Source organism: Achroia grisella, unplaced genomic scaffold, assembly GCF_030625045.1.
Source record: "Achroia grisella isolate CSIRO2021 unplaced genomic scaffold, CSIRO_AGI_Agris_v1 utg511, whole genome shotgun sequence".
Classification (NCBI taxonomy): Eukaryota; Metazoa; Arthropoda; class Insecta; order Lepidoptera; family Pyralidae; genus Achroia; species Achroia grisella.
This window is the reverse complement of record NW_026712905.1, coordinates 4,999,466-5,055,587: the sequence shown is the minus strand read 5'-3', so window position 1 is coordinate 5,055,587 and position 56,122 is coordinate 4,999,466. Positions and strand designations below refer to the sequence as shown.

General features: G+C 34.7%; 6 protein-coding genes across 6 annotated transcripts; 3 read left to right on the top strand and 3 right to left on the bottom strand.

Moving 5' to 3' along the window:
- The first annotated feature begins 4,224 nt into the window (after positions 1-4,224).
- On the top strand, positions 4,225-8,205 carry LOC131846646 (deoxyuridine 5'-triphosphate nucleotidohydrolase). The gene is made up of 3 exons (XM_059196003.1): positions 4,225-4,497; positions 4,573-4,709; positions 7,332-8,205. Exons 1-3 carry the CDS (start codon positions 4,391-4,393, stop codon positions 7,532-7,534), a joined length of 447 nt encoding a protein of 148 aa, XP_059051986.1. The 5' UTR covers positions 4,225-4,390; the 3' UTR covers positions 7,535-8,205.
- An 89-nt stretch (positions 8,206-8,294) lies between these two features.
- On the bottom strand, positions 8,295-9,265 carry LOC131846644 (uncharacterized). The gene has a single exon (XM_059196001.1). The coding sequence runs from the start codon at positions 8,863-8,865 to the stop codon at positions 8,401-8,403; it is 465 nt and encodes a 154-aa protein (XP_059051984.1). The 5' UTR covers positions 8,866-9,265; the 3' UTR covers positions 8,295-8,400.
- A 322-nt stretch (positions 9,266-9,587) lies between these two features.
- On the top strand, positions 9,588-13,482 carry LOC131846636 (RNA exonuclease 1 homolog). The gene has a single exon (XM_059195989.1). It carries the CDS (start codon positions 9,748-9,750, stop codon positions 12,997-12,999), a length of 3,252 nt encoding a protein of 1,083 aa, XP_059051972.1. The 5' UTR covers positions 9,588-9,747; the 3' UTR covers positions 13,000-13,482.
- Positions 13,483-13,958: 476 nt separating this feature from the next.
- On the bottom strand, positions 13,959-18,666 carry LOC131846645 (ubiquitin-conjugating enzyme E2-17 kDa). The gene is made up of 3 exons (XM_059196002.1): positions 18,406-18,666; positions 17,225-17,510; positions 13,959-15,909 (listed from the first exon to the last, which is right to left on the bottom strand). The coding sequence occupies exons 1-3, from the start codon at positions 18,447-18,449 to the stop codon at positions 15,784-15,786; spliced, it is 456 nt and encodes a 151-aa protein (XP_059051985.1). The 5' UTR covers positions 18,450-18,666; the 3' UTR covers positions 13,959-15,783.
- A 398-nt stretch (positions 18,667-19,064) lies between these two features.
- On the top strand, positions 19,065-25,939 carry LOC131846637 (coiled-coil domain-containing protein 174). The gene is made up of 7 exons (XM_059195991.1): positions 19,065-19,375; positions 20,078-20,286; positions 20,780-20,986; positions 21,532-21,676; positions 22,815-22,959; positions 24,257-24,478; positions 25,155-25,939. Exons 1-7 carry the CDS (start codon positions 19,334-19,336, stop codon positions 25,916-25,918), a joined length of 1,734 nt encoding a protein of 577 aa, XP_059051974.1. The 5' UTR covers positions 19,065-19,333; the 3' UTR covers positions 25,919-25,939.
- A 61-nt stretch (positions 25,940-26,000) lies between these two features.
- LOC131846639 (uncharacterized) lies at positions 26,001-42,301 on the bottom strand. Its single transcript, XM_059195994.1, has 3 exons — positions 42,190-42,301; positions 27,293-27,457; positions 26,001-26,950 (listed from the first exon to the last, which is right to left on the bottom strand). The coding sequence occupies exons 1-3, from the start codon at positions 42,263-42,265 to the stop codon at positions 26,103-26,105; spliced, it is 1,089 nt and encodes a 362-aa protein (XP_059051977.1). The 5' UTR covers positions 42,266-42,301; the 3' UTR covers positions 26,001-26,102.
- Positions 42,302-56,122: the final 13,821 nt, after the last annotated feature.

Genomic DNA, 56,122 nt, shown 5'->3' with positions numbered 1-56,122 from the left:
GCTAATATAAATAAATATATAAATTAATGTTGTTTATTATAGAAGGTACCTAGTTAACCAAAATTTATTCCTATTGGATATATTATTATGAATAGGTATTGGTACTTATTATAACATCGGAAATTAGTTGTTTATTTATTTACAAAATTTTAAAATTATATTTAATTTATTATTCGTGGATAGGCTAGTTTACATACAAAAGGTGTGATTCTATGCATGTAGATAATAAATTCCGAATTTATGTAGTTATTAACTACCGACACAACGCAACGGTTACGCGAGCTACAGTAGTTTACTCTACGTGCAATACTCATATATGTAAACACTTTATATACATCAGCTCAGTCCTGCCCGCACCCTATCTACATAATGAAACGCACCCCAAAACTCTCGGTCGATCATGCGTAAGGGGCGGAGAAGGGATGCTTGCTAGGGAAGAGTGTTCGGTGCTTGAACCCTAACTATACGCTCATAGCTATAACACAAAGTTATTGTCAGATTATAGGTTACAGTCGGCAATACATACAGTAATAAGTATAATTATTAATTTACTTCATCGTAATCGTAATTTTCTTTGATCGATACTGACCTCTAGTGTAAGTTATAGGAACAAAAAGTTCCTTGCTGAAACGCTTCCTGAATTATGTAGGCACTGAACGGGCGGCATTTCCTCGGTCTCGGATCGAAGTCAAGCAAAGCAATTTCGACTCACAATTTATTTAATATCCGTTTATGACTTAAAACACACAATTTCTTCTTCAAATTCTTAAGCACTTTACTTAAATAATTGGTTGACGTTTTAAAAATAACAATCCGTGTGTAAATATTATGGTAGGAGTATTATTTACATCACATTCATTGCACTGATGTTCGTGCGTGAAACTGTAGTAGCAAGACTGAGGCGCCGCGCATGCCGCGAGGGACACGATGTAAATATAAAAATGGACAAACTCCCCTTTTGGGGGCTCACCCGAATGAATCACAGTCGTCATCCACTCACCTCTCTTTTGCTTTGTATTATTTTTTAGGAATAACTATGAAACCACAGGTTAAAAAATAGCTTATTAAATTGAACTTGCGTGCGCGATTTCATATTAAACGGTATAATTAAAACGTAAACTTCTTTGGAACTTTTAACAAAATATTGATCGACACGACTACCTCGGTCTGTGGGTATTTTTCAATGATCTTCACTTTCGTTCGGAAGGAGGATTATCGCTGCAGATCAGCCGCTTTAAGTCGTTTACTATCCTATGTGACTAATTTTAAAGAGACCCTCCTATAAAGCAGGTAGATATTTTTTGTGTTTCTTGGGTCGCTGACTAAAAAAGATGAGTATGAAAAAAATACTTGAACCCACATAGTAAGTATTAAGTTTATTATGAAAATTTTTATAAATGTACATATACGAAATTTGACAAAATTTTCTTTATAATTTATAATTTTGCAAAAATAAATATATTGATCCAATCAATCCAATCTATAAATTTATCCAATCCAATTAACTTTATAGATGTTGATACAATCAGCACAACTTCAGGATAGGCATTCAAAACATGTTGATTTGTTCAAAGGACATTGTTTTAGTTGTTTAAATTTCTGGAGTCAATATAACAAAAAAATAGACAATGAACTGTAATCTCGGCGATCTATGGCCATCTATTGTAGCCAAATATTTGAATCCGTTTCTATCATTGCTATAAGGAATGATAGAAACGGATTCACACACTCGTAAAATATCTAATGTTGGTGGTAAAACGAATCTTCAAATATTGAAAATCGGAAAACAACATTATTACACCTATTGGAAGATATTTCTCGGTCAATATTTTCAATTTTCTGCCAAGAATATATATTATACACCCATTGCGCTCATTAGCTAATTTGTTTTAGATGTTTGCGAGTTCGATTCTCGTTAGGTACTTTTTTAAAATTTCGTTTTCCGTTTAAAAAAATAAACTTTTATGCTATTGTCGAGCAATGAACTTAATAAAGATTTGACCGGGAAATATCGTGGGTGTTCTATCTAGATGGACAGAATTTTAAATATGCGAAATCCGACTTACTCTATGCATGATCTATCTCATTACAAATTACTCATTGAAGAAAGGCGGCAGGTAAGACTATGGCTTCCAATGTACTGTGTCAGGTCTACAAAGTACCTACATTTGGTACATATAAGGTACATTGCGAGGTCGACATCCACGCGATCTCCGCGTTGTTCGAAACCATCGTTACTAGGGAATTCATCACAATTTTCTTATTGACCAGATTCCTTTCCCCTACTTAACACATACTCTACTGGTGTCCGCGTGTAGCATTAGTGCTAACGGGTGCACTATTACCATCCATCCATAACAATCTCTTTGATGTATGTAGCTGAACCTATTAAACGTGTTCCCTAATGAGACATTGTACATGTCAATATTAGATTGTTACTAATTAAAAATAGCAGTTTTGGCGACAATAGAAATTACAGTATTGAGATAAGTTTAAAGTCGTTATAACTTGATCCAGCATAAAGATCATGTTATGATTAATTTTATCTCAGAGACAAATTTGACGTTACCTATAGCCAGCTTTTAGCGATTCTTAAATAGTGTAACACGATCGGATTATTTTTATAGGTAACTCAGAAATTATATGTCGTTTTTATTTAAAACGCTTCAATAAAAAAAATATAAAGTGTAGTGCTTACTAAATATAGGGTTATTACATACATAGATACATATTTTTATAATATTGTGCTGTTTAAAAAAAATAGTTGGTTTAATAAGGTACTTAAGTATACCATACCAGAGTGGTCTGGCTTTAAAACGTATTTTTCTACATGTCTGAAGCAATTTTAAGGCTAAAATGAGTATCCAGACGGTCTGTAGACTTTTATGTATCTATTGCTATGGGCGGTATTGATAATGGTACGGTTGATAGGATTATCAACCGTACCATTATCAATTTCTGTGATACCAAATTAGAGATTGCATCCTAAGGTGAGAGAGGCGGGAGAGAAAGAAGCTGGGGGTTGTGGAGTTTTTCTACATGGAATAACACAAATATATTGGCTAAAACAAACAAGAACTGTGGAAGAAATAATCTAAATAAGTGTGCATTCCTTTTATGTTTGGTTTGCGCAAGTGCGACCGTATCACAGTATCGTAACGACTTAAAATGTCCCTTTCTTTACCCTCTCTACCTACCACTACTTCCGTCCAGCTTGCTTTGCTAGAAGTTTTCAGTTAATAGCATAATTATGATGTAATTTAATATGCTTGTATAAATTCTAATATTCGGATTATATATAGGGTGAGCAAAATATTGGCAATCTTTTTCAATTTCTAATCAATTTATTTTAAGTAGGTAATTTAGTTAGGTTTCGCTATTTAATATAATATCTTCTAATTCTCTAGTCCGGCTGGCGATATATGAATTCTTGCACAAAAACATGCAGAATTGATTAATAAACATCTGAGGGTTAATCGCTTTATCGTAACGATATAACGATAAGATGTATCAAAAGTAACTATAACAAACGTAACTTATTAGTTTACACACTTACAAACTTATTAGATACAATGAATAACACAGAGTGCATTTGTATACTAACTGGGTAGGACTAATTAATACTTACTCATTCAATAGTACTACGTCCGGATTTTTATATATATTTTTTTCGGGTAATTGAATAGGAAAAAAATACCAAAAAACAACGATCTGTGAACTTCAGTAACAAAGTAACTACGACAACAATAATTGAAAAGTTCTGCCACGGCGCGGCGGCACGTCCCTAGAGGATCCATACAGGTGCTTGATATAAGCCATATGAATTATTGTTAATTTTTACCCCACAATATAATAAATTTTATCCGGTATGTTTAATACAGTTGCCAAGCCAAAATAAGAAATTAGGTTGACGCCATAAGGATTGCGATAGATTTAAAAAAAAAGTACAAAGGTAACGCTTTATAAGGCAAACTGGAATTGGCTTGATTGAACTTGACAATTTTCTGAAATATATTTTATAATTTTTGTTGACTTATTTAAAACCCCTTACAATTATCAAATTTTCAAAAAAAGGATTTTTTTTTGTTTTTTTTTGAGCTAAATCGGTTCAGCCGTTCTTGATTTATAAGTGGAGTAACTAACACGACTTTCTTTTATATATATAGATTTCTACAACTGTCAAATATCCAATTACAAAGGTTGGTAACCCTGATTACCGCCAATTTTACTGACTCTTGTCTCTCTTCGCGCCAATTCACTTGATTACAGTTTGACAATTGATGGTCATTCTGATTTTTCTCCGAATATCTCCAACTACTACTTAATTTAAATACTTTAAGTTTTAAACCTGGTTTCTCAGTTTGTTAATCGTTTAGCACAAATATTCAAAATGACTCTTTTCGAAAGTCGACCTACGTTAAAATTCTCCCGAATTAGTAACAACGCTTTCACACCAACAAAAGGATCTGAAAAAGCGGCTGGCCTGGACATGAAAAGGTATGAACAAATCCTTGTAGTTATTTATAAGTTGCCATTATTACTTTTTTTATTCATAAATTCTATTATTTGCAGTGCCTATGATTGCATCGTTCCTGCTCGCGGGAAAGCATTAGTGAAGACTGATTTACAAATTGAACTTCCACCTGGTTGTTATGGTCGTGTGGCTCCTCGTTCTGGTTTAGCATTGAAAAATTGTATTGATGTTGGTGGTAAGCATTGAAAGTCTTAGTAATGGTGTTATTACTTAAATCTATACTACCTTACTCATATTAGAAACACATGTGTCACACTATTTGTCTGGTGGTTATCTTTCCATACCTGTCTAAAAGAATCATAATGAACTTTGATTTGAGATTAAATTAGATCACAAGGCAACAAACAACAAACGAGCAAGAGACACCTAGGTTATAGTAAATGTTTAATTGCAATGGTAAATATGCAAACTTGAAAAATATGTTGAAAATGAATAGCTTATTACTATAGAATTAAATAGCCAGTTTACCAATCACAACCTGTTCATGAACTGTTTTATGAGAAACTCTAGTTGTAGACTTATGAAGGTATAGAAAGAATTTATTTTGAAAGAAAATGCTAGGCTACTCTATCTCTGTTTTTATTGGGTGAAATTTCTTGAACATAACATTCATTATCAATTAATGAGCTGACAAATTTGATTTGGACGATACTAGTTGGCAACCTCGGTGGTCTAGTGGCATGCCACTTTACTATCCGATGGTTGTGGGTTCGATTCCACACACAGTATAGACACTACATGCACAACATCCCAGATGAGAGGCTGATTGCGGATATATCCATGTATTAAAAATAATATTAAGAGAATACGAAAATAACACAATCCAAGATAAATTGATGACACTATTCTATTATTATATTATTAGCAGATAACTATATATAGACTTTGGAAAATAACCTTATTTTTAAAGACACTGAAAGAACTTATACCTCCACTTAAAAAATAAGTGATAAAGTTCATTTATTTGCATATCTCAAATATGTACTTATACCAAATGAATCAGATGATATGCATACAGAAGCAGAAATTAATAAAATACTTAACAGTGATCAACAAATGTCCTTACTCCTAAAATCAAAACCCGCTAAAATATAATAAGGCACTGGGCTTCAATTTAATGGCAGATGAAGTACTGGACAGTTTCCTAAAAAAGGAATGATTCACATAACAGTTCTGTTAATAATACTGAGACTGCAATATTTTCCCCAACTGTGGAAAGTGTCTACCATAAATATGGTTCTTAAACGGGAAAACTCTACACTGAAATATCTTCATGTAGACCAATAAGGTACTATTGCATATAACAAGCTCTGCTTTTCTTGGGACTAGATGGTGTTGTGTGATTTGTCCTGAGATATTATACTATTTTTTTAACTAAAAAATTTGTGTTCCAGCCTTAAGCAAGACATGTTTTTTTTACAGTTTATGCATTGAAATTGGATTTTTGCTTTTAATGTATGGTTATATATTCATTTTATTTTACATTTGATGGGGAAAAATAGTAATTTTAATAAAACATGGAGGCAATGTAAAATAAAACTTCTTTCCCTTTACAACCACCTTAAGAGGCTTTGGCTCTATACTTTATTGATTTTCTGTATTTGTAGCTGAAATTTTAATAGTAAGCTATATTTGAAGTATTGTTTCAAATACAAAAAATGGTTTCAGTTGATGTCAGTGTCAACGACGAAATCGCTTGACTTAAGAATCGCCACGGACGCATCGCGGCTTGGCTTCCTTCGCGCAAACTGGTCACTTCCTTGCGCAACACTACTTATTTTCTTGAGTAGGTTGGTTACGTCGTCGTGATCGAATATGAGCCGAGGAACTACTTAAATCCTTTGGTACCAAAACTCGGACGTCGTCAGGGTCGGTCTTTTTCAGCTACGTTATTATATCATGCAGACTTTTCTGTGTCCCATCACGTCTGCGAGACACCATCTGATCGTCAATGATACCAACGATAATAAAGCCTCTGTTGCTGGGTTAGTTATATTACCTGCTATATTGCACATTTTTTGTGTTTATTACAAGCTTGTCCTTTGAGATTTCCATTTTTTATATATTTTCTTATTCTGTACCATAATTTTCTGCTGTTCTTTTCATATCATATTTACAAAGTTTTTTCTGTCTTCCTCTTCTGAATATCAGTCCATCACTAATATGGTCCATGTGCTTTGTTGCTCCTCATCGTATGTTCAGTCCACTATCACTTGAGTCATCTTATAATTTTCATTATGTCATTGTTAAGTCCCTTAAATATATACCTAACATAATAAATAAGTATTATTCTCCAATGCTTAATTGTTTCATCCACAAACTGGTGGTAAAAAATGTAGTCCAATCTATACATATAAATAAAATCGAACTGTCTGTTTGTAATATTGATTAAATAACCGTTTACTACGTGCATATTAATATAAATACGGCAAATACACCAAAATAACATTTTTGTCTATCAGTCTGTTTGTTCCGGCTAATCTCTGAAATGCCTGGACCGATTTTGACGGGACTTTCATTGGCAGGTAGCTGATGTAATGAGTAATTTACGCTACTTTTATTTTAGAAAAAATAAAGTTTAATTCCACGCGGACGAAGTCGTGAGAACAACTAGTAATAACTAATTTATGTAGTAATATAATATTGCTCTAAGTAATCCAAAATAATTTGTTGAACATAATCTAAAATTATAGATTTTATAATACTTTAGAGGCCATTTTAAAATGTCCTCTATGTTCTAATGTTTTAATGAATATTATTAACATTACTTCTTAAAAATGTATCTGTTTTCTTGCAGCTGGTGTCATTGATGAGGATTACCGTGGGAACATTGGTGTCATCTTATTTAATCATTCAGATGAAGATTTTCATGTGAAGAAGGGTGATAGAATTGCACAACTTATCTGTGAAAAAATATTTTATCCAACTGTAGTAGAAGTAAAAGGTTTAACAGAAACAAAAAGAGGGGAAGGTGGTTTTGGATCTACTGGTACTCAATAAAAATTGTCTTTATTGCTTAAATAACTACTATTCATGATTCATGTAATTTTGCTCATGTTAACAATATTTATATATCTGATAAATTTTTTGTCATAGAATGTGCAGTCATAAATGGAGTGTCCTGTGGATATATAATTAAAAAGCATTTAAAATGTAGGTATAGGATAATCAGCCTGTGATTATAATAATATCCATTCAATTCTCTTAAAAAATTGTACTTGATGTGCTAATCATAATTCCTATGCAGCAATTACAAACCATTAGGGCTATTTCAAAGATATAATTTCATGTACCTAAAATTGAAATCTCATTGACTATAAGTGTTGCTTATGTAAAAGTTGGTTTTGCTGTTTAACTGAAATCTTTGTACAAATTCAGTTCTATCATTTAAATAACTTAGTGTACATAATACATTTCATAAGCACAGAACCATTTGTTATCAATTAGGAACCTAGTTTTTTTTTTTACATATAGGTATAAAATATATGTTTATTTTAGTGAATATCCTGTATAAGTTAATGTTATGATCTTGCTAATTATTTTTTGTCTTTCCTTTGTTTCTTTATGTAAGTACCCTTAAATACTGTTCAACGCAGTCATTGTTTCAGTCATTAGATAAATTTGAAGCATACTATGTTTTTTACAATGCAGTAGAGAGTACAAATTTAGAACTAATATGTAATAATTATTTTCTAAATTTCCTGTCATCTTTATTCTTTTAATGTTGTATTTTTAGTTTTCGAAATCTTTGTAGAAATGAAACAAAAGATATAATAAAGTTTTTTAATTCGATTTTTACAATTTATTTATGTTACAAATTATAGCATATTTTAATTGTTATTTATTAATATATATACAAATCGATATCATGAACATGAAGAATTGGAGTCAAAATTGTCCATTACACTATGTAATTGTAGTTTAGGTGGTGCTGTTTTTGTTACATCCGAGTGTGATATTGTATCTTTACTTTTCTTCAAAAATGGTTTCAATAAACTTAGTATCTTGTTATCGGTATAGATACCAAAATCAACTTCGGCTTTTTCAACTCGTTTTTCAATTAGGTCTACATTGTTCTGTAATTTTATTATAATCTCATTTAATGCAAGGATTTTTTTTGAAAGTGTGTACACCTCACTGCGATATTTGTGTATATCATCGGAAACAGCTTTTCTGCAGTCACTGTTTTTCAACTTCACCATGTTTAAAACGCTGGTTAATTCTTCGAGTCTTGTTAGCATGTTATCAATAACATCTTGTACTGTTTGAAATCCACTGGACACATCTAACTTCAAATAAGAAGCATAATCACTTACCAGCTGTTCCAACATATTGCCTGTTTATTTACTATTCAGTATGTGCACTAAAATTAGGATATATGTATTCTAATTTAGATAAAAACTTGTCCACAATATCCGTCACTACTTTTGACAATTCCCAGATTGAAGTAGGACATAGATGATAAAATTTCATAAATACGTTCATAATATTAGGAAAACTGAGACCGTGGTTTAGTTTCCACAATTACTAAGAGTCGAAACATATTTCGTCAAAGACCGAAGGACGATGAGAGCTAACGTAATTACGAAATTAAAGTTACAAAATAGCGTAATCACTAGTCGTACACATATCTAGTGTTGCTATATGAGTACCTAACTTTACCCAAATCTAGTCCAAAATAAGAGTTTTTAATAAAACTCCTTCATTACAGTGTGTTATCCTTGTGACCTTTTGGGCTACTTATAAAACGGCTCTTGAAACTACAAGTACTATAAAAAAACTAACAATAATCGTGACATAATCGGATTTTTGAGGCAATTTGTTTCACAATTCTTGTTAGTTTCCTCCTGTGGAATTGTTCTTATTCCTCTTTACCAACATGCTGAAAGATTCTCACAAATCCCACAAAAATGTTTACTCCATAATTAACTTATGACCAAAGATTCATTTCACCCACTGTCGAGTAACCCTTCAATTCAATGTCTTTATTGGTGGCAGAGTAGAAGAAAGTAACGTATAGTAACTCTATTATCTATTATAATTGTGTTCTTTGCTCTGTGGTTTGACCGATAAACGTCAATCGTTAAGTGTCAAAGTCAAACAAATTTAGACAATTTCTGCAGCTTCCTATAATACATACATGATAGAGGTTGATAGTTTAATTACATTAAATTTTGGAGACTAAATACAATAGTTTCATAGAAATACAAATAATGCTGCCGTCGACTGGTTACTTTAAAGGTATTAATTGTCCATTCTACGACAGTGGTCTATGTGAAAGACCTTACTGTCATTTTCGCCATGCTAAGAGAGAAACACAAAATACAGTTAATGAAGGAATAGAAAGTGGAGCAATTTTACAAAAGCTGGTTTCAGCAGCAGTTCAGAAAGTGCTCCAACAGACGGACCCAACTACTAGTACTGTGCAATGTATGACAAGCAATAGTGATGATGGCGATATTAAAATAACAAATGCTCAATCATCTACTAAAGTAACATATAATCCAACACCCATAGTAGAATTAAACAAAATAGCTACTGCGGACACCGAAAATATCGAGGATATAAGTGAACAGAGAAAGAGACATATACCAGTACCTTATACCCCAAGGAAGCCTGTAACTTTGTCTATTCAAAGACCTGCTGATTCTAATAATTCTTCTAAACCTTTCATTTATTTACCACCGCCAGTAACATACTCCCCTGGAAGCAATGATTCTCCAAAATTGGATCCTTATACTCCTGAAGGGTCAAAAACAACAGAATCAAAAGATAAATATTTGCCTGGTACTGAAGTAGAATTGCAGGAATATACACCTAAGGAGACAACACCACCATCTTCAAATAAACACAGTTATGTTCCTTCAGATAAAAGTGTTAGTAAAAAGAAAATATTGGAGTATAAACCAACTAAAGTCAACACAAAAATTGCCACACCTTCCGTTACATATCGACCTACCCCTCGATCACAAGTTCCTTATTTTTCAAGTGATGAAGATGAGCCTAACGAGAAGAAAAGAAAGTTATCTAGTGACCTCAATGGTTTAGACGACCTAGGCCCAGAGTTTGATATTTTAGATCAAATATTAGATGAAGAAAAAATAGATAATCATAAAAAAGAAGAAAATAAAATACATGCTAATAACACAGAGAAAAATAAAGATAATAATAAAAGCAAGGAAAATAAGACCATTACTAAACATTGTATGAAAGACAATAGTAAAAAAAGTGAAAAGCAATCACATAGTAAAGAAAAAGTAGACTATAAAAATAAATCCGGGTCATATGATAAAACAAAAAGTGAATATATAAAATCAGAAAAGTCTAACAAGAAAGATTTGGCCAATGATAAAAGTAAAAATCACAAAAGTAAAGAGGAAAAGAAAGAAAAACATTACAGTGAAAAGAAAAAACACTCCAACTCCAGTAAAAGTTCTGATGACAATTCTAAAACAAGAACATCAAAAAGTTCAGAAAGACATTCAAAGCACTCCAATAGTTCTAAAAATGATTCTAAAAGAAATGAATCCAATCATGATAGATCACATAGAAAATCTAAAGATTCTAAAGAAAATAGTAAGAAAAGAAAAAATAAGTCACCATCAGTGGATTTATCAGAAGATGATAAACAGACTAGCGAAAATGTTGAATTAAGTAATGATGATATTTATGATGATTCAGATGAAGAGACAATAGCAATGGAATGTAAAAAAATATTTGAAGAATATGTTCCTATGGAAAAACCGAAAGTGTATGAAGAAATGGACAATAAAGTAGATGATACTGATAAAGAATATGTATCAAGTAAGAAGAGAATATCAAGAACAGTAGATAAAAATATTAAAGTAATACCAAAAACTCCTATGAAACCTGACTTTAAATTGAGTGCTGTCCAAACAATGGCTAAAAGATTACAGAAAGTAAGAGAATATCATGCTTCTAAAACACAGAGTCACACTACAGAAAATATTGTGAATAAAACAGAGGTTGCAAAAACTACATTTAGTACTGCTAATACTGGCAGTTCAAAAATTCGTATTGCACATGTGCCCTATGCTTCCACATTGTTAAATGCCAAAAAAACTATTTCACCTACTTCAAAAACAGTAAAAGATGAGGCTTCTACTAGTTCCACTGTGATACAAACTGTTAAGAAGGGAGCACAGCGTGTTGCACACATACCTAATGAAAAATTCATTGATAGACCTGGTGTTTTAGAACCCCTTGCATCTAAGATTCCTGCAAATATACGCTCTACATATTTGAATATGATGATAGATGAGTGTCTCAAATTATATTTATCTGCAACAGATGCTTATGCCAGAGCACAACATGAAGAGTTGATTACTAGTAAGAAATGTTCTACAGTGCAAATCTATAAAAACTCTGCAGTATTGACTGTAAGTAGACTAAGAAAAGAGTTCCAAGAATGTAATGGTGTAAAAAAATCAGGATCTAATTGCTCTACAATACAGAAAATTCCACAAAGTACATCAGCCAAAACAAATCACATGGGATCTTGGAGTATAGAAAATAAAAACAAGGGAAGTTTTGACAAGTCACATGAGTTCAATGGAGCAAAGTTGTATAATAATATTAAAAAGTGGCTTCTAACCGAAGAACAATTAAAAGAGAATGGTTTTCCTAGACCTCATCCTACTGGAGAAAAGGGTAGAGCTATTATTTTTGGTCAGAATAAACAGAAGCCACCAAATGGCTATATAAGAACTTGTTGTAGGTGTAAGAAAAATTATACAGTTACTAAAAAAGGATTTGCTGCAGTAAAAGAAGAATGCATATATCATCCAAATAATAAATATAGAGTACATGGTGAAGCTCGATATCAGTGCTGTAGCCAAGATGGAACTTCTGATGGCTGTTGTGTTGCACCCAGCCATGTATATGAGTATGTGGATTATGAGAACCTCAAAGGTTATGTTAGGACAATGCCACCTGAAACATTTATGGATGATTATGGTGTATATTCTTTAGACTGTGAAATGTGTTATACAACCCATGGTTTAGATTTAACTAGAGTTACAGTTATCAATTCTGCTTGCAAGGTAGTATATGAAACTTTAATTAGACCTTTACATCCAATTGTAGACTATAATACTAGGTACTCGGGTATTACAGAAGAACAAATGTTAGAAGTGAAAACTACATTGTTGGAAGTTCAAGCAACGTTACTTACTATGTTCAATAGTCAAACTATTTTAGTAGGCCACAGCTTAGAATCTGATTTCAAAGCTCTTAAACTTATCCATGACACTGTTATTGATACCAGTGTATTGTTTCCTCATAAAATGGGACCTCCATATAAAAGGGCGTTAAGAAATTTATCATCTGAATATTTAAAGAAGATAATTCAAAATTCAGTAGACGGACATGACAGTGCTGAAGATGCTACAGTTTGTATGGAACTTATACATTTCAAATTAAAAGAAGATTTAAAAACTCGGTGATAGATAATGTATTAGTTAAGTGAGATAAATTCTCCAATATTTAAGATTAATTTACGTTATTAAGATTAATTGAAACCGGACTTAATGACGACAGTAAATTTTATTTATCATTATTCAATTAAGATTCATTCATTATTGATTATAGACGGGGCAATTAACCCATATGTACATTAACATACCTATAATTTCTAATTTGTTTAGAAATGTTATTATTAGCAACTTTGCATGATAAAATTAACGACCAAAAGACTTCAATAAGTATATGAAGTTGACTGTACCTACGACTGAATAGTTTCGATGGGTAGTTAATAATTTTGAAATAAGTACAGTTAACAAATTTTTGTACGGTCAAAAAATGACCATTTTGATATTTATTCCGTAACTTTGAAATGCGGATAGTAGCGCATGTGTACCTATATTTTTTGTTGAATCAGTACATAAGTACTTACTTTTCATTATATGTATGTTCTATAATATATTACAAATGTAGTATTTAATTAAGTATTTTGTACTAAAAATATTCGTATAAAATATTTTCATAAATTGATTGCATTTTTACTTTAGATTTCCAAAAATCTTGGCCAAATGGAGAACATTAATTGCATCAATTGGCAATAAGCAAATATTTTCCGTGTAGTTCTTAGACATACCAACTGCAACTGGGACTCCCACTTTTATAAAAGTAAATCACACGTTCGTAACACATTCACTGTTTTTTTTTATTTGTCCAGCATCCAAGCATGCCGAGAGTAACTATGTTACTGAATATATCATGAACTTTACACATTTTAGCACGTTTCAGCACCTGAATAAAAAGATCAGTACCAGGTTTCCCTTATATGTAACTTAATAATTTTCTCCATGATTTCGATGTAAACTACATCGAAATCTTGAACTTGAAATCAGAGTATAATTACATACACAGACACATTAGGAATGACGTAAAATTAAACACAATATAAAACCGAAAATAATATTTTACTAGGACAAAATATTACACATAGGTACGTAAAAATATCTTTGCAACACTAGACATTTTTACTTTTAGTTTCAATAAAAAAAAACAAGAAACTGCTACACATTGTTGCAGAATAGATCCATTGGGACAATTTCATAACTCGGATCTAGCTTACTTGTGCAGCAGGATTAAAAAAAATAGGATAAGGAAATGGTGGTAAAACGTAATTATGTTATTTCGCAAAAGTATATAAACCCAATTGTTTTATGTGAATATACAAAAATCAGTACTTATGTATTAATTTTTGTGTGGTTGTAAGTAGTGAAACATTTTATAGCAAGTTACAAAAAGTTTGACTACTTACAACTTACTATGCTTTTAGCAGTATATGTAAATTGATGAGACCTGTAGGTCTGACAGTGAACTGTCCGACCTACATTGTATTATGCATGTCTGTAAATTATTAAAAAAATAATCTTTGACATTCATCTCGTAATGGAAAAATATGTCTGCAAAGGTATGTTGATAGAAAATATAACCCCTCTCCTATTATTTTAACTAATTTCAGATATAAACTCCGGTTTGAGCACCAAGTGTATTGGGTAGATATAATAATAAGACTAAAATTTCGTTTAACAGGGAGAAAGTGAATATTATAGTATACACACATCATATAGACGACCATATTATTATTTTAATTTAGCAGACAAATACGTAATATTAAGGAAAATAGATTTAGTATTTTAGTGTAAAAAAAAACTAACAGAATTTTTAGCGAATGTATACAGAAGTAAAGATTAGAATTATATAATTAGAATAATTAATTGAATTAGGTACTAGAATAGTAACTTTGAGAATCTCCTCCATATTGCAGTCGTTGGAAAAGTTGCGAAATTTGATCTTGTTAGATATATAGTATTTATTATAACTAAACATATTCAATTTTGTCTATATGAAATCAATGTTGACTCTGTTCATTCTAGGAAGTGGCTCCAGATTAAGAAACAGAAACAAAATGTCTGAATCTAAATTCACTAGACATGTAATAGTCTACTAACTATATAAACTGAATAGAGAGAGTGGTATGAACGTAACATATAAAATATTCCTCACAATCATGAATTGTGTATCTATAATGAACTAGTTTGTTTCCATTACTTCGTCATGGACTAGTATATGCGGTATAAACGGTGTGATAACATCAATCATATCCCGATTTAGATACAAATTGCCTTGGTATAAGGGCTCGTCACATATAACAGACCGGCTGATTGGCGACCGAACCTATGTGTATATTTCTGTTGATTCAGTATTGTACTAAACCTATAAGGCTCAACATTAGTCATTATATTATATGATCTCTCAAATATAGATTACATATATAGGTATAACAAATGTGATCACTTCCCCTTTCAGTAGTTGCGAATGTCTGAGAGTAACCCTCGATATAGTTAATATGTTAGATGTACATTCATGGTGTCTTTGTTTTTGGTTATATTATTCTCATATATTTAAAAAACGCTATGAAACTTTTCTTGGTGGTAATATTTGTTACTACTTTATGAATAATGGCTTACAGCATTATGAGATAGCAGTAGATTATAATTCTAGAAAGTATCAATGTTATTTTTAATTATGGTATAATAATAATAGTGTTTTCTAAATTAGGGATTTGTAAGAGATTAATCTTAAAAAAGTTATATCATGATGCTATATAGCTATACTACATATTTGTCCCAATGAATTTACATGGTTGTATATGCCAGCATTATCAGCAGCACAGTCATGCATACATCACTGATGTCTGAGATCCTGGCTGTCCCCTGCTAATCTATAAATGATTGTTCCACACACGCTTTCACCCGTTTTTCGTATTCCCTCCTGTTTTCTTTGTATAGTTGTGCTGCCATTGAGTTTGCAGGTGAATTGGGGTTGGGGTCACTTAGTAACGACTGCAATAAATTGTATATTAATTGATTAATTGGTATACAATATGAAATGACATGTGAAATACATCTAAAGTTCGTATATATATACACATTACTATACTTAATAGGATGGACAGAAAGAATTTTAATACACTATTCAGCAATTCATACAAGATGTATAAAAAATAGTAAATACATTTTTACTGCCTATAACAAACTACCTGTTTTCCATGACTTCCTCTGCTACAGATCAAAGATATAGCTTATGTCCTTCCTTCCAATATATTCAATCTCTATACAAATATCAATAAGGTAAAAAAGAAACGGACAGACCCTCACATTCACATTTACAATATTAGTATGGATACACAATCTTAAGGAAAAATTATTAATACCTTTTAAATACATTATTAACATAACATTAATTAATAATTCAAGTGGAGGTTTTGCATTTCAAATTATTTTATTAAAATTGCATGTGTATGAAAAATAGAAGTATGAGTTTGATAAATGTTAGAAATTATGATGGAATCAACTTAATTTGTATATAGTGGACCCAGCTAAAATTGCCCTGCTCATGAAGGTGCTGTTTTACTATACCTAATACCTTATCAGGTCTAAGTATATATTCAAACCACCAGGAACCCATTGAAATATACATACAAATTTTCATCCAAATACAACCAAACCATATAGATGGAGGTAGGTGACAAACACTTATATATACATGTGCAAAACAATTATATATAGTAACATATATAAAATAGAAAAAGACAAGTAAATTAATAACTGTATCATATCATATCTACATACCTCATAGAGGTGTATACTGAAACTGCAAACCTGAATGTCTAGATTAAAACCATACACAATTACAGTTTGCATTGCTTTGTTAAGTTCTTAGTCCATTCAATCATAGTAGAATAAATAAGCATCTCATTAAATACTACAAATTACTTGTAGACATGAACACAAGAATTATTATTTTACAGTAGACCCCAGGCCCAAAGAGGGAGAAGTTCAGACAACAAATTATCAATCAATCAATGTGTTTTCTCAAAATGTATAAAATTATAATAAATCTGCTTTTTACCGACTTAGTCCTAATATAATAAGGTTATTCTTTATATTCAATGCAAATTATATCCTGGATTACTATAATTGGCTAAGATTAATATATTTTTTTATTGTAAAATACTAATATAAGCTGTTGTTATCCCAAAAATAAACTGCAAAGTTTAGTAACTACTTTACTTTTAATAATTACAATCATCAAATCAAATCTTCATGCTATTAAATGCAAAGTTATATAGTTATTAAAATAGTTTTATTAAATTACCTGTATGGATGTTAGAATAGCTGATACATCATAAGTTGGACTCCATCTGTTTTGCAAAATGTCTAAACATATGCCACCATCGGCATACACATTTGGATGAAACATTTTAGACACAAATCTTACTGTTGGAGGTTTATTTGGATATTCCTCTGTAAATTCTATGGTGAGTTTGAATGTTCCGTCTTCAAAAGGTGTGTCATGAGGACCAAATATCACAGCATTCCATATCATGATGTTGTTGTCTGTAGGAGCACCTGACACACCTGTAGGTGGATCTTCCTGTAAACTGTAATATAACAATATGTATATATTATTTTTAGGTAAAATTACTGATTAGAATACATTATGTCTTGATTTAAAACAAGTTTTGGTTGCATAAATTATTTTACATAAAATGGAGTTATTGTTGTTAAAATAAATATGAAAGAATTTTTTAATTTTGTAATAAACATTTTAAAGATAATTTATATACAAATTTATGTCTCTACGCAACCTATGCAGATTGATTGTAAGAATTAATGTTTTTTTAACTCATGATGTATAAAGATAAATGTAAAAAGCAAAATATATTGAGTTTCTTAATTATATATTTAGATTCCTGATACCAAATGTCACAATCAGAATAAATTATGAGGTTAATTAAAGTAATAAAATATCCACCAACACACTGTAAGAAAGTAATAATATAATAATGTTAATTGTAAAGTGATAATAAGAAATAAATATGAATGATTTAAAATATAGCACTGTACCAACTACTGCTACTAGTACCTACTATTTTTTCATATAGAATTTAATAATTCCTTATGAATTACACGAAACCATTGTGTTAATTATCAAACAGAAATGTAGGACGCTAGACATTACAATATATTTGGATAACCTACATAGGTACATATACATCTATCTATACATATAAACAAACACAAAAGGAGAATGACGTTGGTTTAGTCTAATTAAAATTTACAGTTTTTGGTGATGGGTAACAAAACTTTCATTTTTGTAATATAATGAGTATATCGAAATGTAGAACGTAGAAATCGATGAAAATGACAGTGATGTAATTTGATGAATCAGCACTACTATGCATATAAAAATATGTTATAAACTTTTAAAAATATATGATAATGACGTTGGAGAATGTAATGAAGAAGGAAAGCATTAAATTATTGTGTACAAACCGTTTAAAATCCCTCATAAGACGTCTTCTAGCAGGAGTTGACATTTTAATTTCAAGCTTTTAAATCACTGACTGGCTGACACAGAGGTATATGGACGTAGGATTAGTCTGTAGAAAAATTGTTCATGTGAATGATTTTTAGAGATTTGTTCCCAGTATAGTTTGTACACAAAAGATTATTCCTTTGTGATTGGAAAAATATATCATCAGGGACGTAGATGAATGATTGTCAGACGACAATGAAATTAGCAATCATAAAATATTATAAATCAGGAGAGACAACTTTAAAAAAAATATGAATTCGTTGGTTGGCAACATTGACAGTTATCGTCAAGCAAGAAGAGGCAACGTTTCTAATCATTATCTCGCCATCGCTTCAAGAACTATTCAAATGTACTTTTAAAACAATTTATGACTTCATCATAACAACTATCGCAGAATTCTAAACATTTCAAATATGGAGCCCTACTTGAAGAACAGTGAAACATAATCTTATAATTAACAAAAGATTTGGCGAACTCGCCTTATAGAATTTAAAACCACATGAAAATACTACTAAAAATTAGGTTGTATGGTCTCGTACCTTTGCCTATCTACTTGTGGATAAAATATACTACTACTATATCATTCTATAATCTGTGTTGTGAATTTTGTCTGTGGTTTTGCTTGTGTGAGTAACAAACAGTGTAATTTTTTGGTTCCAGAAGAAAATTTATTAATTATTTATAATAATTTGACAGCTAGCCATATTTATGTTTCGTTGTCTTACTTAATGAAATTAATATTTTTTTTACAAAAATTGCAGTACAGTTTGTTATGGTTTAATATAAATGTTACTTCATGATAAAATATATATTAGATCCCTTAGATTAAATATAGTGATAGACCTATAATAATATTAATAAGTATTCAAAACGGCTTTGATTACAATGAACGAGAATACAAAAAAGATTCTTTTTAATAAGTCTACGGTAAGTTTTTAAAGTAAATACAATTTTATTGCCTATTTATATTTTCATTCTAGATTATTTCCAATATGTATAGTGGCTTCTGAGACATATGACAAGATCTTGTGACAAGAATACACTAACAAGGCTGTCACAGCATATATAATAAGGATGAGACTAGGACATGAATTTGATGGTTCTACAATCTCATATAATTATAAAATATTAATAAAATAAAAATAGAACTGCGTACAGATGACTTCCCAAGGTCCTGATATCTGAATTAAGATTTCTTTCAATAATGTAAATAATCCTAATTGAACATTCATCATTATTTTATTAATTAAATAAACAGATAGGTGAGTGTGAAACACTTGAAAATGCATCCATAATGTTTTCTGATTGACTATGAAATGAGTACTAAATTCTCTCTACTCATTTTAGTATCAATCAGACAATCATATAATTAGAAATGTTGTGTTGATATGACCAAAGGAAAGTAAGATGATGTGTGTAAGAAATGATAATCTGCTTTTTCCTTATTCCATTTATTTGGGGTCAGTGTATATCTGCGTAAGATAGAACCCATAATAATAAATAATGCAAATTCATCAATAGTTTTTTGTTTTTATAATATATCTACAGATAAAGAATCTTGTATTTTCAAGAAAGAAACTTGTGGCTACTCAACAGCCATAACTATGTCATGTTTATAATTATTTTCAGTTGCTCAGCCTTAAAGCAGAGCTTTTAAAAAAACAGGAACAGGTTTTAGAGCAGAAGCAATTGCCTAAGAATAAATTAGAGAACTTTAAACCATCACATGCTAATAATACTCATGCAGACAAAAATGCTGATAAGTCATCAAAACCAAGTTTTAAAGAAAAATTGAAAGCTGTTGATACAGAGGAATTGGAAGCTTGTAGGAAAGCCAAGTATGTATAAGTATATGTATCTAGTATGTCTTACTTTCATATGTAATTAGTATGTAACATTAATGATACTAATAACTATACTTTTCTCATATATTGGTTTAAAGTTATGAGATAGAAATATGTCTATGTGACCTTGTTATATTAATTAATGTCAATTTGATTTTCTTATACTTGGCAATTATGCCTTTTTTGTGTACTTTATACAAAAAAGTCACAATATAGTTAACACATTATATATAACAAGAATTTGTACTAAATATTTTAATTTACAAACATAATTTCTGTAAAAGTATGAGAGATATGTCCATATATGATAATAATATCCATTTTAATCAAATTGATTTTGTTCACTGCAACAATTTTTTTATAGACTCATGTTTTTAGTTTTTGTCATTTTTCCTCCAGTCATGTTTTGAAATTTCTGAATTGGAAAAGGAGTGTATTTTTATTCTGCCATCAGAGAAAGATAGTGATTTATTTATATATTTAACAGATTAGTATTGGAGAAGAAAACAGAGTTATATGAACATCTGTCGGATGGTGCTGGTAATTCACAACTTGCTGGTAGATTTCTTGTTGATTTTAAATCTAAAAAGCAAGAGCAGGCTATAGAATTTTTAGTCAAGAACTCTAACAATATTGAAAGTGCAAGCAATGATGATGGAGGTATATCATTTGTACAGGACGATCCAAGTGAATGGTAACTGATACTTTATTATTCATTAATTTAATTGTTGTTTTAAAAAATTACATATGAATGAGATTTGATTGCAATTGCTATTTTATTTTAGAATAAAAATACAAAAGTATTGCAATGTCATTCTTTTTTAAATTATTTATTTGTGTAAAATATCTTCTTTGGAAGAAGAATCATTATATTTCTTTTTTCAAGAGATTTCATATAAATCACCCCCATAATTAGTTCATAACAAATTCAGCTTTTATTTGAACTAACAACTAAAATTAGGAAATCCCTAATAGATCCCGTTTTTTTGTGGCTAGAAAAAATATTGGGTACTTTCCTTATCAACAACTCATAATTTATTAAATTTCATAACTTTGTTATAAATTTTTAAATTGCACTTACTTTAAATGTGTAACAAAATCACCAAAAATGAGGTTTTTTTTTGTTATAGATTTGTCTTTGTAAAATAAGAAATGTATTAAGTATATAATTTATGTACTAATTTTCATTTAGAGTATATTGTAAATAACTTGATTGGTATTATAATGTTTTTTTAATAGGACTGAGTTCACGGATTGTTTGGGGCGAACACGCAAATGTCACAAGTCTGACTTAGAAACATATCAGAAAAGAGATAAAGACCTATTGAGGGCAGTTAATAAGGATAAAGCAAATATCGGAGTGGAAGATGAGGAAAAAAGTGATGTAAGCACAAATATTTTTAAAGCTTTATTACAGTTTAATACTACCTACATAATTTTAATAAATTATAATTATCTTAATATAAGTACATTGCATTGTTCTTAAAATTCTAGTTAATTTGACATTGATGGTGATATCTCTTATAAATGTTTAAATGAAATTTTACATGCATAAGGCAGTGTTAATTCTTCTAATCATAAAATTAATAAGCGGATACCTGTTGTGTGCAACTATATAATTTTATTTTCGAGTAAATATGTGTTTGATAATATCAAAAATATTCGCATTATTGCCTTTCAAATGAACCTGATTTAGGCGCCTTCAAATGGTTTCAAAGTGAATGATTACGCTGTAATATAAATATCAATTTTAAAAAGCTCATTTTGACCTAGTCAACTTGGCGCCTAATTTTGCGCTGTACAGGATATCATTGTTAATGAAGACATGATAGTACGATTAACATTGGAGTGATTCCTTCACATGGTCGATTTTGTATAGAATCTGTGTAAGGGTAATACGTGATTCATTTTATATTAGTCAAACTCTGATCTTCATGATGGGGCAGCGTCATTGAAGTACATCTCTTAAGGATATAAAAGATTTGATGACACAAGGGTCATTTAAACTTTTTGTGGTCAGTTGAGAAACTGGGAATACAGTGTCCCTAAAGCTCTAATTCCGCAGTAGTTTCCATAAAGCCATGTCTCAGGCTTGACCCTACTGATGATTTCGGTAAATGATTAATTATTCCCCAAATAGAGGTACTTGTCAGCATGATTCAGCATATCCACACCAAACTTAAGGATCGGTATTCAAGTACATAGTTATTAAACAATACAATTAAAAAAATTCAAAAGTTATGTCTTAGTGTATTATATTTTATTTTATTTAGGCTGAATATATATGCCGAATTATAAATGCCGAAAGTGGGGCAAATATTTATGAAAACAGATGTTAACAGTTGCAGAGTTGTTTCCGGTAAAATATGCAAGATTGTAATTCCAAAAAGACTAATAATAAAACGAGCTTTTTAACACCTCTTAATTTAGAGTTTTTGTGATATAAGATGGGCTAATTTTATTTATTTATTTTTAAGAATTTTTGTGAGTGGTAAATATAATCAATAATATAATAATTATAGGTATCTACTACAACCACAGAGAAACCGTTTTTGGTGCAAAAGACAAATGATTACCTGTTGTCATTACGGCAAAAATGGGAGGAAAAAGAGAGAGATTTATTAGCCAAAGATAAAGACATACATTATCAAGACTTGCTGTTCGATGGTTTGTATTATTTTTTAGTAATAGAGGAGGTGATTAATCAATAGATTTAAAATTAAGTATCTAATATGTATAAACTGAACAAATCATATCAGCACTTTTATTAACTGTGTAGGTCATTATTCTAACTTAGTATACAGGATATAAGTGTAATTATAGAAATAGAGATTCAGTGCTTGCATTCATCTTAGTCTTCACCCGTGATACTACTCATCTGTTGACATTCCACACATGAGTGTCACATGATAATGTGATGCCCAGAGTACTGTTTATGTATAGGGTACTTGAATTAATAATGAGCGTTTCGATCAGGAGGCCGCCACTAGTGTATGTTTCAATATTACAGTTTGCAATGTCTTCCCGCTAAAACCTACACTCTGTGGTCGTCTTAAATAGCTAGTATCATTTAATTGAAACGTATACAACAGTACTAAATATTGTTTCGAACATGTCCAATTACGTACCAAATAAAGCGTTTTTGCGGGGAGTTCTTCTTCATGCCAAAAAAGGAAGGGCTTTTTGAATCGCATTATCACTGGCGATGAAAAGTGATTTCGTTATGATAACCCAAGCGCAAAAAGTTCGGACAGCCATCAACATTCTTCGCAAAGCCGAATATTCATGGCATGAAGTTTATGCTCTGTATTTGGTGGGACCAGCAGCGTCATCTACTACTGAGCTGTTCAAACCGAAATAATCACGGGGGGAATGCTATCAGACTCAACTCATGCGAATAAGCGTCATACTGAAGCAAAATCGGCTAAAATTCGAAGAAAGGCACAATAAAGTGATTATGCAGCATGACACGCTCGGACACATTTTACAAAACCGGTAAAATCTACCTAGAAACTCTGAAAGGGGAAGTCCTACCTAACCCACTGTAATCTCCAGACATTGCTCCTTCTGATTATTATATATTCCAGTCGATGACACATGGGCCTGACCCATCAGAAGTTCACTTCATATGAACAATCCAAAAAATGGGTCAATGATTGGATTGCCTCAAAAGACGAATAATTTTTTCGAGCTGGCATCCGAAAATTACCAGAAAGATGGAAAAAGGTAGTGGCCAGCGATGTACAATACTTCGATTAATATATTTGGAACCATTATTTGAAAACGAATCCGTAAACTTAAAAAAAAACGCTCATTATTAATTCAAGTACCCTATATATAGTATCAGCTGATGTGTCATCAGCTTGCTATCCATTCCAATTACCAAAAATAGTAACACTGGCGTTTTCATTACAAAATGGTAAGTAATTTACTTAATACTACTATTCAATGTTATTTTTTGCAGAGGCACGTATACACGGTGTCGGTTATTACTCGTTTAGTACCGACGAGACAGAACGTCGAAAGCAAATGGAAGAGTTGGTGAAGCGTCGGCAAGAAACATTGAAAGCGCAACAGGATGCAGAGGAGGCTAGAAAAAAACGAGATGCTCTGTTGGCTGCCAGGGTGGCGGCGGCACGAGCGCGCCAGAGGGCCAGGGCTGGCCTTCCGCCTGAGGAACCGAAAGGTTTTATAAATATTTAGAATACTATTTAATCGCTTACTGTACTTTTATAATCTTGGAAAAGATATTGCGATCCGACGTTACTTAAACCTGTGTATCATGATATTGTCTTGGTTTTCATTAATGTAAATTAAAAAATAACTAAAAACATAACATAATCATTATTACATAGTATAAAACAAAGTCGAATGTTACTGTCTATCTGTCCCTATGTATGCTTAAATCTTTAAAACTACGTAACGGATTTTGAAGCGGTTTTTTAAATAAATAGAGTGATTCTAGAGGAAGGTTTATATATATAAAACATGTACACCCGTGCGAAGCCAAACCGAGTAGCTAATAATGTATAATTACCAATTTATATTGTTAAAATATTAGAACTTTTCGTAATAATAAAATTTAAATCATTAGTATTAAAATATTGTAACCTGTTGTGAACCATGAAAGGCTTAAAACGGTATAGGGGTTTTAATAACACTAATGTTTTGCATGCATAGACATTATTTTATAACACAAGTTCGTTCGGATCTTATTAAAATGACCAACTGGTCATTTGAAGATATGTATTATTTTTTTAACTAGGAAACAGATGTTCATTTACGTATATCTATCTAAATTGTTGACATTTAGCCTTTCTTGTCTAAATTGTAACAGTATTAGTTTTTCTTTTTCTTTTCAGATAATGAAAATGATTTCACTACACGTTTAATGGAATTTTTAACGCAACAGAAAAATGAAGCCGATGAAAAGGCGAAACAAACTGAAACGAAAATTCGTGAGGAGCAAGAAAAAGAAAGACAAAAGTTACGTGAGGCCTACGTACGTGAATGGGATTTGGGCAAAGAGGGAGTTGATGAGAAAATTAAGAAGTTTAGGGAAATGACACAAGAAGAATATGTTGATCAACAGAGAGACAAAAGAATAGAAGAATTCGCCCCACCACAGACTTTACAGATCAATAAATCTAACTATTCATTTGACACGACTGGTAGAATGATTAATTTAGAAACAAATATGCCAGTGGAAAAGAGATGGTCAGACGTTAGACCTAGAGTAAAAACTCCACCACCACCTATTATTGGGGATATAAGTGAAGAAAAGGGACTTTATTTTTCTACAGTTAAGAAACCTGGACATAATGTTAAGTACAGAAATTTTATTAAAGCTCACGAAGATACTCCCATAGTAAATGAGATTGATGAAAATGAAGATGCCGTTCAAGATCGAAGTAACAGGCCCGTGAAAAGAGCAAATGAAACAAACCATATAGAAGTAGCTCCACCGCCAACTTATGACTATTATGGACCAGTACCTAAACATGTTAAGTTTGAAAAACCATTTGTGTCTGATATTAGAGAAGCATATGCACAAGGATCTAAAAGTTTAGAAACCAAAACGAGTAATAAGCAACTACCAAAGCATTATGATTTTACTTTTGATTGATTGCTATTTAAATAAAACATTTTTTCCATGTTTGTATTTATTTGCACTGTCTAATGCTAATATCACATTTTGAAAACCAATAGTATCGCGAATATATTGTAAGTATAATCATGTCTGGCGTACAGTTAAAATTGTAAGAGATCAATATCTTTTATATAAAATTAATTATTAAATTACTTTATTTTTAAAAAATAATAATATTTAAGCAGATTACTATTATTATAAAGAAATGTGAAAAATGTTGTTCTGCATTGTTCTTCTTTAATGACGATGTCGGCTTTATTTTATTTATTTCTGTATGAGTTATAGATGTGGTTGAGAGAGTTACAGATGTGGTGATGGACGTTGATTCGGTAGTAATTTGTCCAATATCTTGGTTTTCCATTGTATAGACGGGGCTGACATTTTGTTGAAGTGCTTTTGCAGTTGGTAACACTTCGCTAGGTTTTACTTCAGTATTAATTATGGATTTATCGTTTCGTATTTTCGCCGTGGTCATCATTGGTGCTTCAGTTGCATATGTTGTTAAATCGTTTTCTTTATTTTTGACATTGTTTATTTTAGTAGTAAGTTCAATGTGTATTTTGTCAATTGAATTATCGTCGTCAACTGTTTTGACTTCATTAATCGGATCTTGTATTAGTGACTCAGTAAGGTTATTATCAATTATTGCCATAACAACGTCATTCTTTTTTTGTTCATCAGATTCTTCAGTAACATTAGTATTATCAGTTTCATTAAAAACGTCGTTTGCTATAATAGCTTCCTTCGGTGTCTGTAGTTTATATTCCTCTGATCCGATAAGAGATTGGGAGGTCAATATTGTTCTTTTTTTAATTTTAGAACTATGTGTTTTGGCAACAAGTTTGGGAAGGATAACTCGAAACGCCAGATTCTCTCGCTCAGTGTGTATACCGTTGCAGAGATCTCCATGACACGGACAGGTCATCCGCCATTTTTTTGTTGAATTGCAAAATATTGAATAACACTCGTCTTGATAAATTTTGACACAGTATCTTGACTCGATGTACGCTGTAAAATAGAAAAAAAAACGTATTAATACATTTGAATTTATGACGGTACATGCGACACCGGTTGCAAGATATAATAATTTTGGTGTGCTTGGTTAGTAAATTATGTTGATGATTGGTTAGAGGTTTTAAAACATTACACATTACAGATGTTCAAACTACGGCCCGCGGGCCAAAACCCATTGCCAGTGCCAATAATCCGCCCCGAGATAGTTTAAAACTAGTGCCATCTTAGGTCGTGCACTTCACGACTAGTCTCTAGAAATACGGTTAAGGGCAGAAAAAGTGTCAATGGGGGCTATTTAGTATATTCTTAAGTTAACTTATAATTAATCTCACATACGTGGCGATGTGACTACAACTGCGCAATATGGATATCCAGGATCACAAACGGTAACATGATTGGTGTCCTGACTGGTGTCGCAGGGTAGCGCCCTGCGGCTGCGATGCACCTGTTCGGCTAGTGGACCACACCAGTGGCACTTTCGTTGCTCGCTGGCTGACACAACTGAAAGTTTTATAACTTGTGATCAAGTATGTGAATTTATATTATTTTTATTAACTAAAAATATTATATACTACTACCTAATATTCTAGACTAGTTGTGCGTTAACTACTTTATATATTATAACTTATAGAAGAATATGCCTAACGTTAAAGCTCCCATGTTGATTACATCGCATATTCATAATTTATTACCTAGTAAGATATATATTTTTTAACTTGCGTTCGTTTTACACTGATCATTTTAAGAAGACTTCCGGATGAACTGGCTAATGTTATAAGGAGTAATTTAGGTTACTTGGATTTTAGGAATTTTATGTATTTTATTAAAAAAAAGGTATATTCTACGTAGACGAAGTCGTGGGTACAACTAGTAATTTAATATTATTATAGGTAAGTGAGAAAGCGAGTTCTGTCGGAGTACTAACAAAGTAGCTAAGATACATATACATAGGTACGTCAAAGTGGCCAAACTATTAAACTAATTTGAACGAAAATTCGCGCAGTTTGTCTGAAGCTTAGTTATAAGTCTACGTCATCAAAATTTCACAAGGGATCCTATAGTTGGTAATTTTATAATTACCTAGTTACGGATGCGTACTCTGAAATCGATCCTCAGTAAAAATAGTTATTAACGATACAAAACTTCTCAAAAAGCAAGTCGATAATCATCATTCCGACCTAAAATTAATTAGTATCAAAATTATTGATTTAGGTATCTATGAAAATAAACGATTGACGCAATTGTATTGAACGTTTCTACACTTATTTATCTGACTTATTAATAATTCGACTTTTCTCATATTAATATACACATACATATATGTTTGTATTTCGTTATTCAACCAAAGGAACGTATGTAGGTATATCTCATAATCCGTTGAACTTCGTTGGCAATGTCTGCCTGTTCGGTTGCGTATCTTATTGAGTATCCTATATCATTTTACAAATAATATATAGAGATGTATTTAAAAACAATAATGGACTCATATCGAAGTGAAACATTGAAAACATTTTGTACGGTAGGTAATATGCATAAAGTGAGTACAGAGCTGCAAAGCCACTTAAAGCATGACGAAGCATTAAATATTCTCCACATCGTATTAAATATTTCGTACTATCATATAGCGTAGCAGTAGTATGCATGACCTGGTAACATGTCTCCATACATACAGTCAACCTGAGTGGGATGTCGACTCAAAATGCTATTTTCTGTTTAAATTCTAAAAAATGATTCATTCTATTTTTATCGGATTAATCGATGGGACTCCTATTATGCATTAATAATAATAATCCCTGGACAATTCACAGAGTGCCAAGATAAACAGAGCTTGTGTTACTTTTACGTTGTTCTAGACATCTGATATTACTTAAAAACATTTTTTAAATACATATTTAATATATATGTAGTAAATACCCAGACCAATACAAATACAACTATTACTATTACTCGTCTCTATTTTTAACGCGGCGCTGTCCAACACCATATTTCCAGACAGCTGGAAAGAAGCCGTGGTGATTGGCATCCCCAAGCCCGGAAAAAATAAATACGTCCCGTCTAGTTACCCTATCAGGCTCCTCAAGGCTATAGGCAAGCTGTACAAGCGACTCCTCCTCGACCGCCTAAAGGAGTTTAATCACTCTAAAGGCCTGCTCATCAATGAGCAGTTTGGCTTCCTTGCCAAACACTCATGTGTCCACCAAGTGCACCGCATCACGGAGCACATTTACAAAAACACCCTGTACTTCGCCACTGTTCCCCAAAGGCGGTACAGGCATTCTAGTTTTCGATGTCGCTAAGGCTTTCGATAAAGTCTGGCACAACGGCTTGATTTACAAGCTTCATCAGTTAGGTGTCCTCGACAGGCTAGTACGAGACTTCCTGTCGAATCGCTCTTATCGCTACCTTATAAACGGAGAGTTATACGACCCGCACCCCATACGTCCCTCAGGGCGCCGTCCTCTCTCCGATGCTCTACTCGTTGTACACCAACGACATCCCCAAATTCTCCGACTTAAAAGTCAAAATATCGCTGTTTGCCGACGACACGGCTCTCTTTATATTCGCCAAGTCCCGTACGACAATAGCCAGACGGCTTCAGAAAGCCGTAACAATACTGGGCGAATGGTTCCGTCGGTGGCGCATAGAAGTCAATCCCGAAAAAAGTGCAGCAGTGTATTTTAGCAGGGAATTCGACTCTATGAATCACCCGATCGAACTGTTCGGTCAAAGCATCCCGGAGGTTTCGAAAACGAAATACCTCGGCGTCACCCTGGATAGGAAACTAACGTTTCAACATTTAACGTTTCCGCGACCGCGCCGCCTTTATACTAGGGCGACTCTATCCTTTTATTAACAAGCACAGTAAAATGTCGCTTCGCAACAATCTGACATTATGCAAGGCTTTCATCCATTCCATCATGACATACGCCAGTCCCGTATTCGCCCACATACCCTACTATCTAATTAACAGCCTACAGATTATACAGAATAGGTTTCTGCGTCGAGCCACTGGTGCGCCGTGGTCCGTTCGTAGTGTAGATCGCTGTAACGTAGACGCTTCCTTCATAAACTGCTTGATGGAGGGCAGATTAAGGTCGCGGTGGAGACCTTAATCTGCCCTCCATCAAGCAGTTTATGAAGGAAGCGTCTCGACGCTACTTCGACTCTGCCCAATCCCACCCTAACCCGCTTATAGTTAGTACGGTCGACTACACACCGAGGAGTAATATCCGACATACGCGACAACGTCGCCCGAGGCATGTTCCTCTTGACCCCGACGACCCCATACGGCAGTCAACCTCCCCACGGGCCCACCCGTTCCACCCCGACCACACTTACACACACACACACGACGCCGTCCTCGCCGGCGAAGACGACGACCCCCAACACACCATATCGCGCAATCAACCGGACGCCTGCGCGCGCTCGGGCGCTCCACACCGGCGCCCCCTGGCGCCCCTGCGATCGATCCCCCGTCCAATTCAAACGGGGATCGATATTATCACGGTCTGAGCCGAGGTTCGAACCCCTAGTGGTGCCCTCAGAGTAAAGTCGTATCCGTCAGACAGGAGTTGGCCTTCAGCCGCTCCATAAGTACTGCCACTGGTTTAGAGTGCCATCTGCACTCGCCCCCTAACGTCCGGTGAAGCTGTAAAGCCCAGCTGCGGCCAACAGCATTAGAGTAGTGCGGAAAAAAACCAATACAAATAATTATTTTTTTCCTGAATACTAATGCATCAATCGTGGGAGGTATCGAACCCGCGACCGATAGTAAGGCTGTGTGCTAAATCTAGACCACACAAGAATGTTTATCACTTTTAAAATTAACTAACTAGCAAATATTGAAATATCTTTATACATATCTATATTTTTGTCTTTTGATAAGCCGTAACGTAATCGAATTTGGTGGAAACGGGTCACTCGACACTGACTGCAATCTGAATTAATAATGGATTATGTAGGTATATAGCTATTCACTCACATCACTGTATGCTGAGTGAATTATAAATGTACCGACCTGTCTACATTGGTAGTGTAGCTGACTTGTTGATGTCTTGCTCCTATAATTTATTTGTATCTAGCTAGGCCTATCGATGAGTTATGTTCGTGAAAAATTATAACTTATATCTAATTTTACAAATCTAAGAAAATAAACATAAATTAAGACTTTTCCTGACAAACATACAAATATTATTAGGTATAATATATAAGTAATATAGTATATAGTAGTATAATATTATATTATATTAGATTAGAGTAGTATTATTATAATTATAATCTCTACGTTATCCTTTTATAATTATAATAATGATTAATTTATACATTTTACCATAATAATAGCACTACATAGTGCGGTAAACTCATTAATTGTGTACCTAAATCTACAGTTCTGTTATTTTGTATGAATCCTTTTGAGAGTTATAGTTACCTACAAACTAAATACATTTTGGATTCCTTTTGACATCTCTAACAATGTCTTTTGTGTTATTCCTATAGTAGTCTCTTATGGCATTCTTGGGGTATCTAATAATGATTGAGTTCTCTGACTGGAAACCAGTGAAGAATGAAATGACATGGATGTAATCAGATCACTTCGTATCGTAGCAAAGTAATGGGAAATGCAATGATTTCCAGAGGAAATCGCGTAGAGGTTGACCCTGATTGAGTATATTGCTAGCATTGGTCCCATAATTGAATGATATTAGATAGAGGTAAGTAGTATGGGTACGTCCAACTGCTATACTTATATGCAATAAAGCTATAAAACTATAGAGCAAGAGCCCACGACGGCCAGACATACGTCATTTTAGTAAACGTGAAAGTTCTTGTATGTGTGTCCCCATGTAAGAACGATCTCAAAATGCTATTTTCTGTTTAAATTCATAAAATTCGTTATTTTAAGATTCATTCTATATTGTTTTATTATCGGACTAATCGATTTTAGACTCCTATTATGCATTAATATATAAGAGAACTAACCCTGGACAATTCTACAGATTGAAACCGTATAGTGCCAAGATAAACAGAGCTTGTGTTACTTTTACGTTGTTCTAGACATCTGATATTACTAAAAACATTTTTTAATATATATTTAATATATATGAGTAAATACCCAACGGTGACCAATACAAATACAACTATTACTATTTTTTTCTCTATTTTTAACGCGGCGCTGTCCAACACATTTTAATAAATATTTATATATATTATTGAGATTCCAGACAGTTTTCTGGAAAGAAGCCGTGGTGAACATCCCCAAGCCCGGCAAAAATAAATACGTCCCGTCTAGTTACCCTATCAGGCTCCTCAAGGCTATAGGCAAGCTGTACAAGCGACTCCTCCTCGACCGCCTAAAGGATTATAACTTGCTCTGCTCGTTGCCAGTTTGTGGTTCAACTCTAAATTTTATAAATAAACTTACATCATTTTAATAAAGGAAATTTATATATATTATTGAGAGTTCTCTCAAACTGCTCATCAAGAGCAGTTTGGCTTCCTTGCCAAATTTCACTCGTTATGTGTCCACCAAGTGCACCGCATCACGGAGCACATTTGACCAATTAAGAGAATTGATTTTCAAACAGTTTTTCTTGGTTCCTTATCCTACCAGAGTCATTGAAACCGTATATTGCCAACGGTGTACTTCACATATTGTTCCCCAAAGGCGGTACAGCCCCCCTAAACTATACTATTGTAGAAATAAACTTAAGTCATTTTAATAAAGCTGAACTTTATATATATTATTGAGAGTTCTCTCAAACTGAGTTTCCTAAATTGCCAGACAGATTTCTTGGTTCGACAACGAGCAGAGCAAGTTATAATACTGTTACGAGCAATGTGTGAAAAAATGGAGCATCTTAAAATAACGAATTTGATATGAAATTGTATACACCGTTGTTATCCGAATATACGGTTTCAATGAGTCTGGTAGGATAAGGAACCAAGAAAACTGTCTGGCAATTTAGGAAACTCAGTTTGAGAGAACTCTCAATAATATATATAAATTTCAGCTTTATTAAAATGATGTAAGTTTATTTATAAAATAGTGTAGTTTAGGGGGGTCCGGCGGGGGGTTGGAACCACACTAAGGGTCTGGCATCGAGCAGAGTAAGTTATAATACTGTTACGAGCAATATGTGAAAAAATGGAGCATCTTAAAATAACGAATTTGATATGAAATTGTATACACCGTTGTTACCCAATATACGGTTTCAATGAGTCTGGTAGGATAAGGAACCAAGAAAACTGTCTGGCAATTTAGGAAACTCAGTTTAATAGTTCTCTCAGTAATATATATAAAGTTCAGCTTTATTAAAATGACGTAAGTTTATTTCTAAAATAGTATAGTTTAGGGGGGTCCGGCGGGGGTTTGGAACCACACTAAGGGTCTGGCAACGAGCAGAGCAAGTTATAATACTGTTACGAGCAATATGTGAAAAAATGGAGCATCTTAAAATAACGAATTTGATATGAAATTGTATACACCGTTGTTACCCAATATACGGTTTCAATGAGTCTGGTAGGATAAGGAACCAAGAAAACTGTCTGGCAATTTAGGAAACTCAGTTTGAGAGAACTCTCAATAATATATATAAATTTCAGCTTTATTAAAATGATGTAAGTTTATTTATAAAATAGTATAGTTTAGGGGGGTCCGGCGGGGGGTTGGAACCACACTAAGGGTCTGGCATCGAGCAGAGTAAGTTATAATACTGTTACGAGCAATATGTGAAAAAATGGAGCATCTTAAAATAACGAATTTGATATGAAATTGTATACACCGTTGTTACCCAATATACGGTTTCAATGAGTCTGGTAGGATAAGGAACCAAGAAAACTGTCTGGCAATTTAGGAAACTCAGTTTAATAGTTCTCTCAATAATATATATAAAGTTCAGCTTTATTAAAATGACGTAAGTTTATTTCTAAAATAGTATAGTTTAGGGGGGTCCGGCGGGGGGTTGGAACCACACTAAGGGTCTGGCATCGAGCAGAGTAAGTTATAATACTGTTACGAGCAATATGTGAAAAAATGGAGCATCTTAAAATAACGAATTTGATATGAAATTGTATACACCGTTGTTACCCAATATACGGTTTCAATGAGTCTGGTAGGATAAGGAACCAAGAAAACTGTCTGGCAATTTAGGAAACTCAGTTTAATAGTTCTCTCAGTAATATATATAAAGTTCAGCTTTATTAAAATGACGTAAGTTTATTTCTAAAATAGTATAGTTTAGGGGGGTCCGGCGGGGGTTTGGAACCACACTAAGGGTCTGGCAACGAGCAGAGCAAGTTATAATACTGTTACGAGCAATATGTGAAAAAATGAAGCATCTTAAAATAACGAATTTGATATGAAATTGTATACACCGTTGTTACCCAATATACGGTTTCAATGAGTCTGGTAGGATAAGGAACCAAGAAAACTGTCTGGCAATTTAGGAAACTCAGTTTGAGAGAACTCTCAATAATATATATAAATTTCAGCTTTATTAAAATGATGTAAGTTTATTTATAAAATAGTATAGTTTAGGGGGGTCCGGCGGGGGGTTGGAACCACACTAAGGGTCTGGCAACGAGCAGAGCAAGTTATAATACTGTTAGGAGCAATATGTGAAAAAATGGAGCATCTTAAAATAACGAATTTGATATGAAATTGTATACACCGTTGTTACCCAATATACGGTTTCAATGAGTTTGGTAGGATAAGGAACCAAGAAAACTGTCAGGCAATTTAGGAAACTCAGTTTAATAGTTCTCTCAATAATATATATAAAGTTCAGCTTTATTAAAATGACGTAAGTTTATTTCTAAAATAGTATAGTTCAGGGGGGTCCGGCGGGGGGTTGGAACCACACTAAGGGTCTGGCAACGAGCAGAGCAAGTTATAATACTGTTACGAGCAATATGTGAAAAAATGGAGCATCTTAAAATAACGAATTTGATATGAAATTGTATACACCGTTGTTACCCACTATACGGTTTCAATGAGTCTGGTAGGATAAGGAACCAAGAAAACTGTCTGGCAATTTAGGAAACTCAGTTTAATAGTTCTCTCAATAATATATATAAAGTTCAGCTTTATTAAAATGACGTAAGTTTACTTCTAAAATGGTATAGTATAGGGGGGTCCGGCGGGGGGTTGGAACCACACTAAGTGTCTGGCAATGAGCAGCGCAAGTTATAATAATGCTACGAACAATATATGAAAATATGGAGTTTCTTAAAATAACGAATTTGATATGATTTTTTTTTACACCTTTGTTACCTGGTACCTGCCAAAGGAACCACGATCCAGGTTTCATGTTTGGGAATCGTTCTTACCTGTGCATTCCGCTGACCGACGCGCTAGCAAACGCACGTATGTGCTCGCTAGTCCCGCCGCCGTCTCGCTGTTCTCTGCTCCCTCGAGCAAACCACCGCGCGCGCGCACGTAGCGCAGTTACGTTCGCGCGTTCTTATTCTTATACTTCGCCGCGTGTTAGGTGCACTCGGTGCACCTAGCGTGGCCCGGGGCCTCCGTGTCCCGCGCCGACCGCGGCCGACCGCGCTCTCAGCATCCGTTCCGACACAGTGCTACCGGACTTTCCGCGTGTGTAGTGTTGTGTTGTGAGGACTGAAGGAGGAACTCTCTTCGTTCAAGTGAAGTGAAGTGTTGTGTGCGGACGTTCAGTGGCACGGACTGTCGTGAGTTAGGGAGGTGCGTCACGCCTATTGCGCGACGCGCCGATCCGAGCCGCCGCCGCTGCCACCAACACCCGCCGACGCCTGCTGCCTGCCGCCCGCCGCCGACGCCACCAAGTAGGTTCGCTTAGGTACACATTTTTCACTCAATAAGATTAGTGATCTTACATATTAGGGTCACATATCAATAGGCACTCACCCCCCTGCCCCAGGGAGGCCCACACCGTCGGCTGCACCCGCCGACGACCGTCCTTATCTTAAGTACTGACACACACACACAACAGTGGTAATTAACATTACCACTGTTCAAAAAAAAAAAAAATGTCCTTATCAGAGGCCGATATGCCTCTGTTCTTCCAGTTCCTGGAAAAAAAGTGTCCCGGCATCTTAAATGCTTTTATAGCACTCAAAGCCGCCAAGCCCGTCCACTTAGTGTACAGCTCGCCCCCCGCGTCCCCAATGATGACTCACACTGACGAACCGAACACTGACACTGACGAATTCGAGGACGACTCGCAACGGCTCCCGCCGCTTCCCCCGACCCAAGCCGACCAGGCCGAACCCGCCTCGCCCGCCATGGAGCAGGACGACTCCGTCGCGGAGCTTGACGCTCCTAGTATGGAGCTCGACGCCATCCGCGACGGCGACGTCCCCTCTCCCATCCCCCCGGTCTCCTCAGACGAGGACGATTTTATTCTTGTTGGCAACAAGCGTGCCAAGAAGACCCAGGGCTCCCAGCCAGCCAAAACAAAGCGTGCCCATGACGGCACCGCTAAAACCGTCCCGGTCCGAGTGCACGTCGCAGAGACCAAAGCCCCGCCCCCCGTCATCATCCAGGACAAAAGTGCGGAACACCGTATCCAATATGCTTAAAAACAAGCATATCAATTTCAGCCATGCTAAGGCTACCTCACTAGGGATCAAAGTATCAGTCCCATCATCTGACGACCATCGTCGTTTAGGTTATCACACCTATGCTCTCGAGGAAGAGAAAAAGCTCCGCGTTGTAATACGCGGTTTACCCAAGGAGCAGACTCCATCCTTGAGGACCTTCAGTCCCAGAATTACCCAGCGCACGAGGTACATCGTATGTACCAGTCGCGCTCACGCAACAAGGCCGCTATCGACCTTGTTCTAGTTGTATTAGACTTATCCCCAGAAGGCAAATCGATCTTTGATATAAAACCTCATACAGGCGCCTCGCAATACCTACCCCGGACAATGCCACCGTTTTACGGGCACTCTGCCCGTAATTGTTTCGCTCGCCCACGGTGCGTCAAGTGCCTAGGCGATCACGCCACCGCAGAGTGCGGCCGTAGGCCCAACACCCCCACGCCCCCCAGTTGCACCCTCTGCCTCACAGAGGGTCACACCGCGAATTACCGCGGTTGTTCACGCGCCCCACGTCCCGCCAAAAAGAAGGCCACCCACACCCAGGGCAACCGTGCTCCGGCACGTGCCCCCGCCAAGGCTCAAACACAACCCGAGCCACTCGTACCCGCCCCTCTGCCTGCTAACAATGCCTGGATTAAACCCCCGGCAATTGTAAGCAAGGTAGCACCCAATCCGCCCGCCCAGAAAGCCCCGCCCGCCCAGTCGGCCCCGCCCGCCCAATCGGCCCCGCCCATGCCCATACACAAACCCGTCCCCAAAACACTGCCCGCGGCCCCCAATTCGCATTGGTCGCTCGCTTAGCCAGCACCATCGACCCTAACGAGATTGCCCTTCTGGCCTCCAAGCTCCGCCTGTATAAGGAGTCGCCCCAAAATAGGCTCGCAGCCGTCTGCGAGCACATCGGCGTACTTACCGCCATCCTCAATTTTAACCTGTAATTATGGGTACTCGAGCTCAGAGAGAAAAGCCTCGGTCCGTTCGAATAGCGTTTTTTAACGCGTTCGGATTAAAAAAACAAAAGAAGGAAATCGCCTCCTTTCTCACTGACCACCAAGTCGATATTCTCCTCGTGCAGGAGACCCTACTGAAACGGTCAGTCCGCGATCCTAGAATCGCCAATTACAACTTAGTTAGGAACGACCGCACCGCCTGTAGAGGCGGCGGTACGCTCATATACTATAAACGGTCCCTACATTGTATACCGCTACAAACACCGCCTCTCACTCATATGGAGGCCTCCGTCTGTCTTCTCGGCATGACCGGCCACCGACCGCTCGCCGTGGCATCCGTATATCATTGCTGGAAAGCGACCTACGCGCCCTCCTAGATATCAACAGCGCCACCATTCTGGCTGGCGATTTGAATTGTAAACACACCCGCTGGAACTGCCACGTGTCCACGACAAACGGCCACAAACTAGACAGACTAGCCGACTCGCTCGAATTCGAGATAATCGCCCCGCTCCGCCCTACTCATTATCCCCATAACGTGAACCACCGACCCGACATACTGGACATGGCACTGCTGAGGAACGTAACCCTACGGGTGAGCTCCCCAGAAGTCCATGCCGAGCTTAACTCGGACCATCGACCGGTAACCCTCCTTCTGGGCCCTCCGCCCGACACGCCACTACCAACCAAAACAATAACAGACTGGCAACGACTCGAGAAATCTCTCGAATCGACCGACACACCGATACTAAACCGTATTCCCGACGTCATAGAGTCCACCGAGGACACTCTCATTGCGATCGACTCGCTTACTAACCACCTGCAGTCAGCAGTCAAGGACTGCTCCAGGGAGGTACCGGCGACGGACGACCGTCGCTGGCAGCTCCCGGATGACGTAAGGAGGTTAATAAGCGATAAGAACGCAGCCACTAGAGCGTACGATCGCTACCCCTCCGAACCGAACCGGGTGCGCCTGCGAGCCTTACAGCGTAGCGTTAAGGAGCGCATCGCGCAGATCCGGGACGGCCGGTGGGGCAATTATAGAAGAGATAACGCATAATAATCATGCCACACCGCGTACTGGCGCATAGCGAAATCTCTCAAAACCGACCAATAGACAAACGACATGCCCCCGCTAGTCCGACCCGACAACACTATAGCCTTCTTCGACGAAGACAAGGCTGAGTGTCTAGCGTCCAACTTAGAAGCCCAATGCTCCCCCAGCACGCTCCCAGTCGAGGCAGGTCATCTCGAGAAGATAGACACCGAAGTCGAACGCATCGCGTCCACCCCGCCCACCAAATCCCTCTCACCAGTCACGCTTGATGAGGTCAAAACGCTAGTTAAACAACTACCTATCAAAAAATCACCCGGCTCAGATGGCATATCGAATAGATTAGTCAAAAGTCTGCCATCCCAACTTTTGTTATACATTTTTAACGCGGCGCTGTCCAACGCTATATTTCCAGACAGCTGGAAAGAAGCCGTGGTCATTGGCATTAAAAATAAATCCGACCCGTCCAGTTATCGTCCTATCAGCCTCCTCAAGGCTATAGGCAAGCTGTACGAGCGAATCCTCTTAAAGGAGTTTATATACTCCAAAATGAGCAGTTTGGCTTCCGAGCCAAACACTTGAGTCCATCAAGTGCTCACGGAGCACATTCACAAAAACACTGGCGGTACAGGCGTTCTATTTTTCGATGTGGCTAAGGCTTTCGATAAAGTCTGGCACAACGGCTTGATTTACAAGCTAGCCTGTCGGGGACACCAAAAAGTCATAAGTCCCCGACAGGCTAGTACTCATTGTACGAGATTTCCTGTCGAATCGCTCTTATCGCTACCGTATAAACGGAGCGTTATCCGACCCGCACCCCATATGAGCCGGCGTCCCTCAGGGCGCCGTCCTCTCTCCGATGCTCTACTCGTTGTACACCAACGACATCCCCAAATTCTCCGACTTAAAAGTCGAAATATCGCTGTTTGCCGATGACACGGCTCTCTTTACATCCGCCAAGTCCCGTGCGACAATAGCCAGACGGCTTCAGAAAGCCGTAACGATACTGGGCGAATGGTTCCGTCGGTGGCGCATAGAAGTCAATCCCGAAAAAAGTGCAGCAGTGAACTCTATGAATCACCCGATCGAACTATTCGGCCAAAACATCCCGTGGGTTTCGAAAACGAAATATCTCGGCGTCACCCTAGATAGGAAACTAACGTTTCGTCCTCACATCAAGCGTGTCCGCGACCGAGCCGCCTTTATACTAGGGCGACTCATTTTATTAACAAGCACAGTAAAATGTCGCTTCGCAACAAGCTGACATTATACAAGGCTATCCGTCCCATCATGACCTACGCTAGTCCCGTATTCGCCCACATACCCTACTGCTTAATCAACAGACTGCAGGTCATTCAGAATAGGTTTCTGCGTCGAGCCACCGGTGCGCCGTAGTTCGTTCGCAGCGTAGATCTCCACCGCGATCTTAATCTGTCCTCCATCAAGCAGTTTATGAAGGAAGCGTCTCGACGCTACTTCAACTCTGCCCAATCCCACCCTAATCCGCTTATAGTCAGTGCGGTCGACTACGCACCGAGGAGTAATATCCGACATACGCGACAACGTCGCCCGAGGCACGTTCTCATTGATCCCGACGACCCCATAACGGCAGGTAACCTCCCCACGGGCTCACCCGTTCCACCCCGACCACACTTTTACACACACACACGACACCGTCCTCGCCGGCGAAGACGACGACCTCAAACACACAATATCGCGCATTCAACCGGGCGCCTGCGCGCGCCCGGGCGCTCCACACCGGCGCCCCCGGGCGCCCCTCCCATCGATCCCCCGTCCAATTCAAACGGGGATCGAAATTACGACGGCCTGAGCCGAGGTTCGAACCCCTAGTGGTGCCCTCAGACTAAAGTCGTATCCGTCGGGCAGGAGTTGGCCTTCAGCCGCTCCATAAGTCCTTCCGCGGGTTTGGAGTGCCATCTGCACTCGCCCCATAACGTCCGGTGAAGCTGTAAAGGCCAGCTACGGCCAATAGCATTAGAGTAGTCCGAAAAAAAAAAAAATCTTACCTGTGTTGGGGACACACATACAAGAACTTTCACGTTTACTAAAATGACGTATGTCTGGCCGTCGTGGGCTCTTGCTCTACTACTCATGTAGCTGCTTATAAATTTTTAATTCCTTTTCACGTATATTACCTTCGGTTGTACTTGTATGGGATATTTACACGTGTTGCGAAGGACATGATGTTTCCTATGAATTTTGTATTACTATCGAGTATTTTGATATGTCACTTACTCATACTAATATAATAAATGCGAAAGTGTGTTTGTTTGCCTGCCTATTTACTTTTTCATGATTAAACGGCTGAAGTAATTATTTATATAGTTAAACGGGTTTTTAACATAAACAATATTATGGTAAATTAAATTAAACCCACTTTAACTATATTAATAATATATACTTAATGCGAAAGTTAATAAAAAATAAGGGTGAAGGAATCTTAATGAAGTTTGATGTGAAAATAGATTACCTATATCTATCACGAGTATTACTTACATAAACTTTTTAGAAACAAGAGGAAGAATTTTATCTTTGTATGTATTAAGTATACTGATCTACGGATAAAAAAAGGTTTACATTTTAACGTAAGTTTTTATTAATAACATTATTGCCGTTATAGGTACATGCTACGCATCCGTCATTGTAAATCTCAACCTCTTCCATCATCTTCAAATGTCATTCGCTTACTTCATTTGCAGATACGATAGTTAGTTGCATATTAATATGGAGCAAAGATGACGATATTCAAGCTCTCAAATAAAGTGAAAGGTCCCTAAACTTTTCGTTTCTGATACTACTTGCTATATTTACAGTTTTCAGTAGCTCCCTGCTAACTTAATACTAGGTGTTTTATTCTTTTTAAATAATGAAAGTGTAACAAATTGACAGACAGACATACTTTTACATTAATAATATTAGTACGAATGATTGAAGATTTGAATTTAATCAAGACCAAATGTATGTATTTGTGACAACTAGTAAACAGTTCTTTTCTTTTTTTATGTTAAGTATTTTTTATAATTTGATGGAAAACAATAAAATACACCAACAGTTTTGTAGGAGATTTTAGTTTCAATGAACAAGGGAGTTTATTTCTAACTGTACTGTGAAGATCGTAAAAATACGTAGGTATTAAGTTTTATACCTTTATTAATAAAATTCTAATTAAAATTTAAGTAATATTTGTTACATAAAATAATGAAACAAAAGATGAATAGATATTTTTAGTGGGAAGGCTGATTCTGCAAAATATGCCACCATTTTTATTATCTATATATTTCACTATTTTAGTTATACCTACCTAGTCGACAATAAATTCTCAAATATACGAGAAAAACCCATGTACAAATAGTAGTCGTTAAAATGATATAACATACTCTACAAAGAAATATTTAGAAATCTACCTACGTACAGCAAATGTAGGTCGGGTACACAACAGTAATAATTTATAAGATTTTTTGAGAAATATAAATTTTAACGGAGTTCTGCAATAATTCTTAATATAACTACTTACATCCTGAAGTTGTACATACATGTGATGGGAGCGTTTATCACCCAACTTTGAGGATATCAAGCTGCGCGAAATTTCTCTCTATATACGAATATAATCTGAGGTTTGTACTTACCACTTAGTGAAATGAAAATCGCACTGCTTACGATGAGCATATCCCAAGAAAAGCGGTACATCTGAGCCTGAATCATTTGTATCACAACTTTACTTACTTACTAAAATGTTAATTGACTGCATATATGATTAAATATTAATATATTTAATTTCCATACAGATCAAAAAAATCAAAATTTTCTTTTGTAAGTATAATCGTTAGAAAGCACTACAATAATAATGGTATAGTTAATTCAGGCAAGCGGGTAAGGTACTTCGAGTGTAACAAGTACAGTAACAATGCACGATGTCGTATGTGGCCCGTTCTCGAATCGTGTGTGGCCGTCATTCTTACTGTCCGGTGGTTGTAGCTTCTGTCCGCAGTTCGTGACGTGGCTAGCTACGTAGCCGTATATTCAATGACGCACTAAGATATATTACTTAAGGTTTTTAAAGATGACTGTTTGGAAAATCAATAGAATTATAAAATAATATAGGTATACTACAAATTACCATGCAAGGGTATTTAATAATGCACTTGTCTCATTGTACGTTACATTTCATTAAGTATCTACCCTTGTTTTCAAAAACAGATTCTTACTGTTTTAATTATTTAATATATAAGATAATGTAATGTTTACAGCGGAACAGGGATGTGAACATACGAGTATGTAGTACATACTTCAAGTTTGTGAAGTAAACAGAAATTTATTTTAATCTGTCACAAGTAAGGACACCAGAAGTTGTCGAGGGCCTCGGTTTATATTTATAGTCTACATCCATACCAAAGATGTTAGCATACGATCAAAGTTTAAAGTTCTAAGACATTTTAGAATAAGTTTTGTTATTAAAGTAATATTTTATTTAAATTTTAGTTAATTAATAGTAAGGATCTAGATTAAAGACGTGTGTAGTAACATAAATGTTACAAGATGCAAGTTGCTTATTTAAAAAAATATTTTTTTTAATTCAGTGATCGATATAAAAATATGTTTCTATATGTATATGGAATATACAAACAAACGAAATACGCGCGGAATCACATAAAATGCTACGATTAAAACCAAGACTACACGGATCTTCTTCATAATAATGTTAAACAAGTGACTTTTACGATATAATACATTCTTGTTAAATAAATGTAAAATTATGTATCTAGACCTAACGTTGAGAAAAAGTGTAAAATATAAGAACATAACACAACCGACTACATGTACTACTTTACTTAATCCTGTATTTATGGTACCTACCTAGTAGCACTTAGCTACATGTAAACTCTAGTTTTTTCGCCGTGGATTATAAATTGTCGAATTGAGACCTTACTAATTTTTAGCATATAGTAGAAAAATTAAAATTATTGTAGTAGTTATTTTATTTTGTTATTTCGTAAAAACCTACCCTATGTATAGACTAGACTGCATTATCACAAATACTCTTTTCTGACTGTGGTTTGTTTATAGGTACTTATCAATGAATAAAAAGTTTCAAGTAACATAATGAATTTATATTACAATATGAATGCCCATTTATTTTCCCGAGGCGACGTTATTTTCATCTTGTTTTCCCTTTCCCATAAAGTAGCTTCTTTGAAAATAAGAATGCTTTTTAGAAAATACGACCGTATGGGGACAATAAATTGAATCGTGAATAAACACTTCTAAGTAATAGATTACTACGTGGACTTGTGACTTCGCCATACACGGTGCGGCGACTTTAGAGTACGGTTTCAATGCGATAACTAAGTTGATGTGAGTAGAAAATAAATAATGATTTGCAGTCTTAATGCAGTACGTAGGAATATGCATGACTGATATCATATTGACTAATTTCAAATGATAATAATAGTGTAAAAATATATATGCTATAGTATAGTACCTATTAAATTTATGAGTCTATATATCTAGTTTCATACCTATAGCCTACTATCGGATGCGCAACCTGAAGGAGAACGGGGCTGCATATTCCTTGTACTACCAATTATTTATCTTATTCTTGTATTCTTCTTAACTCTCTCATTATTTGAGAGTTATTAACAAATCCTTCCAAAACTATCGGCGTGAGTTGTCACTCGTTGAGCTGAGTTCCCAAATTGGAATATTGAAATAAGTTTTCAAAACATTCCTGCTGTCATATGATCATTAAATTATCTACAATAAAAATAGAAAAAATATTACAGTGAATGTAGCTTAGTTTCACAAAATTACCTGACTTTTGGTTTGGTGTAGTCTTTACGACTAACGCTGTATATCGTGACATGTAATGATTTTCTAATTTAGGTATGACGTCTATGACGTTCAGACAATTACTACTTCTATTATTGGTAAAATGGGTTATGGTATTATAGGTAAATATAAAAATTCTATAACGGTCAACAAAGCACAAACAATACAAAAGACGATAATGTACGTCACGCTATATTGTGAACGTGTATTGCATAGTATGACGATATCGTAGACGGAAAATTAATAGCTGCTTCGTAAATTCCAATCATTTTTGATTTCTTATTATATCGTTACGAACAATCTACATTGGTTATGCCATGATACAGTAAAAAGCGTCTAAATATGACGATATATTTTTCAAAATATGATTACGATAATTTTTATTTTATAGTCACACTAAAATAAGTGTAATTGGCATGGTATAACTTTAATTGACGAAATCAAATCCAAAGCACATTATATTCTATTTTTGTAGAAGTTTAACTGAAACTCAAATATTATACAAATGTAAATGAATTAATTTTAACATATATCTGCGAAGCACACTTTTGACAAGGATATGCTTAAAAACATTCAAATATCATTAAGTAGGTAGATACATAGGTCGTTTCGATGCGATTTAGATTTAATTCTGATGATATAACATTTGAAGTTAGCTTGTTCGACCTTCTTTAGTGTATTTATATTTTATATCTATTTATGTATACTTTAGACATGAAAAATTCTCATAATACACCCAGATAATAATAAGAATACCGTTAAGCTAGAACACTGTAATCACGTGTGTAATACCGTAATCTCTGGGTTATGTATAGTAATGAAAAGATCGTGACTAGACTGTTTGGAAAATACTGCCATGTGGAAATTGTAACACAATTTTTTTTAATAGCGGATTTATAGATTGCTTTGAAAATATCGGCCCTTATAAAATTGTTTGTTAAAAAAGTATATTTAAAGTATTTGCTTTGATGCTTTATTCGTGTATGTTTAGATTTGAAAATTGTCACAGGTGAGAGGTTATATATGGCGTCACGCGGGTAAACCCATGGGAAGTAGCCAGTGTTATATAATAACGATTCTGTTTTCTCAAAAACTTTTCTGGCGAAAGAAATAAAGGTGTGCAGCATGATTGTTATCTTGCAAGGCCGCATTGTGATTCAATGTAGGTCATCGCTCGTGCACTATGCTGCAATGCGACGCCCCTTGCAGCCGATTCATTAATGATGTGCTCTGCTCACTGCTCCAGATGAATATACCGCTACCTACTATTTCGGATACTGCCCAATATGTATTTAATAGCAACAAGAAAGAAATGACGGTTTTAACTTACGGCCTCAAATATCAATAGTCACGAGTTTAATCCTCGAATAAAACATTTATATTATTGATATTGTATTCATCCATATTTGTATTAGTCTGACTGTATTTTCATATAATTTAAGTAATAGTGTTCTATATAGTAGTCATAGTACAAAGTCTGTTTAGTGTTTAGGTTAAGATTAGATGAGTGTCTGAGTTCTTAAGGTATAGATATTTATTTGGCAACAGCTTACGCAGCATATTTTCAGATAAATCGTTTTATAATTTAGTATATAGGCTATAACTATTTATTTTATTTAAAAACTCATTTCTCGGGTTAGATACATATGTCGATAAACTTAGAACGCATAACGATTTTCATTCAAATCGTTATGGAGCCGTTTCCGAGATAATGTATACATATCTACAACAATTGTTCGTTTTATTTTATTAGATATAACCGGTTTGCGGGAATATAAGGATTTATTCCACATAAAACGGATTTCGTACAATCGTAAGTAAACTGGCAGTAGCGATACCTTTCTATCTATTCCTATACAATGGAAATCGGTTATATTGTATATGTAATATTAAGTTAATTTTGAAGATTTTTACAGCAATGGCAAACAAGCGGATTGTCCACTTAATGAAAAGTAACCGTGGACTACGCATATCTCGTTACATGACAAAGTGTAAAGTTCCGATGTGATTCCTAAAGATTAAGGTGTTGAGCCTTGGTATCGTGTAATTTCATTAGATAGATATAGATAGATAGATAAATCGGTCACCACTACCTTTAAACTAGTACACCATTTGTATGGTTAGCAAGCTGCTGGCGGTAGGTGAGACAGAGGAACTCACGTAGACGACTTTGTACAAAGTCTTCGAATATACATCATTATTTATTCTTCACCAATGGCTGTGCATTACCGTATGCTTGTTTTTATATCTTATGAATATAAGTACATGAGCGTAAATACATTACCTACCTACACTCTGGAAGTGTTTAAGCTTCGCTACACGATTTATTAAAGGGTCGACAGCTCCTCGTTCCGTCTTCATTTGACGTACCTCCGAGTTGGGCTCAGGTCCCAAGTGTCCTGGGGTTGCGATAAATGGCACTATTTGTATAGATTTGTGTCTACGTTTGGGGACCGAGCATAAAAGGCACGATCTAATGCAAACTTTTAAACTGTTAACAATAAAATTAATGACAATAGTAAAATTATATAATAATACGTCAATCTTTTCCTTGTTATTGTTGCTATAGTTTCTAGTTTTTTAATATCTACATCTTTAAATTTATATCTATTTATCGGGGGTTTTTTTTTTAATTTTAATAAAAATATAATTTATTAGTTTCAAATTTATATATTTCTAAAATTAGAAGGTCTTATATGTCGTAATTATATCTTACAGCGTACGACATTATATACTATAATATAGGTATATTTTGTTCAACACTTTAATACATAATAATAATAAATGTAATAAAGAGTACGGCGCGCATGAAAATCCACTTAAGTAGAATGCATATGAAAAATGAATACATCACGATGGTAACACCAGAGAATATTGTTCATAGTTTTGTCTGGCAAGTTTTGTACCTATATTGCGTTGCGCTGACGGGTAGCAAAAATTTCATTTAAAAGTACTTACTTAATATTTCATTCATATAGTAGGTAAGAACTGAGAGTAATAAAACTGAAAATGTACGTACGTAAATATTTGTAGGTATCTATTAGTCTTATATCAAACAGTATTGTGTTACGACTATGACATATAAGTATATTAATGTTTTTTTTTACTTTTAATTATTTTAACAGTGTATTCTAATTTCATGAACAACATAATACCGTTGTCTGTTTAGTGTCATATATTATTTTTAAAATTTTAAAACAACGTATGAGATTTTAGATATTAATTTAATATAACTGCCATAATAGCAAACAAGCGAAAATACCCAAACTTTGTTGATTATGTATTATGTCTGTCTGTTGTACTTATATTAATTACGATATGTATAGGTATTTGTGTCAGTGACTGTTGTGACTCAAATTATTGTTTATTACAGGAGGAGTTCAGTTATGTTACCATGTCGTACAATAATAATAGCTTCCTTCGTAACATAGACAGGGATGTCAACCGCACGAGATCCTCGCAAGGGTACTATAGTTTTGGTCTTCAGTACCAAGACATTTTGATTCTCATACAAGTACTGTACTGTACTGTAATCTACGGAAATATTTGACTATGATATAAATTGAGAATTATACTAGATTTTTGAGTTCTTCGTACAAATAGTACTTTAACGTTGGCAACCCTGAACGTCGAAGAATCTAGTTGCCAAGGCAATTGGGGTGACGCGCCGGAACCACGCATCTCAAAGACCGTGAACTTACCGGCAAATGCGTGTGCGTCCACTCGTTGCGTTTATTTATTGCAGTGTCCCAGTTTCGCCCCTCCCGGTGACCGTGTATCACTCCCAATATATTACATACCACAGACATGGCTGTACATAGATGTCACGTATGCACATACTTTGGTATCAACATTTACCAATAAATAAACTTATATTTACTAATAAATTCTGAGATTTAAAATTTCATTTTAAACTTACCATAGGTAATAGGTACATATTCTACTATCGTAATTAATTTAAGAATAGCTTCACAATTGAAATTTCAAACTTACATTTGTCTGTGGTATTGTTAATTGTCGCCGTTGCGTTGTGATGAATACATTCACTTATCGTTGTTAAAATGAAAACACTCAACAAGTCATCTGTGTTTTTATTTTTGAGAATAATTAAGAAATAGTTATTGACACCTAAGTTTTTTAGTGTCAGTCGAACTTTAATAGGTAATCTTTAACTCTTTAAATCAGAATATGTAACCACTAGACTGCGCTCTTACCGGCGCTCCCATACGCTATATACATTTAAAAAAAAAGTCTCTTGAAAGGAACCTTTCAATGACGGAGCTCATGATAGAGATAAGGTTTAAACATTTTGGAAGTTACTTACAAAACCATAACTTTCGTTAATTGTTACCAAAAATGTAATAAAAGGACGGTAAATGAGTTATTAATGTATATATTTGTTATATGAATATTATATTACATGGACGAGTACGTAATTAATAATTATGTCAATATGAATATAAACATTGATGGCGATCAACACTACTTATGAGTAACGAACAAATTACACAGAGAAAAGGCAATTACTGGCACATTTCATCCAATAAAGATCGAGAAGGGTTCTGGTGTCAATAAAACTCCGTAATGAACGGAATGACTGACATATTAAATTGGTAAAAAGGCTAACAGTCCGTTTTTATTTATTACTGCGTTTGTTTATACTGTCCTTCATGCCATTTCACTGTGACTCGTTTGGTCATGGCGTGAATGTGTCTATTTGAAATATTTATCATTTCCTTTTTATACTACTATATGTCTGCGCCTCGTAATTGCCTCAAAAATCCATCGCCAAGCTGTACCTTGTCAGCTGGTTGATTTATTTAAGTATTGGTATGATCATCAAGTTAACCAGGTCAAATGGTCGGGTTCGTTCTCGGAAGAGTATTTTTTTTTTATTTATTTTATTTGTTTCACTGACATTTTTTTTTATTAACATGTATTGACTTCAGCTGCGATTTGATACAGCAGAAGTTTTCGTAGGGCTAGTTGTGTTTCACTAGGTGTTTATCATATATATTTATATAGATGACACACATATACATATTTACATTATTTATATAATAAATAGTTTATGTTTATATATACATATATATATGCTATTTTATATATAATATTATATTTTATGTATTTACGCATTTATAGTCTTATGTGTTATTTATCTTTTTTAAATTAATCACGATTGTTTTAGCAAGTGCATCATAAGAAGCCAGAGATTCCGGCTTCGTAATGATACTGGTCAACTTGTAAGGGGAGTCAATTTTATGCATTCGGCACACTTGTTCATGGTCGTAACGGGCTCTTCCAAAAATAGGACAATTATTGAAGAGATGTTCAAACGTTTGCTCACTGTTTCCATCACATGGGCAGTATGAATTGTCGGTGATGTGAAAGCGCATGAGATAACTCTTGACGTATCCGTGCCCAGTGAGAACTTGACTGAGATGAAAGGAGCGTTCTGTTCTGGAGAAGAGGTCTCTTATATTGTTGAGCTGGGGGAGGAGCTTCCTGGTGTGTGAAGCCTAGCTCAGCAGACATATACCTCTTTTCCCATGTAAGGAGACTGTTTTTCTTATATAAAGCTTTAGCATACGACAGTGGAAACTTATGGTAATCAGGAGCTTTATGTAGGCGACAGGCCTCTCCAGCGGCCGCGTCTGCAGCCTCGTTGCCTGCAATACCCACATGGCTTCTGACCCAAACAATGTTAATGGGATTGTTGGCATGATGAAGATCTTTATAGGTTGAGGTGTGGGGTGAGACAGGGGGGACTGTCTTCTCCTGCACTCTTCAGTTTATATGTGAATGACCTGATTGATGGGCTTAGCAGTGCCAGGATCGGATGCTCCATACATGGAAACATGATTAACAGTATAAGGTACGCGGACGATATGGTGCTGCTGAGTCCATCGATTAGTGCACTTCGTCGACTGCTGAAGACGTGTGAAGAATATGCGGAGTCACATGGCCTCCGATACAATGTTAAAAAGAGCGAGGTCATGATATTTCATGCAAAAATAGCACACAGAGAAGTATGCCGGCGGTATGTCTTTATGGCACACCATTGAATCGGGTGTCGCGGTTTAAATACCTGGGTCACATTGTATCGGGGGACTTGAATGATGACTATGACATAGAGAGGGAACGAAGAGCGTTGTCGGTCCGATGTAATATGCTGGCCCGTAGGTTTGCACGGTGTAATAACGACGTGAAGACAACGTTGTTTAAAGCGTATTGTCAGTTGTCAGTCGTTTTACACGTGCGGCCTATGGTTTGGGTATACGCAGAGGGCATACAACGCTCTTCGTATACAGTATAATAATGGGTTTAGGATGTTGTTGGGGCTCCCTCGGTTTTGTAGCGCATTAGAGATGTTTGCAGCAGCGCGGGTAGATGGATTTCAAGCCATAATGTGTAAAAGAGCTGCATCACTGATGTCTAGAATTCGGGGCAGCTCAAACAGCATTCTAAAAACTGTTGCGAATATACCTGATTGTCCGCTCCAGAGGCACTGGATAACGTTGCATTGTGGCCTCAGTGCTTCTGGACGTGGACACAGATATATGAATTAAATATATCTACGTATATGTATATTATAAGTTACTAACATAGTTTTATAAGTTTTTTTTACTAACACAATATGGATGTAATCCGAATTAAAATTAAAATAAAAATTATCCCTACAATACTATGATAATATTCATTTTAAGTACCAAAGTATGTAAATTGGAATAAAATTATTTAGGTTCTTTGTCTTTGTTCGTAGAACCTAATTTCTGCAATCCACGAGAACTGCCAATAAGTACTTATTACATATTTACTAGTAATATTTGTAATGCGAATCCTAATAATCAATTCAAAATTTGTAGTATATATTATTATTTTTTATGTGAAACAAGAAAGGAGTGGAATAATGTCATCACACAGCATGAGAGTGTCTATGGACACCATAAAAAAATATCACCATGTACTGAACATAACTGTAACGATCTCTGTTTGTTTGTGCCCCACCCTCTGTCTGCTGTCGGATATTTGTGTTCACGTATAACACACTCATTAAGCTTGGCATAATTAATGATATACACCTACTCACCTATACGTATTATTTAATGTTACAAGAGCAACTAGATACAAGTATTGTTGCATTTCCGAGGAAAATATGATACAATGAAAAGATACAAATGTTGTAATAGGATTAGTTATTTATTCTTATGGTCGTATAGACTAAAGAGGTTCGAGTGACATAAATTGATGACGAACCTGATGAATAAGAACTTGACATTATGATTGAAAGACGAAAATTAAGAAGCTTGAACCAACAGTTTATTAAACTGGAAAATATTCACAGCTTCTAAAGAAATAAACATTAATAAAAAGTATCTAATCTCGCGATCTAAGTTTCGCGAAGATCACTCTATTAAATAGCTGCAAAGCCATCATTATTTACGTGCACTTTGTGTGAATTCACAAGAAGTAATATTACATATATATGTATAGGTGAACGGTCTTCAATATCTTAATACACTACTTATAAGACTAGGCTTTTGTCTGTAATAACATAGCAATATGTAAATAAATTATTACATATATGTCGTTATATGCTCATAATAAATGTTATGAATATTTGAATACAATTAAAACATTTATGTCATGTCATGTCGTTGTAGTTGTTTCGATAGTAGTTACGAGTAGGTACTATTTTTTTATGAATGATAACGGAATGGTTTCCAGGTTGGAGGTGAAGGTCAACCTGACATGGTACATTGTTAGCAATAAGATCGTCAGCCCACATTACTAACCATCCCCTTTTCTCCCAGTAGGTATTATTAGATAATCTTGTCTCAAGCTTAACTGACTTGGGTTAGCTGTTAGACGTAAAGACATAAACATCAAATCTAAAAGAAACGGCGTAAGTTTAACGTAATAGACTGTCAGGGGAACTCTAGAAGCAGATCTACGTAGTGGAAGACCAACTTAATCACTCCCATGGGCACAAACGAAGGTGTAAAACAAATGTGGATTGCAAAAATCTTTATGGCCGATCTGTAGTTAGTGGTTTATTTTGTAATGAAGATAGAATCAGTTTGTCATTTTAGAAAGCGCAGATCCATAATTAAGTGGTAAACAATTAATTACGTACTTACCTATATTATATCCTACAAGATTTTTCTGTGTCAATAATAAAAATAAACATCCAAGTTTAGAGCTCGACATCCTAAAACACATTGATAATTATTCTTCTTGTGATGAATTTGCGTTCCGAATGATTTAGAATATGACAATATTCAAAAGTGCTTATATTAAGTGTAGTTGGATAAAGATCATTTTTATTCTATAATATATTATTGGAAAGTCTTAACTATAATAGCGTTAATAAAAACATAAATACATTTGTATGACAATTATTTTCTATTTAATGGATTTATTTCCTCTACAATAAGCGTGAGATCACAAATATTCAGTGTGGAAACTTGACTATGATTACGAGGTTCTCTAAAGGTGATCAAATACCGATCGCTATTGAATAGAGTTCGGATGATGTTTGACGAACTCTGAAATGCTAATTGTAGCGGAATTAAACAAAATAATATAAATCTATTAGTGTAATGGATTTCCGTAAAATAACACCTAAGTCGATTAAATATGATAATAATGTGTATCTATAGGTTAAAGATGGTTATACTGATTATATATGTAAAATATGTCATGAGGCAGTTCACTTGCAGATGCAATAAATGCATGTCCTGCCCTGAGTGCAGGATATCCGAGTGGTTGCACTCGACACTCGACCTTGTCAGTGTCCATTTAATGAGGATGGTCTTCGTTTGTAACTTGTTTGTAGCACGTACTTTTGTGAAGACATTATGTGAGACTTATTTGTAATTAATTACAAATATAAATAGTACGGACACATAATAATACTTTGAAAATGTTTAATATATAGTATTTGCTTTATATATTTAGACAACGTTAAATTCTATCTTTTGAAGGTTAGGTTAGGTTAGGTTATTGCAAAAAGTCCTCTACTTGGGTACCTACCTCATTCTTACCTATTTCAACTGCCAAGCAGTTTGTTCTGTACGATGTGCAAATTATAGGATGAGAGGCATATTAGTCCTCTTGAATGGCAATACATGAGTGGTATTTCGGGTGTCCACTCATGTATTGCCACTGTCACTTCCACATATCTAAAAAAATCCCGCCACACATGATTATTTGTATTAGATTATGGTAACCTGAATCTGAGTTATGGTAACCTGAATAAATAAGAACTAGTAAATATAAGATTATTCGAAAAAAAATAATTGGCCATCGGATAGCAGTTTAGTGCGATCCGTTTCGTATAGAAACCATTTATTTGGGCGTTTGTCAGACTGATTACACTATCAGGCTTTGCCATAGTCCGCCACGACAGAAGGATCAACTGATAAATCACAAATCGCCTTTCTTCGTTTACGTTTAAATTACTTTTCGAATGATTAGTATACAAGTGTGGGTACCTATTTTATACCACACCTGTATGGGTCTACTTTATTGAAGTAGTATCTACTTTGTTTATTAGATGTGCCACATTTTTGTTTATTATTTATATTTGCATGGATTTAGACTGTTTTTGTATTTTAATAGTTTCTATTCGGTAGATGTTATTCGGCAATGATAAGAAATATGCGGCTTACAATATCATGTCAACTAAATACTAGTGAATGTTACTGAAGTGAGTCACGTGAACCGTATTGTAGGTTTTTAAAGTGTAATGTGGAATATCGTCATTGTAGTGTACAGAGTAGACTATAGTAAATATACAATATTACGAGAATAGTCCCAGAAGCGACAACAGTCCACACATGGCGTAACTTTGTACATTATTTTAGCCATTCATCTTCAATTGTGATCAATTCTAATATAATAAAACAAGGCCTTTGGCAATATAAAAATATATGAAATATGTGCACGCGATCTCATTGCAAGCTGTCCAGTCGGGTTTATTTTACAGAAAATTCACTGGGGGCTATGGAATGACTGGACGCCGTGAAAGGCAAATTAAATACAAAATGCGGCGAAGCGAGTGAGGGCGTGAATTGAACTCGCCAGCACTCCGCACCGTGTGATAGCTGCCCCTCGTCACAATGGCTTTTTCAATCAATTATGTTTTGGAATTGAAAAATGAATTACTAATAAAAAAGGAAAGTTGCAGGTGGAACTGACAATTATTATTTATCAGTTATTTTTAGCTATGCTCTAATAACCTTATAATTTTGTGTACCTTTTAAAAAAAGTGAGATTGACGATATAGTTAAATGGACTGTTATGTTTGATAATTTAAATTTTGATATTGGTATAAATTTACTAAAATATATGTCATATACGACTGCTGCTTGTAGCGATTGGTCTGCTCTAATCACTAAGACTGATTTAATCTTATTGTGTATTTAATATTTGATCCTAATAAATTATGGCTAGTTTGTATTAACAGGTTTCGACATAAAAAATAATATAAACAACGATTAAAAAGAGCAACATACAAATTTCTTGTTTATTCTTCATGCGATGAAACAGTTTTCCGAATGAGCGATAGTTTAAAAAATGCAATGACTATTATAAAGTGCTTAAATTAAATTTATTTGAATAAAGTATTTTGTATTCTATACTATTCTAAGAAAATGTAGCAATAAAAATACAATACAACTGTAATATGTGAAATAATATAAGATATTTTATCGAATCAATCAATCAATTAACTGCCATTAATCAAGCCATTCTGCCATTATTTTCTTAACCTTTTTAACCTTTTGTATACTTTTACATCCGTAGAAATTATTTATTAAGACTATGTTTCTATTATAACATGTTATATGAAATGTATCATATACTAATGATATCATATGAAAGTTGTGATTTCCGGCCCCTTTTACCTAGTTGATTTTGTGTGTTCCATGAGACTTCATTAATTTTTATACTCGTATATAGATATTACACATTATTTCTGACTCATATTTGATTGAATTGCAAGCTATAAATTCTAGGTTTTAGAGAATATCTAAATGATATACTTAACTACTGATATACCATACCAATCACACGCGTATATATTATGTTCTGTCAACACAGTAGCAGTGAAATTTAATCAAATTCTGATTTGTTTGGCTACAAATAGTAAATAGATACCTCATAGACCGCATAGGAGTGCATTTGTAACTGTTAATTAATATGCATAGATTCCTATCATATATTTTAGTCATATTTAATGTATAGCAAGATAACTTCAAGTAAATCGAGACTGCTCATGCCTCACTTTATAACTGAACGTTGAGGCAATGTGAATTACTTATATATAGCTATGTACCTAACGTGAACATCTGTCTCTACTTTAGCAAATAAGTGGCGTGGATAGGAGCTTCTTTATAACGACTAAAGGTCTTTTAAATTACCTTTTAAACATAGAAACGACGTAGTCGATTAACATTTTAATGGAAGTAAAGAATGACAGACATGATACTATTATTTTGAAATTAAAACTAACTGCTGTTAAACATCAATCAAGTTTAAGTATATAACTGAATATTAATCACTACGTTTGACATTTTGTAAGTACCTAAATTTGTACAGATTTAAGTAAACCCGTGTCAAAGGAATTTTCTCAATCAATATATTGATGTAGTGAGTTGATTGAATACCTTTTCCGAATACGGTTATTGAAAAATCTTCAATTTAAATTTTATTACAGAAAAGATTGAT

Excerpts from the sequence above, each read along its gene's own strand:
- LOC131846646 (XM_059196003.1), top strand. The coding sequence starts at position 4,391 with ATGACTCTTTTCGAAAGTCGACCTACGTTAAAATTCTCCCGAATTAGT. Across the intron at positions 4,498-4,572 it reads GCTGGCCTGGACATGAAAAG|TGCCTATGATTGCATCGTTC; the intron begins GTATGAACAAAT and ends TATTATTTGCAG. Across the intron at positions 4,710-7,331 it reads AAATTGTATTGATGTTGGTG|CTGGTGTCATTGATGAGGAT; the intron begins GTAAGCATTGAA and ends GTTTTCTTGCAG.
- LOC131846644 (XM_059196001.1), bottom strand. The coding sequence starts at position 8,865 with ATGTTGGAACAGCTGGTAAGTGATTATGCTTCTTATTTGAAGTTAGAT.
- LOC131846636 (XM_059195989.1), top strand. The coding sequence starts at position 9,748 with ATGCTGCCGTCGACTGGTTACTTTAAAGGTATTAATTGTCCATTCTAC.
- LOC131846645 (XM_059196002.1), bottom strand. The coding sequence starts at position 18,449 with ATGTCAACTCCTGCTAGAAGACGTCTTATGAGGGATTTTAAACG. Across the intron at positions 17,511-18,405 it reads CTTATGAGGGATTTTAAACG|TTTACAGGAAGATCCACCTA; the intron begins GTTTGTACACAA and ends GTTATATTACAG. Across the intron at positions 15,910-17,224 it reads CTATTCTAACATCCATACAG|TCGTTACTAAGTGACCCCAA; the intron begins GTAATTTAATAA and ends AATTTATTGCAG.
- LOC131846637 (XM_059195991.1), top strand. The coding sequence starts at position 19,334 with ATGAACGAGAATACAAAAAAGATTCTTTTTAATAAGTCTACG. Across the intron at positions 20,987-21,531 it reads CAGGACGATCCAAGTGAATG|GACTGAGTTCACGGATTGTT; the intron begins GTAACTGATACT and ends TTTTTTTAATAG. Across the intron at positions 21,677-22,814 it reads AAGATGAGGAAAAAAGTGAT|GTATCTACTACAACCACAGA; the intron begins GTAAGCACAAAT and ends TAATAATTATAG.
- LOC131846639 (XM_059195994.1), bottom strand. The coding sequence starts at position 42,265 with ATGATTCAGGCTCAGATGTACCGCTTTTCTTGGGATATGCTCATCGTA. Across the intron at positions 27,458-42,189 it reads GATTTTCATTTCACTAAGTG|TTGTGTCAGCCAGCGAGCAA; the intron begins GTAAGTACAAAC and ends TAAAACTTTCAG. Across the intron at positions 26,951-27,292 it reads AGTTGTAGTCACATCGCCAC|CGTACATCGAGTCAAGATAC; the intron begins GTATGTGAGATT and ends TCTATTTTACAG.